This window comes from Triticum urartu, chromosome 2A (assembly GCF_056163025.1).
Source record: "Triticum urartu cultivar PI428250 chromosome 2A, HENAU_Tu73, whole genome shotgun sequence".
NCBI lineage: Eukaryota > Viridiplantae > Streptophyta > Magnoliopsida > Poales > Poaceae > Triticum > Triticum urartu.
The window spans coordinates 16702030-16774118 of record NC_141874.1 but is presented as its reverse complement, the minus strand read 5'-3'; the positions used below and the strand labels follow the sequence as shown (position 1 = coordinate 16774118).

General features: G+C 46.5%; 1 protein-coding gene and 3 pseudogenes across 1 annotated transcript; 2 read left to right on the top strand and 2 right to left on the bottom strand.

Moving 5' to 3' along the window:
• Positions 1-23599: 23599 nt before the first annotated feature.
• LOC147982954 (cytochrome P450 99A2-like) lies at positions 23600-24653 on the bottom strand (annotated as a pseudogene).
• Positions 24654-37175: 12522 nt separating this feature from the next.
• On the top strand, positions 37176-39529 carry LOC147982953 (uncharacterized; annotated as a pseudogene).
• Positions 39530-41512: 1983 nt separating this feature from the next.
• On the bottom strand, positions 41513-43171 carry LOC147982952 (uncharacterized). The gene has a single exon (XM_087540596.1). It carries the CDS (start codon positions 43169-43171, stop codon positions 41513-41515), a length of 1659 nt encoding a protein of 552 aa, XP_087396722.1.
• Positions 43172-46351: 3180 nt separating this feature from the next.
• On the top strand, positions 46352-46975 carry LOC147982951 (uncharacterized; annotated as a pseudogene).
• The last annotated feature ends 25114 nt before the right edge of the window (positions 46976-72089 follow it).

Below are 72089 nucleotides of genomic sequence, written 5' to 3'. Positions count from 1 at the left end.
TTAATATGTGTACATACCAAAACAATGAATGCATCAATTAGCTAGTCAGCAGAAGCTTAACTAATATATATACCTGGCCGGACTCGGTTCGGTCACCGGAGACGTCATCACGGTCTCCTTCTTGCACCGGCATTGGGTCACCGGAGCCGTCCTCATGGTCTCTTTCTTGCACCGGCATTAGGTCACCGGAGCCATCATAATCATAGCCAGCTGCTTCCAGACCATCGGTGTCGTTGAGAAACAACGAGCAGACGGCATCACTTCCTCGTGCGATTATGTCCCCCAACAACTCTTCTTGTACTTCGTCTCGGGCAGTGTCCATAGTTTCTACAAATATTGACAGCATGGCAATTATTATTCAAACATGACAGATGGATATATTAGTGGCAAACGTAGAACTAATATTAATTAGTGGCCTCGATGCTGCTTCTCTAGGGTTTGGGGTGGCCTCGACGCTGCTTCTCTAGGATTTGGTGTGGCCTTGACGCTGCTTCTCTAGGGTTTGGGGTGGCCTCGACAACGCTTCAAGGATAAAAAAAGAGGAAGAATAAGAAAAAAAGAGGAGAAGAAAGAATAGGGGAGTTCTACTCCTCTTTTCTTCTTCTTCTTCCTCTTTTTTTTATCGGGAACGAGGGTCGTCGAGGGTCAACGAGCGGTAGAGGAAACCCTAAATAGCAAGTATCGTGGGTGTGAGATACATGTGGCCGTCGGTGTGGGACACTACATCCACGTCCCACAAGTGACGTGGGCGTCGAAGCCCGCGCCACTTGTGGGACGTGGATGTAGTGTCCGACACCGACGGCCACATGTATCTCACACCCATGATACTTGCTATTTAGGGTTTCCTCTACCGCTCGGCGACCCTGACGCTCGACGACCCTCGTTTTCGATAAAATAAAGAGGAAGAAGAAGAAAAAAAAAGAGAAGAAGAGAAGAAGAAGAAAAAAAAGAGGAGAAGAATTCTTCTCCTCTTTTTTTCTTCTTCTTCTCTTTTTTTTCTTCGCACAAGTGACGTGGGCGTCGAAGCCGGCGCCACTTGTGGGACGTGGATGTACTGTCCGACACCGACGGTACATGTATCTCACACCGATGATACTTTCTATTTAGGGTTTCTCCTCTACCACTTGGCGACCCTCGACGACCCTCGTTCCCGATAAAATGAAGAGGAAGAAGAAGAAAAAAAGAGAAGAAGAGGAAGAAGAAGAAAAAAAAGAGAAGAAGAAAGAGGAAGAAGAAGAAAAAAAGAGAAGAAGAAATCTTTCTTCTCCTCTTTTTCTTTTCTTCTTCTTCTCTTCTTCTCTTTTTTTCTTCTTCTTTCTCTTTATTTTATCGGAAACGAGGGTCGTCGAGGGTCAGGGTCACCGAACGGTAGACGAAACCCTAAATAGAAAGTATCGTGGGTGTGAGATACATGTGGCCGTCGGTGTCGCACACTACATCCACGTCCCACAAGGGACGTGGGCGTCGAAGCCCGCGCCACTTGTGGGACGTGGATGTAGTGTCCGACACCGACGCTACATGTATCTCACACCGACGATACTTTCTATTTAGGGTTTCTCCTCTACCGCTCGGCGACCCTCGACGACCCTCGTTCCCGATAAAATAAAGAGGAAGAAGAAGAAAAAAAAGAGAAGAAGAAAAAAAAAAGAGAAGAAATCTTTCTTCTCCTCTTTTTCTTCTTCTTCTTCTTCTCTTCTTCTCTTATTTTTTCTTCTTCTTCCTCTTTATTTTATCGGAAACGAGGGTCGTCGAGGGTCAGGGTCGCCGAACGGTAGAGGAAACCCTAAATAGCAAGTATCGTGGGTGTGAGATACATGTGGCCGTCGGTGTCGGATACTACATCCACGTCCCACAAGTGACGTGGGCGTCGAAGCCCGCGCCACTTGTGGGACGTGGATGTAGTGTCCGACACCGACGGTACATGTATCTCACACCGACGATACTTTCTATTTAGGGTTTCTCCTCTACCGCTTGGCGACCCTCGACAACCCTCGTTCCCGATAAAATAAAGAGGATGAAGAAGAAAAAAAAGAGAAGAAGAGGAAGAAGAAGAAGAAAAAGAGGAGAAGTTCTTCCTCTTCTTCTCTCTTCTTCTCTTTTTTTTTCTTCTTCTTCTTCTTCTCTTCTTCTCTTTTTTTTCTTCTTCTTCCTCTTTATATTATCGGAAACGAGGGTCGTCGAGGGTCAGGGTCGCCGAACGGTACAGGAAACCCTAAATAGCAAGTATCGTGGGTGTGAGATACATGTGGCCGCCGATGTCGGACACTACATCCACGTCCCACAAGTGACGTGGGCGTCGAAGCCCGCGCCACTTGTGGGACGTGGATGTTGTGTCCGACACCGATGGTACATGTATCTCACACTGACGATACTTTCTATTTAGGGTTTCTCCTCTACCGCTCGGCGACCCTCGACGACCCTCGTTCCCCATAAAATAAAGAGGAAGAAGAAGAAAAAAAAGAGAACAAGAGAAGAAGAAGAAAAAAAAGAGGAGAAGAAGAGAAGAAGAAGGAAAAAAAGAGGAGAAGAAGATTTCTTCTCCTCTTTTTTTTCTTCTTCTTCTCTTGTTCTCTTTTTTTTTCTTCTTCTTCCTCTTTATTTTATCGGAAACGAGGGTCGTCGAGGGTCAGGGTCGCCGAACGGTAGAGGAAACCCTAAATAGCAAGTATCGTGGGGTGTGAGATACATGTGGCCGTCGGTGTCGGACACTACATCCACGTCCCACAAGTGACGTGGGCGTCGAAGCCCGCGCCACTTGTGGGACGTGGATATAGTGTCCGACACCGACGCTACATGTATCTCACACCGACGATACTTGCTATTTAGGGTTTCCTCTACCGTTCGGCGACCCTGACCCTCGATGACCCTCGTTTCCGATAAAATAAAGAGGAAGAAGAAGAAAAAAAAGAGAAGAAGAGAAGAAGAAGAAAAAAAAGAGGAGAAGGCGACCCTGACCCTCGACGACCCTCGTTTCCGATAAAATAAAGAGGAAGAAGAAGAAAAAAGAAGAAGAAGAGGAATAAGAAGAAAAAAAAAGAGAAGAAGAAAGATCTTCTTCTCTTTTTTTTCTTCTTATTCCTCTTCTTCTTCTTTTTTCTTCTTCTTCCTCTTTATTTTATCGGAAACGAGGGTCGTCGAGGGTCAGGGTCGCCGAACGGTAGAGGAAACCCTAAATAGAAAGTATCGTCGGTGTGAGATACACGTGACCGTCGGTGTCGGACACTACATCCACGTCCCACAAGTGACGTGGGCGTCGAAGCCCGCGCCACTTGTGGGATGTGGATGTAGTGTCCGACACCGACGGTACATGTATCTCACATCGACGATACTTTCTATTTAGGGTTTCTCCTCTACCGCTCGGCGACCCTCGACGACCCTCGTTCCCGATAAAATAAAGAGGAAGAAGAAGAAAAAAAGAGGAGAAGAACTCCTCTATTCTTTCTTCTCCTCTTTTTTTTCTTCTTCCTCTTCTTTTTTATCCTCCTCTTCCTTTCATGTTCGACGACCCTCGACCACTCGGGGATCCTAGACCCCCTCTCGACCCCCTCATGTCGAAGTTATCGGGTAGGGGGCATATCGACAACGACATACCTGATACATACATACATATCACATGCATCCATACATATATGAACAAAATTAATATCTACTAATTAACAACCTAAATAAAAAAACTAATACATATAGGAAGAAGAAGAAAAAAGAAGAGAAGAAAGAATAGAGGAGAAGACTTCCTCTTCTTCCTCTCCTCTTCTTCTCCCTCTTCTTCCCCTTCTTCCTCGCCTCTCTCATGAATGTCCGATGTTCTCGACCCCCCCCCCCCCACGTGTCGAAGAAAAAAAAGAAGAAAAAAAAGAGGAGAATAAGAAAGGAATAGAGGAGAAAAGAGAAAATAGAATATATATATATATATATTCTATTTTTCTCTTCTTCTCCTCTATTCCTTTCTTCTTCTCCTCTTCTTTTTCTTCTTTCTTCTTCTTCTTATTTATTTCTCCTCGTCTTCCTCTCCCCTCTCGGCGACCCTAGACCCCCTCTCGACCCTCGACCCCTCTTTTTTTTCTTCCTCTTCTTTTTTATCCTCTTCTTCCTCTACCGCTCGGCGACCCTCGACGACCCTCGTTCCCGATAAAAAAAGAGGAAGAAGAAAAAAAAAGAGGAGAAGAAAGAATAGAGGAGAAGCTCCTCTATTCTTTCTTCTCCTCTTTTTTTCTTCTTCCTCTTCTTTTTTATCCTCTTCTTCCTCTCATGTTCGACGACCCTCGACCCCGATAACATTTTTTTCCCCGATAACATTTTTTTCTCCGAGAGAGTTAGTGTTCCCTAGTGAACCGGAGGGGGGCATTGGTCATATCGGATTCGTCATATTTTCTACGAATGTTCTATATACATACATCCATCGATATCATTCCATACATACATAGACATCTACATTATATATGAACAAAAAAATATCAAAATTCATCATACATACATCTACAGTATTATGCAAATTAAGGAGTAGGGAAGGAAGGAAGGGGGGAGGATGGGGCGGTAGCTACCTCTCCCGGAGGGATCGGGGAGGAGACGCGGGCGGCCGGCGTCGAGGGCGACGGCGACGAGGACGGGCTCGGGGTCGGCGATGGCAAGGGCGATGGCAGGGCGCGCTCGGGGGCGGCGGACGGGCTCGGGGGCGCAGGGGGTGCTCGGGGGCGGCGGACGGGCGGCCGGCGACGACGGCGAGGTAGGGCGTGCTCGGGGGCGGGGCAGGGGCAACGGCGGCGACGGCGAGGCGCAGAGGGTGCTCGGGGGCGGCGGACGGGCTCGGCGGCGCAGGGGGTGCTCGGGGGCGGCGGACGAGCGGCCGGCGAGGACGGCGAGGCAGGGCGCGCTCGGGGGCGGGCAGGGGCAACGGCGGCGACGGCGAGGCGAGCAAAGGGGCAACCTGGCGGCGTCGTCGGGGCGGGATCGAAGAAACTGAACCAAAATTTTCACAAGTGTGGCTTATATAGACGGAGCATTGGTCACGGTTCATGACACAAACCGTGACTATGCCCCCCTTTAGTCCCGGTTGGTGCCACCATCCGAGACCAAAGGCCTCTTTTCAGCAGCCCAAAGGGCGAGAAGCGGCGGCCTTTGGTCTCGGTTGGTGGCACCAACCGGGACTAAAGGAGCGCATTGGTCACGGTTGGTGCCACGAACCGTGACCAATGCCCCCCTTTAGTCCCGGTTGGTGCCACCAACCGGGACCAAAGGCCTTGTGCGGCTGCGGCGTCGAAAGTTTAGTCCCACCTCGCTGGTTGAGAGGGGTGCGCAGTGGTTTATAAGCCCCACTGCCGCACTCCTCTCGAGCTTCTCTCCATTGCAGGCTTACGGGCCTAATTGTCATTGCTATGCCTGTGGGCCTACTGGGCCTCCTGCGGGCCTGAATCCTGGCCCTTTGATGGGTTTCTAGTCGTATTCAGGCCGTGGGGGCCCAGTAGGTGGCATTTTTTGTTTCTTTGTTGCTTTATTTATTTTATTTTATTTTGTTTTTTGCTTTATTTTTTAATTCTTTATGCTTTTAGTTTTAGAAAAATTATAAACTTTTTGTTAATGCCATTAGTTTTCAAATTTGGAAACACTTTTTTGTTTTTTTGTTTTGTTTGTTGCTTTATTTATTTTATTTTGTTTCTACTTACAACAAAATACTTATTGTTGCTATTTTTTCCAGTTTTTTTTGTTTTGTTTTCTGCATTATTTATTTTCTTTTGTTTTTTGCTTTATTTTTTTTATTCTTTTTTCTTTTAGTTTTAGAAAAATTATAAACTTTCTGTTAGTGCCATTTTATTTTGTGATTAACTTTACTATAAAAATAGTTTTTTTCCTGTTTTTTTGATTTGGATTTTGCATTATTTATTTTCTTTTGTTTTTTGCTTTAATTTTTAATTCTGTTTGCTTTTAGGTTAGAAAAATTATAAACTTTCTGTTAGTGCCATTAGTTTTAGAAAAATTATAAACTTTCTGTTAGTGCCATTAGTTTTCAAATTTGAATAGTTAAAATTTGAATTCTTTGAAAATTGTTTGAATCACAAGTTTGTGATTAACTTACTAAAAAAATGAGAATAGATGAGATTATAGAGAAAATTCAACCTAAATTCATAGTAAATTTCTATGAATTTTAGAGAAATTCACTATGAATTTAGGTTAAACTTTTCTTTATTAGGGCATCTATTTTCACTTTGAGAGGAGCTCAACAAGGCAGAGAGAGAAGGGCTTATAAACCGGTGTGAGCCCCCTTCGGTTGGCAAGGTGGGACTAAACTCTACCCGCAACGAGGACCAACCCTTTAGTCCCGGTTTGTGGCACAAACCGGGACTAATGGTCATGGGCCAGGGGTGAGGAGGAAAATTATAAACTTTCTGTTAGTGCCATTAGTTTTAGAAAGTTGAAAGTTGGCATGGGCCAGGGACTAATGGTCATGGTATTACGAGGGCCGAACCATAAGACATGAAAGCATTTCATATGAACTCTGAAAAAGTTAAAAGTTGGCATGGTATCATAATTTCACCCACATAGCATGTGCATGTACAAAACGGACAATGGTAGCATGTTCGTGTGTTACAAAGTTGGCATGGTATCATCATAATAGTTGCGGGAGAAAGTCTTCACTTTTTCTTCGCTTGTGTCATTTGCTTATTGCGCCGTAACCATGGATAATCTTCATTGTTTATCAGGATGCTTGGGTTAGCCTTGACATTGAAGGGAGGAATTTCATGAAACTTTTCATAATCTTCAGACATGTCTGTCTTGCCGTCCACTCCCAGGATGTCCCTTTTTCCTGAAAGAACTATGTGACGCTTTGGCTCATCGTATGATGTATTCGCTTCCTTATCTTTTCTTTTTCTCGGTTTGGTAGACATGTCCTTCACATAGATAACCTGTGCCACATCATTGGCTAGGACGAACGGTTCGTCAGTGTACCCAAGATTTTTCAGATCCACTGTTGTCATTCCGTACTGTGGGTCTACCTGTACCCCGCCGCCTGACAGATTGACCCATTTGCACTTAAACAAAGGGACCTTAAAATCAGGTCGATAGTCAAGTTCCCATATGTCCACTATGTAACCATAATATGTGTCCTTTCCGCTCTCGGTTGCTCCATCAAAGTGGACACCGCTGTTTTGGTTGGTGCTCTTTTGATCTTGGGCGATCGTGTAAAATGTATTCCCATTTATCTCGTATCCTTTGTAAGTCAATACAGTCAAAGATGGTCCCTTGGACAACAAGTACAACTCATCAGAAACAGTGTTGTCACCTCTGAGACATGTTTCCAACCAACTGCTGAAAGTCCTGATGTGTTCACATGTAATCCAGTCATCGCACTGCTCCGGGTGTTTGGAGCGCAGATTGTTCTTGTGTTCATCGACATACGGGCTCACCAAGGTAGAGTTCTGTAGAACTGTGTAGTGTGCTTGAGACCAAGAATATCCGTCCCTGCATATTATTGAGTCTCTTCCAAGAGTGCCTTTTCCAGTCAGTCTCCCCTCATACCGCGATTTAGGGAGACCTATATTCTTAAGGCCAGGAATGAAGTCAACACAAAACCCGATAACATCCTCTGTTTGATGGCCCATGGAGATGCTTCCTTCTGGCCTAGCGCGGTTACGGACATATTTCTTTAGGACTCCCATGAACCTCTCAAAGGGGAACATATTGTGTAGAAATATGGGCCCCAGGATGACAATCTTGTCGACTAGATGAACTAGGACGTGCGTCATGATATTGAAGAAGGATGGTGGGAACACCAGCTCGAAACTGACAAGACATTGCGCCACATCACTCCTTAGCCTTGGTACGATTTCTGGATCGATCACCTTCTGAGAGATTATATTGAGGAATGCACATAGCTTCACAATGGCCAATCGGACGTTTTTCGGTAGAAGCCCCCTCAATGCAACCGGAAGCAGTTGCGTCATAATCACGTGGCAGTCATGAGACTTTAGGTTCTGAAACTTTTTCTCTGGCATATTTATTATTCCCTTTATATTCGATGAGAAGCCAGTCGTGACCTTCATACTGAGCAGGCATTCAAAGAAGATTTCTTTCTCTTCTTTCGTAAGAGCGTAGCTGGCAGGACCTTTATACTGCTTCAGAGGCATGCCGTCTTTTTCGTGCAAACGTTGCAGGTCCTCCCGTGCCTCAGGTGTATCTTTTGTCTTTCCATACACGCCCAAGAAGCCTAGCAGGTTCACGCAAAGGTTCTTCGTCACGTGCATCACGTCGATTGAAGAGCGGACCTCTAGGTCTTTCCAGTAGGGTAGGTCCCAAAATATAGATTTCTTCTTCCACATGGGTGCGTGTCCCTCAGCGTCATTCGGAATAGCTAGTCCACCGGGACCCATTCCAAAGATTACATAGTGTAAATCATTGACCATAGCAAGTACGTGATCACCGGTACGCATGGCGGGCTTCTTCTGGTGATCTGCCTCGCCTTTGAAATGCTAGCCTTTCTTTCGACATTGATGGTTGGTCGGAAGAAATCGACGATGTCCCAGGTACACATTATTCCTGCATTTGTCCAGGTATATACTTTTAGTGTCATCTAAACAATGCGTGCATGCGTGGTATCCTTTGTTTGTATGTCTTGAAAGGTTACTGAGAGCGGGCCAATCGTTGATGGTCACGAACAGGAACGCCTTAAGGTTAAATTCCTCCTGTCTGTGCTCATCCCACGCACGTACACCGTTTCCATTCCATAGCTGTAAAAGTTCTTCAACTAATGGCCTTAGGTACACATCAATTTCGTTGCCGGGATGCTTAGGGCCTTGGATGAGAACTGGCATCATAATGAACTTCCGCTTCATGCACATCCAAGGAGGAAGGTTATACATACATAGAGTCACGGGCCAGGTGCTGTGATTGCTGCTCTGCTCCCCGAAAGGATTAATGCCATCCGCGCTTAAAGCAAACCATACATTCCTTGGGTCCTTTGCAAACTCATCCCAGTACTTTCTCTTGATTTTTCTCCACTTTGACTCGTCAGCGGGTGCTCTCAACTTCCCATCTTTCTTTCGATTCTCACTGTGCCATCGCATCAACTAGGCATGCTCTTCGTTTCTGAACAGACGTTTCAACCATGGTATTATAGGAGCATACCACATCACCTTCGCAGGAACCCTCTTCCTGGGGGGCTCGCCGTCAACATCACCAGGGTCATCTCATCTGATCTTATACCGCAATGCACCGCATACCGGGCATGCGTTCAGATCCTTGTATGCACCGTGGTAGAGGATGCAGTCATTAGGGCATGCATGTATCTTCTCCACCTCCAATCCTATAGGGCATACGACCTTCTTTGCTGCGTATGTACTGTCGGGCAATTCGTTATCCTTTGGAAGCTTCTTCTTCAATATTTTCAGTAGCTTCTCAAATCCTTTGTCAGCCACAACATTCTCTGCCTTCCACTGCAGCAATTCCAGTACGATACCGAGCTTTGTGTTGCCATCTTCGCAATTGGGGTATAACCCTTTTTTGTGATCCTCTAACATGCGATCGAACTTTAGCTTCTCCTTTTGACTTTCGCATTGCGTCCTTGCATCGATAATGACCCGGCGGAGATCATCATCATCGGGCACATCGTCTAGTTCCTCTTGATCTTCAGCAGCTTCACCCATTGCAGCATCATTGGGCACATCATCTGGTTCCTCTTGATCTTCACCAGCTCCCCCCGTTGCAGCATCTCCGTATTCAGGGGGCACATAGTTGTCATCATACTCTTCTTCTTTGTCATCTTCCATCATAACCCCTATTTCTCCGTGCCTCGTCCAAACATTATAATGTGGCATGAAACCCTTGTAAAGCAGGTGGGAGTGAAGGATTTTCCGGTTAGAGTAAGATCTCGTATTCCCACATTCAGTGCATGGACAACATATAAAACCATTCTGCTTGTTTGCCTCAGCCGCATCGAGAAACTCATGCACGCCCTTAATGTACTCGCACGTGTGTCTGTCACCGTACATCCATTGCCGGTTCATCTGCGTGCATTATATATAATTAAGTGTCCAAATTAATAGAAGTTCATCATCACATGAAAACCAAAGTGCATACATAGTTCTCATCTAACAACATATAGCTCTCCAGAGCATCTAATTAATTAAACCATACATTGAAACTATGTAAAACATTTCAATGCGAAAACAAATGCGATCATAATCGCAACCAAGGTAACAATTGATCCAACGGCATAATGATACCAAGCCTCGGTATGAATGGCATATTTTCTAATCTTTCTAATCTTCAAGCGCATTGCATCCATCTTCATCTTGTGATCATCGACGACATCCGCAACATGCAACTCCAATATCATCTTCTCCTCCTCAATTTTTTTTATTTTTTCCTTCAACAAATTGTTTCCTTCTTCAACTAAATTTAACCTCTCGACAATAGGGTCGGTTGGCATTTCCGATTCACATACATCCTACATAAATAAAATCTATGTCACGTTGGTCGGCCTAATTTTCATAAACAATAAATGAACCAATAGTTATAAAGATAATATATATACCACATCCGAATCATAGACAGGACGAGGGCCGACGGGGGCGGATACCACAACCATCGCACTATATAAGATGCAATAATAAAAGTAAGAAAATAATACAAGTATCAATGTAAACATACAAGTAAGATTATTTTTCCTTTCAGAAAGAAGATAAGAACAAGAGGCTCACCACGGTGGTGCCGGCGATAAGCTCGGCGCGGGTGATCGACGGCGGTGAGGACGGGGACGGGGCGTGATGGACCGCTAAACCTAGACAAATATTATGGAAAATGGAGCTTGGAGGTCGAGCTTGGAGAGGAGAAAGCTTAAGTAGTGTGGCTCGGGCATTCCATCGAACACCTTGTGTGCATAGGAGGTGAGCTAGAGCACCACCAAGCCCTTTCCCCCTCGGCCAGAGAAAAACAGAGCACTGGGGTGCTCTGCTCGCGAGCGAGGGGTATATATAGGAACCTCATTGGTCCCGGTTGGTGACATGAGCCGGGACTAAAGGGGAGCCTTTGGTCCCGGTTCAAGCCATCAACCGGGACCAATGATGGTGGGCCAGGAGCGAGGCCCATTGGTCCCGGTTCATCCCACCAACCGGGACCAAAAGGTCCAGATGAACCGGGACCAATGGCCCAAGTGGCCCGGCCGCCCCCCTGGGCTCACGACCAGGACCAATGCCCACATTGGTCCCAGTTCTGGACTGAACCAGGACTAATGGGCTGACCCGGCCTGGACCAAAGCCCTGTTTTCTACTAGTGCCCCCATCCATTCAAATGATCACAAAGTTTAGCAACTTTTTCCTTTCATCTCTCATGGCTAGATTAGCTCGTGCAATGCTTTATATAGTGATTGATTTTTGAGTTTAGTAATTTGGGAGGAATTATATATATGTGCTAGTATTTGATTAATATGCAATTTGATGTCAAAAATAACACTTAGTTTCCGTATGTAGGTGTGGTTTACTTAGTACCTTCTAAATCTTCGTCGTAACCAACGTCGATCGCTCGCAACGTCCCGTCGCCGGCACCACCTTTTGGTGAGCCTCTTGTTCATGGAGTTTTATATAAAAAATTGATGTTTGTGTGATTTGGATATATAGTTACTCGTATAATTATCTTACCCATACGTTGTCTGTTATACATAGTGCCATGGTTTTGATATCCGTCCCCGTCGGCCCTCGTCCGGGTTATGATTCGGATGTGGTATATTCTCTTTTAAAACTATTCATTGTATTTCGTGTTTATGACAAATTATGCCCATCAAGTTGACATAGATATTTTTATGTAGGAGGTAGTTGAACCGTAAATTCCAACCGACCCTATTGTCGAGAGGTTAAATTTAGTTGAAAGAGAAAACGAGGATTTGAAGGAAAAATTGAAAAGAATTGAGGGGAAGAAGATGGAATTGGAGTTGCATGTTGCCGATGTCGTCGATGATCACAAGATTAAGATGGAGAAAATGCGCTTGAAGATTAGAAAGATTAGAAAATATGCCATTCATAGTGAGGCTTGGTATCATTATGCTGTTGAATCAATTGTTACCTTTGTTGCGATCTTGATCGCATTTGTTGTTGCATTTAAATTCTTTAGCTAGAGAGTTATTTGTTTGTTGCATTTAAGTGTTGTATGATCTTTATGTATAAACTTTATGTATTGTATTAATTTGATGTTTTCGGTGCTGTGTATTGAAGATGAGCCGGCAACGGATGTACGATGACCGATGCTCTCCCGAGTTCGTTAATGGCGTGCGTACTTTTCTGCTTGCGGCTGAGGCAAACAAGCGAGCTGATGGTTTTATGCCTTGTCCATGTGCTAGCTGTAAGAATGGTCACAATTACTCTACGTCAAGAACCATTCACGTCCACCTGTTTGAGTCCGGTTTCATGCCCCACTATAATGTTTGGACCAAGCATGGAGAAAGAGGGGTTATGATGGAAGAAAATGAAGAAGAAGAGGACGACGACAGCTATCCTGGCCATGGGTTCCCTGAATACGATGATACAACAATGAGGGAAGAAGCTGAGCCGGTAATGCGGGAAGAAGCTGAGCCGGCAATGCGGGAAGAAGCTGAAGAAGAGGCATCGGATGAGCTTGTTTGCCGATGCAAAGAGAAACTGCGCATGTAATTTGGAGAAGAAGAAGTTGCAACGCATGTTAGAGGATCACAAAAAATTGTTGTACCCGAATTGCATAGGTGACAAGAAAAAGCTAGGCACCACACTGGAATTGCTGCAATGGAAGGCAGAGAATGGTGTATCTAACAAGGGATGATAAAGGATATGCTTCCAAAGGACAATGAATTGCCCGAGAGTACGTACGAAGCAAAGAAGGCTGTCTGATCTCTAGGGTTAGAGGTGCAGAAGATACATGCATGCCCTAATGATTGCATCCTTTACCATGGTGAGTACGAGGATTTGAACGCTTGCCCGGTATGCAGTGCATTGCGCTATAAGATCAGCCACAATAACCCTGGTGATGTCGAGGGCGAGCGCCCCAGGAAGAAGATTCCTGCCAAGGTGATGTGGTATGCTCCTATAATACCACGGTTGAAACGTTTGTTCCAAAACAAAGAGCATGCCAAGGCGATGCGATGGCACAGAGAAGACCGTAAGAAAGACGGAAAGTTGAGAGTACCTGCTGACGGGTCGCAGTGGAGAAAAATCGAAAGAAAGTATGGGAAGGAGTTTGCAGATGACGCAAGGAACGTATGGTTTGGTCTAAGCGCAGATGTCATTAATCCTTTTGGGGAGCAGAGCAGCAACCATAGCACCTGGCCTGTGACTATGTTTGTATAACCTTCCTCCTTGGTTGTGCATGAAGCGGAAGTTCATTATGATGCCAGTGCTCATCCAAGGCCCTAAGCAACCCGGCAACGACATTGATGTGTACCTAAGGCCATTAGTTGAAGAACTCTTACAACTGTGGAATGGAACAGGTGTATGTGCATGGGATGAGCACATGGGGGAAGAATTTGACCTAAAGGCGTTGTTGTTCGTGACCATCAATGATTGGCCTGCTCTCAGTAACCTTTCAGGACAGACAAACAAGGGATACCGCGCATGCACGCACTGTTTGGACGATACCGACAGTATATATTTTGCTAATTTTAAGAAGAATGTGTACCTGGGACATCGTCGATTTCTTCCGAGCAGGCATCCCGTAAGAAAGAAAGGCAAGCATTTCAAAGGTGAGGCAGATCACCGGACGAAGCCTCGCCACCGTACTGGTGCTGATGTACATGATATGGTCAAGGATTTGAAGGTTGGTCTTTGGAAAGGGTCCTGGTGGATAACCTGTTCCGAATGACGCTGACGGACGCGCACCCATGTGGAAGAAGAAATCTATATTTTGGGACCTACCCTATTGGAAAGACCTAGAGGTCCGCTCCGCAATCGACGTGATGCACATAACGAAGAATCTTTGTGTGACCCTGCTTGGCTTCTTGGGCGTGTATGGGAAGACAAAAGATACACCTGAGGCACGGGAGGACCAGCAACGTATGCACGGAAAAGACGGCATACATCAGGGCCATGCAAGCTACGCTCTTACCAAAGAAGAGAAGGAAATCTTCTTTGAATGCCTGCTTAGTATTATGGTACCATCTGGCTTCTCGTCGCATATAAAGGGAATAATAAACATGGCAGAGAAAAAGTTCCAGAACCTAAAGTCTCATGACTGCCATGTGATTATGACGCAACTGCTTTCGGTTGCATTGAGGGGGCTTCTACCGGAAAACGTTCGATTAGCCATTGTGAAACTATGTGCATTTCTCAATGCAATCTCTCAGAAGCTAATCGATCCAGAAATCATACCAAGGTTAGAGAATGATTTGGTGCAATGTCTTGTCAGTTTCGAGTTAGTGTTCCCACCATCCTTCTTCAACATCATGACATACGTCCCAGTTCACCTATGCGAAGAGATTAACGTTTTGGGTCCTGTATTTCTACACAATATATTCCCCTTTGAGAGGTTCATTGGAGTCTTAAAGAAATATGTTCATAACCGTGCTAGGCCAGAAGGAAGCATCTCCAAGGGCCATGAAAATGAGGAGGTCATTGAGTTTTGTGTTGACTTTATTCCTGACCTTAAGCCGATTGGTGTTCCTGAATCGCGGCATAAGGGCAGACTGGATGGAAAAGGCACGCTAGGAGGGGAACAAATAATATGTATGGACGGACATTCTCTCACTGAAGCACACTACACAGTTCTACAGAATTCCGCCTTGGTGGCTCTGTATATGGATGAACACAAGAATTTGCTACGCTCCAAACACCCAGAGCGGTCTGATGACTGGATTACACGTGAACAAACCAGGAGTTTCGCCAGCTGGTTGCAGACACGTACCATGCATGACACCTCTATTGAAGATGATCTGTACTTGCTGTCCCAGTTACCATCTTCGAATATAATGACTTTCAAAGGGTACGAGATAAATGGTAATACATTTTACACGATCGCCCAAGATAAGAAGAGCACCAACCAAAATAGTGGTGTCCGCTTTGTTGCAGAAACCAAGACGGGAAATGAAACATATTATGGTTATATATAGGACATATGGGAACTTGACTATCGACGTGGTTTGAAGGTCCCTTTGTTTCGGTGCAAATGGGTCAATATGACACGAGGCGGGGTAACGGAAGACCCGCAGTACGGAATGACAACAGTGGATCTCAACAATCTTGCGTATGCAGACGAACCATTCGTCCTAGCCAATGATGTGGCACAGGTTTTCTATGTGAAGGACATGTCTACCAAGCCAAGAAAAAGAAAAGATAAGGAAGCGAATGCATCGTACGATGAGCCAAAGCGGCACATAGTTCTTTCTGGGATGAAAAACATCGTGGGAGTGGATGACAAGATAGACATGTCAGAAGATTATGAAAAGTTTGATGAAATTGCTCCATTCACAATGAATATTGACCCGAGCATCCCGTTAAATGATGAAGATTTTCCATGGTTACGGCGCAAAGGGACACACGCGAAGAAAAAGTTTCACACCCAAAGATCTGGGATGTGATCGGCTTCACTATCATCACTTTCTTCTGTGTTTCACACCCAGGAGGGAATCTCTGTAATAGTTAGGGTAGTTATGTGTTTTGGCATTTGAAACGCGAAGAAATTTTATGTGCAAACAAATTCTTTCATGCCTTTACTGATTCACACTAATTTCAAATAATTCAAAATTTAAACTATTCAAATTTGAAAACTACGGGCACTAACAGAAAGTTTGTAATTTTTTGTACCTAAAGCAAAAATATTCGAAAAGAAACTCTAAATACACAAAAAAACAACTCAAGAATAAATAAAGAAAAAAATATATAAAAAAGCCCGCCTACTGGGCCAGAGTGGCCTGCATACGACTAGAAACCCAACCTGTTGTTGGGCCAGGATGCAGGCCCGCAAAGGCCCAGTAGGCCCACAGGGCAGCACAAAACATGTAGGCCGAGTAGGCCTGCTTTGGAGAGGAGCTCGAGAGAGCTACCGCACGGGGGGTTATAAACCAGTGCGGACGTCCCTCGGCTAGCGAGGGGGGACTAAAATTTACCGCACCGCACCTGCGCCAGCGCACCCCCTTTAGTACCGGGTGGTGGCACCAACCAGTACTAAAGGGGGGGGCTTTAGTACCGGTTGGAGCTACCACCTAGTACTAAAGGGGGTGTGCTTCCCGCCGCTTGGCCTGGCCAAAACAGGCCTTTAGTACCGGTTGGTGGCTCCAACCGGTACTAAAGGTTCATCCTATATAACTAAACACTTCAAAAATTTCAGTTTCTCATCTGCCTCATCGCCCGCCGCCCCCGTCTCCATATCCCTCATCGCCGCCCCCGTCGCCGCCCCGTCCCCGTCGTCGCCGCCCCGTCGTCCCCGTCCCCGTCGTCCCCGTCGTCACCGCCGCCCCATCCCGGCCCGTCCCCATCATCGCCGCCCCGTCCCCGTCGTCGCCGCCCTGACCCGTACGTCCCCGTCCCCGTCATCGCCGCCCCGTCCCTGTCCCCGTCGTCACCATCCCTGTCGTCGCCGCGCCCGTCGCCGCCCCCCGTCGCCTCTCGCCTTGCCGGTGAGCACACACACACATACATTTTTTTAGTTTTTTAGTTATAGAAATAGTTATAAAAATGTTAGAAATTTTTCTTTTTTAGTTATAGAAATAGTTAGTTATATAGCATTGTTAGAAATGTTAGAATTGTTAAAAAAAATTCTGTTTTTTAGTTATAGAAATAGTTATAAAAAAGTTAGAAATTTTTCTTTTTTTAGTTATAGAAATATTAGAAATTTTATACAAATGTTATTTATATATATAGAAATGTTATAATTTTTTTCTGTTTTTTAGTTATAGAAATATTAGAAATGTTATAGAAATGTTAGTTATATAGCATTGTTAGAAATGTTATAGGAATGTTAGTTATATAGAAATGTTAGAAATTTTAGTTATCAAAATCCAATCATTAAAAAAATGTTACTTTTTGCGGGCATATAGCTAGTATTTGTTCTCGACGATGCCCGGCCCGCATCCTCGCCGTCGACCCGTCCGCAACGACGTCCGGCTAACCCATGTCCGGGACTGGGCTCCGCCGGGCTGGCACTGGGAGGTGCTTCCTGCAGGGGCGCGCCGCTTGATGAGGAACCCGGCCCCAGGTCCCGTCGTCGACCCTGATCTCGTTTGGTGGCGTTCGCGTGGGCCAGTTTCGGTGCGGAGGGAGCCGGCCCCGCCGGAGGTGGTACGTCACCGTGTCAGGGAGGAGGACGAGCACGTCCATTGCTACATGGTTGCGTTAGAGGGCGGCAGGTTCTCCAATACCTGGCAGTTTCTTCAGGGATCTCACTTCAGCTATGATCCTGTGAGGGTTCCTTCTCTTTGGGTGTCCACCGCCCGCGCCGCAGGAACCGCGAGTGTCCTAGATTCTTCTGTAGTATTCGATCTTTATTAGCTACCTAGCCAGTGATGTATTCGATATATAATATTCGAGACGGTGTATTCGAGACTATATATTATTCGAGACGATGTATTCGAGATTAATCTATTATTCGAGACGATGTATTCGAGATTATATCTATTATTCGAGAGGATATATTCGAGATTATATCTATTATTCGAGACGATGTAATTTGAATACTAAATTGTTTTATATTTCTTTTGGATTAGTTAAACAAAACCTATGGCGGACAATACCGGCAGAGAGGGAGAAGAGGCCCTGTTCAATGTCATACGCAATCCTCGCGGGCCAGATGATGATTGGAATGAAGAAGATTATGACGACTCCGAATATCTAAACAACAACGGGGAGGGTGATATGATATTCGATCGCGACGACCGAATTGATGAAGTCATGAACTATGAACATGACGAAGAAAATGTTGATCTTGAAACAACAAAGACCGGCGAGGTATATATATTTATATAAGCAGACATCTGGTGATCATCACATGTTTTAAATGACTTCTTTCTTCTTTCAGCCATCCGGATCGAGCAAATCTTCAGGCAACAGGACGAAACGAGGCCCGAACAAAAAGTTGAAGGAGGGCGTAAAGTACAATATCGAGGCAATCAGACCTAATGGCGAACCATTAGCACCTAAGAAGATTGTGGACAAGTTCGTTCTTTAGTGCGGAGTTCTTGTGAAGGACCTACTCCCGATCTCCCTTCAAGAATGGAGAGAGCCAGCAAAGCCACGTCCAGATCTTACTTTTGTCGACGACAGACAAAAAGGTCTGCTTTGGGATACTCTCATGGAACATTTCACCCTACCAGATCATTTCACAGAAGCAGATGTGCAGAAAGGCAAGGATGCTGCTCTTAGGAAGATGGCGGTTGCATTCAAGAACCACAAGAATCGTGAATGGGACAAGTACGTCAAGGGAGGAAGGAAGACTCCAGTATTCGAGGGAACACTAGAGAAGCAAAGTGCTCATTGGGATGATTTCGTGAAATTCAAGGATTCGGAATTAGCTAAGGAACAGTCGAGAATAAACAAGAAGAATGCCGGAAAAAAGGATAAGTTCCATAAGCTGGGGCCAGGTGGCTACGCGGAGGCAATGCCTAAGTGGGATAAGTTTGAGAAAGAGATGGAGGATGCAGGTGTCACTCCGGTTACTAGGAGCTGGCCCCCCAGGTGCAGGACTTGGTTCTATGCGCATGGGGGGAGTTGGACCCGAAGACAGGCAAAGTTTCGACGAAGGCATGTCTGAACGGAGCCGACGATGCGCTAATTGTTGCAATAGAAGAGGCTCGAACGGGGGTGTTCCAGCCCAACAGAAAGAACGACGAGCTTACGCGTGCCCTGGGAAATCCTGAACACCCAGGAAGAACACGAGGCAAGGGCGCTATTCCGTGGTTTGAGGGGTTTTCGGACTGGAACACCGACTACAGAACCCGTGCGAGAAGGAAGATTGCGGAGGAGAAGAATAGGAAGATGGAGGAGGAGCAGAGGAAGCTGGACTATGAACGCCTTCAAGGCCTAGAATCAAAGCACGCGGACTTGGCAGTCAAATTCCAGCGGCAGCAGGAGCAGATCGACTCACTTAGCCAATGAAGGGGGTCTCAGCAGCTAAAGTGGCAAGCGGATGATCCAGCATTGGATAGCACCGCCCCATCCATGCCGAGAAGCAGCGTGGGTTCCGCCCCGGGCGACGCAATGCTGGATAGATACCCCGTGGATGACATCATGGAGAACACTAACTGCGAGCTACACTTCAAAATGAAGAACATATCCATGAAGGTGGAGGACGTCGTTGCTTTTACAAATCCCCCCGAGGCAACCTTCCATTGCAACCCGATTCCAGCGGGCTATGCTCGTGTCCTGGTTGATGAGGTGGTGGACCCATATTCGGGGCTACATCTTGACATTCCTGGAGGTGACGACGAGCACACATTGGGAGAGGCCATACATCATGTCATCCTATGGAGAAAGGATTGCATCGTCTTTCGAAGGCCACCGACACCGCGTCACCCGACTCCTCGTCGAAGTCCACCACCGAGTCAGCAGACTCCCGCTCCTCCAAGTCCACCAACGCGTGAGGCCACTCCTCCTCCTCCAAGTCTGGCAAAGTGTCAGGCCACTCCTCCTCCAAGTCTGACACAGCGTCAGACGTCCACTCCTCCTCCAAGTCCGGCACAACTTCAGGCCACTCCTCCTCCAAGTCCGGCACAGCTTCAGGCCACTCCTCCTCGTCCAACTCAGCCCCGTCAGCCGTCTCCGCCACCTCAGCAATCGTAGAAGAGACACCCCGCAGCTATGGTGCGTAGCGGTATGAGTCGAGGTAGTACAGGAAGTACAGGCGGAGGCAAGCGATATAAATATGGTCCAAGCCTCACTACTCCTCTTCCTCAGAGGGCTTACGACAGGACCGAGGAGCAAACCAATGCCATAGTGCGGGCAGAAGTGGACGCCCATTTTGGACCGAAACCGCCACCGCCGCCAAGGGAGAAAGTGCCTGCGGAAAAGATTGACCACTTCATTCGTATGGCTCAACCACTAGCTCCCAAGCCTGTTGACACAGACTATGAGCGCCACATCAGGAAGTTAAATCGAGCACGTCTACAGAAGGAGGCGAGCTCAAGCTCGAGCAAACAACAAGCAACTGTCAAAAAATGCGGGAAAACCGTTCCCCAGCTGGGAGAACAGGCGGCGCAATCGATCCCCTCGCTTGTTGTGCCAACAACACGTGACAGTACGCGCGCCCAATATTATTGTGGGCAAACAGTTTATGTTCCCGAGGTGGGCCATGTGGTAATAACCGAGGAACATATAATGCAGGCTGAAATTCTCAACATCACTGTTGGACAACTCCTCGAGATCGAGCCCATGCATGTGCTTACAGAGGAGGAAATAAAACGGAAATATGTCCGGGGCGAACCTTTGGTCAAGCCAGACGAGGTCATGAAGCTCCCAACGAGAATGTATGAATTGCATCAATGATACATGGACATTACCAAGAGTTCCAATCGAGAGTCCCTCATGGTGGATGTCAAGAAGGATCATTACTACCATCAGAAAGTTGTGGCCGTTGAGTATAATGAACTGTTTCAGTTATACAATCAAGACGCACTCGACAAATCTATCGTCAGTTGCTATTGTCTGTAAGTGATTTCTTTCTATAATTTAAGTCTCAAGCTAGCTGTAGTGATCCTTTTGTTCAATCATTACCTGTAATTATCCTCACTATATTCTTTTCTGTGGTATTATGCAGGATGAAGATGTATGAAATGAAAAAAGGTGGACGCTATGGCATTGGGTTCATTGACCCAAAACCGTTAATGAATACACATGGAAAATAGATCCATATCACGAAAAGCAGGTAGAGGACAACATGCTAGAGTTCTTGAAGCGCCTCAAATACAATGAAGATATACTACTTCCTTACAACTTCCAGTGAGTCACACTGTCTTGTACTATACAAATTCTCTGTTTTTGCCTACTAGCTAGCTACATGTTTTTGCTTACATATGCCCGCTTAATTAAGACATGCAAACGTGTGTGCATGCAGATTTCACTGGATCTTGTGTATCATTAAAGTTGACGCCAGAACAGTTGAAATACTGGACTCACTACTCAAAGCAAATACTGACTATAACATCTTGTTTGGGATAGTCAACAGGTAATTTCAATCATTATTAACTATATATCTCGGCCTATTTAGTTCTTCATTTCATGATATGAACTATTTAATAACCCCTTTATTCATTTTCTTTGTCGGCGGGCAGGGCTTGGGCAAGGTTCATCAGCGTCACTCCAGGCGAATGGAAACAAAAGCTGAAATGGTTTCGACCCAAGGTAAGTAATTAAGTAGTACTAGCTAGCTAGCTAGCTGCCATCTCTTTAATTATCATGCTTGATTAATTCTTATCTGATCAAATTCCTTTCTCGTAAAGTCCCTGAAGCAGGCGCAGGGGACTGATATGTGTGCATACTGCGTTTGCGAGAACATTCGCATGATGGCGTCTGAAAGGAGCAGATCTCAAAGACAGGAATGGGTACGTTTGTCAAAACACTATTCACAATTTTTACACCATTATCGATATCTAGTCACACAACTAATACACATGCATATTGATCTCCATCTTAACAGTTCACAGAGGTGCGGGACAAGCTCCTAGAAACGGAGCGCGTACAAGCACTTCAAGAGGAAATAGCGGGATTTTTGCTCCACCAGGTCATAGATCTGAAGGGAGAATACCATTACCCGCTACCGCCCCCATAAACCACTTCCAATTGTCATCGTGCTCCGAAGGCACCAATTAGGCTAATGCCACTGGCTCCGAAGGCAACATGTAGGAGAAATTGTATATAGGTATACACATGTGTGTATGTGTGAATTAATATGGTGGTTTGTGAGACATTTGATGATATATATATGATCGGTTCTACTAGAAATTCTATATATATGCATAACGTGTACAATGTGTAGTGTCGTAAAATACCAGCAAACAAAAAAGAATTAAATGGAAAATACAAAATTAAATGAAAAAGAAATCATAAAACCAAAACCCCCCAAAACCTTGTAGTACCGGTTGGTGTTACCAACCGGTACTAAAGGGCTCCCGGCCCCCGAAGCTGGCTCATGCCACGTGGTTGCCCTTTAGCACCGGTTCATGCTGAACCGTTACTAAAGGGGGGGGGGGGGGCGGGGGCTTTAGTGCCCATACTTTAGTGCCGGTTATGGAACCGGCACTAAAGGGCCTTACGAACCGGTGCTATTGCCCGGTTCTGCACTAATGTTTTATTTGGGAACCCTTTTGTTTAATCCTAAAAAAGCTCTTTCAATTCTATTAGATGCTTTTTTATTTTTTTAGAAAATTGGTATTTGCTTCCGCTATTCCAGTTATATCAATACTTTATTTAATTCACTCATATTTATTACTTTTTAAATTATCTATTTATCGAGATATATGAGTCGCTAGAAACTCAAGGCCTGGCCTTTTGTGGGAGAATGCTGAGTCCTTCCCAAAATCGCCTGGATCCACGAAAGATCTGGATAACGCTTGGTTGTGATACTAATGTGTGGACCAAAACTTCTGGTTTCAGAGGGGGAATCCATCAAGCTTGATCAGCCGTTAACAAGCAATCCTAATGTGGGAGGTTTTGGTTAGGGGGGCTTACAAACTTGATCATGATCAATTGCTTTATGGATTGTCTCATGTCTCTTGATTAGTTGGTATTTATCCCCTCAATATCGCAAGTTTCTTACCTCCAAAAATATATTTACTTGTTACTTATTAAAAATCATGAAAAAATAGAAGGAAAAAACACACAATTAGCTCCAAGATTTTTCGAATGCAACTTACCATTAACACGCCCAAGTCACAACTAACAATGCTGAAGTTGTATGCACATGGCTTTTCTAAACTTGTACACACATCAGCCTCAGATTAACTATTTAAAAAATAGGTTAATCCTCGGCATGATCTTAACAGCTCCTTTACACACTGGATGCTAGCTATAGTAGGGTCCATAGATGGAGCAAGTGGGGATGGGTAGATAACCACCAATATAAATTAGTATCATTAATACAAAAATACTCCATTTTTACAAAAGCACAAGGACAAACAAATAGTAGTTGCCCCTACATTACCTCAAATATAAAAATTATAGTAAGATCGGACTACTAGTTGCCAAATACTCCCACCATTCACAAATATAAGATGTTCTAATTTTTTTTCTAAATCGGATGTATATAGACATATTTTTGTGTGTATATTCACTCATTTTAATCTATCTAGTCCATATTAAAATATACGAAACATCTTATATTTGTGAATGAATGGAGTATATTGGAAACAGGTTTTTTTCAAAAGAGCAGGAACACCACAGGACTGCATCAATTGATGCATAAAGTCTTAATTTATTGCACAATTTAATCTCTTAGACCAAAAGAGTGGAGCCCACCACCCAAGGCCAACACATAGAGATTACATGATACATTTATGCAACACCATTCCCTTTACTAGACTAACGTCCAAATCTGTAGAAGAAACCCCGTGCTAAAATAGTTAGGCGATTGCCCAATTTATTTTTTGTCCATTTCCGCGGGACAAACATGAAATGCACTCGAGGCAAATGAGAACAACCGGGAAAATTGTCCAACACAAAGATACGAATCAGCTTTGCAGGGGAACCACCTTATACGGCAATGCCACTACGTGCAACTGGTTCTTTCTCCTCGCCGTTATGCCCACAGTCATGTCCATGTCAAGCTCAGTCCCACCGGTTGGGAGGCTCCAATCAAAGTAGTAGAGAAGTCGTGCCATGATTAGCTCCAGCACGGCCAACCCAAAGGTACTGCCGGGCACATCCTCCGCCCACCTCCGAATGGAAGGTAGTCGAACCGGGGTCCTTTGTCATCAGCCATGCTGTCCTCGAACCTCTCTGGCCTGAACTCATCGGGATCGTCCCAACTCTCGGGGCTCCTGCCAATCGCCCATGAGTTGACAAACACCCTGGTACTCTTGACGACCTCAAAACCCTCGACAGATTCGGGGGACGAGCAGCGGCAGCACCGGGTTTAGCCTCATGATCTCCTTGATGACCATCCTCATGTAGTGCAGCTCATGTATGTGCCTCTCATGCTCTTGTGGGGTCTTGTCATCGAATGTTCGCCGCACTTCTGCCTGAAACTTGGCCATCGCCAACGGGTTCCTCACGAGTTCTGACATGACCCACTCAGCCGTTGTCGCTGTGGTGTCCGTCCCTCCAGAGAACATATCCTACATGAAGAAATGGGCGACATGACATATTATGATGTTCACATATATGAACAAAAATGTTTACCCTAATTTTTTTTATGTTGGCCAAGGACATTTGAGAGCGATTCACCAGGGAAATGGAAATACGTACCACAATGATTGCCTTAATGGTTGTCGTTTCGATGGGGAATTCAGGGTCTCCCCCGTTCCTGATCCTAAGCATGACGCTCAGAAGGTCATCACCTTTCTGCTTGCTTTTAGCGATGATCTTGTCCAGGACGAGACGACGATGGTTATGTCTACACACGGCAGGCCACATGGCCTCTCGGGGGTTCTTGATGGCGTGTTCCAGCCCACCATCAGTTATGTCCAGCTCCAGACTTCCAACACTGGCGCGAGTGCGCCTAACCCATCCCGGGCACGTCCTAGTCGTTCCAAAGAGGAAGAAGTAAGCATCTCTCCTTTTCATCCTCGTTCACACATTCTTTCCTTCATGGTTATGCTGATTAGATTCATTGTGTCAAATTGTAGGCCTACTCTAGGTCTGTCAAAACTTATCGTCAAGAGTTCGCTGAACACAAAGCCAAACGGGTTCGAGCCGAGGAGTACCGTGCAAAACAATTGCAGGTTAGTTAGTTTTCACCATTTATAGCCAAGCTAGCTAAATTTTGTGTTTTCACTATTTTTGACTTCCATCTTCCACTAGTAGAAAACAGGGCTTTGGTCCAGGCCGGGTCAGCCCATTAGTCCCCATTCAGTCCAGAATCGAGACCAATGTGGGCATTGGTCCCGGTTCATGAGCCCAGGGGGCCGGCTGGGCCACGTGGGCCATTGGTCCCGGTTCATCTGGACCTTTTGGTCCCGGTTGGTGGGATGAACCGGGACCAATGGGCCTCGCTCCTGGCCCACCATCATTGGTCCCGGTTGATGGCTTGAACCGGGACCAAAGGCTCCCCTTTAGTCCCGGCTCATGTCACCAACCGGGACCAATGAGGTGCCTATATATACCCCTCGCTCGCGAGCAGAGCACCTCAGTGCTTTGTTTCTCTCTGGCCGAGGGGGAGAGGGCTTGGTGGTGCTCTAGCTCACCTTCTATGCACACAAGGTGTTCGATAGAATGCCCGAGCCACACTACTTAAGCTTTCTCCTCTCCAATCTCGACCTCCAAACTCCATTTTCCATAATATTTGTCTAGGTTTAGCGGTCCGTCACGCCCCGTCCCCGTCTTCACCGCCATCGATCACCCGCGCCGAGCTTATCGCCGGCACCACCGTGGTGAGCCTCTTGTTCTTATCTTCTTTCTGAAAGGAAAAATAATCTTACTTGTATGTTTACATAGATACTTGTATTATTTTCTTACTTTTATTATTACATCTTATATAGTGCGATGGTTGTGGTATCCGCCCCCGTCGGCCCTCGTCCTGTCTATGATTCGGATGTGGTATATATATTATCTTTATAACTATTGGTTCATTTATTGTTTATGAAAATTATGCCGACCAACGTGACATAGATTTTATTTATGTAGGATGTATGTGAATCGGAAATGCCAACCGACCCTATTGTCGAGAGGTTAAATTTAGTTGAAGAAGGAAACAATTTGTTGAAGGAAAAAATAAAAAAAATTGAGGAGGAGAAGATGATATTGGAGTTGCATGTTGCAGATGTCGTCGATGATCACAAGATGAAGATGGATGCAATGCGCTTGAAGATTAGAAAGATTAGAAAATATGCCATTCATACCGAGGCTTGGTATCATTATGCCGTTGGATCAATTGTTACCTTGGTTGCGATTATGATCGAATTTGTTTTCGCATTGAAATGTTTTACATAGTTTCAATGTATGGTTTAATTAATTAGATGCTCTGGAGAGCTATATGTTGTTAGATGAGAACTATGTATGCACTTTTGTTTTCATGTGATGATGAACTTCTATTAATTTGGACACTTAATTATATATAATGCACGCAGATGAACCGGCAATGGATGTACGGTGACAGACACACATGCGAGTACATTAAGGGCGTGCATGAGTTTCTCGATGCGGCTGAGGCAAACAAGCAGAATGGTTTTATGTGTTGTCCATGCATTGAATGTGGGAATACGAGGTCTTACTCTAACCGGAAAATCCTTCACTCCCACCTGCTTTACAAGGGTTTCATGCCACACTATAATGTTTGGACGAGCCACGAAGAAATAGGGGTTATGATGGAAGACGGCGAAGAAGAAGAGTACGATGACAACTATGTGCCCCCTGAATACGGTGATGCTGCAATGGGGGGAGCTGGTGAAGATCAAGAGGAACCATACGACGTGCCCAATGACGCTGCAACGGGTGAAGCTGCTGAAGATCAAGAGGAACCAGACGATGTGCCCAATGATGATTATCTCCGCCGGGTCATTGTCGATGCAAGAACGCAATGCGAAAGTCAAAAGATGAAGCTGAAGTTCGATCGCATGTTAGAGGATCACAAAAAAGGGTTGTACCCCAATTGCGAAGATGGCAACACAAAGCTCGGTACCATACTGGAATTGCTGCAGTGCAAGGCAGAGAATGCTGTGGCTGACAAAGGATTTGAGAAGCTACTTAAAATATTGAAGAAGAAGCTTCCAAAGGATAACGAATTGCCTGACAGTACATACGCAGCAAAGAAGGTCGTATGCCCTCTAGGATTGGAGGTGGAGAAGATACATGCATGCCCTAATGACTGCATCCTCTACCGCGGTGCATACAAGGATATGAACGCATGCCCGGTATGCGGTGCATTGCGGTATAAGATCAGACGAGATGACCCTGGTGATGTTGACGGCGAGCCCCCCAGGAAGAGGGTTCCTGCGAAGGTGATGTGGTATGCTCCTATAATACCACGGTTGAAACGTATGTTCAGAAATGAAGAGCATGCCAAGTTGATGCGATGGCACAGTGAGAACCGAAAGAAAGACGGAAAGTTGAGAGCACCCGCTGACGGGTCGCAGTGGAGAAAAATCGAGAGAAAGTACTGGGATGAGTTTGCAAAGGACCCAAGGAATGTATGGTTTTCTTTAAGCGCGGATGGCATTAATCCTTTCGAGGAGCAGAGCAGCAATCACAGCACCTGGCTCGTGACTCTATGTATGTATAACCTTCCTCCTTGGATGTGCATGAAGAGGAAGTTCATTATGATGCCAGTTCTCATCCAAGGCCCTAAGCAACCCGGCAACGAAATTGATGTGTACCTAAGGCCATTAGTAGAAGAACTTTTACAGGTGTGGAATGAAAACGGTGTACGTACGTGGGATGAGCACAGACAGGAGGAATTTAACCTTAAGGCATTGCTGTTCGTGACCATCAACGATTGGCCCACTCTCAGTAACCTTTCAGGACAGACAAACAATGGATACCACGCATGCACGCACTGTTTAGATGACACAGAAAGTATATACCTGGACAAATGCAGAAAGAATGTGTACCTGGGCCATCGTCGATTTCTTTCGACCAACCATCAATGTCGAAAGAAAGGCAAGCATTTCAAAGGCGAGGCAGATCACCGAAAGAAGCCCGCCATGCGTACCGGTGATCACGTACTTGCTATGGTCAATGATTTACACTACGTAATCTTTGGAAAGGGTCCCGGTGGACTAGCTGTTCCGAATGACGCTGAGGGACACACACCCATGTGGAAGAAAAAATCTATATTTTGGGACCTACCCTACTGGAAAGACCTAGAGGTCCGCTCTTCAATCGACGTTATGCACGTGATGAAGAACCTTTGCGTGAACCTGCTAGGCTTCTTGGGCGTGTATGGGAAGACAAAAGATACACCTGAGGCACGGGAGGACCTGCTACGTTTGCACGAAAAAGACGGCATGCCTCCGAAGCAGTATAAAGGTCCTGCCAGCTACGCTCTTACAAAAGAAGAGAAAGAAATCTTCTTTGAATGCCTTCTCAGTATGAAGGTCACGACTGGCTTCTCGTCGAATATAAAGGGAATAATAAATATGCCAGAGAAAAAGTTTCAGAACCTAAAGTCTCATGACTGCCACGTGATTATGACGCAACTGCTTCCGGTTGCATTGTGGGGGCTTCTACCGGAAAACGTCCGATTAGCCATTGTGAAGCTATGTGCATTCCTCAATGCAATCTCTCAGAAGGTTATCGATCCAGAAATCGTACCAAGGCTAAGGAGTGATGTGGCATAATGTCTTGTCAGTTTCGAGATGGTGTTCCCACCATCCTTCTTCAATATCATGACGCACGTCCTAGTTCATCTAGTCGACAAGATTGTCATCCTGGGGGCCGTATTTCTACACAATATGTTCCCCTTTGAGAGGTTCATGGGAGTCCTAAAGAAATATGTCCGTAACCGCGCTAGGCCAGAAGGAAGCATCTCCATGGGCCATCAAACAGAGGATGTTATCGGGTTTTGTGTTGACTTCATTCCTGGCCTTAAGAATATAGGTCTCCCTAAATCGCGGTATGAGGGGAGACTGACTGGAAAAGGCACTCTTGGAAGAGACTCAATAATATGCAGGGACGGATATTCTTGGTCTCAAGCACACTACACAGTTCTACAGAACTCTACCTTGGTGACCCCGTATGTCGATGAATACAAGAACAGTCTGCGCTCCAAACACCCGGAGCAGTGCGACGACTGGATTACATGTGAACACATCAGGACTTTCAGCAGTTGGTTGGAAACACATCTCAAAGGTGACAACACTGTTTGTGTTGAGCTGTACTTGTTGTCCAGGGGACCATCTTTGACTGTATTGACTTACAAAGGATACGAGATAAATGGGAATACATTTTACACGATCGCCCAAGATCAAAAGAGCACCAACCAAAACAGCGGTGTCCTCTTTGATGCAGCAACCGAGAGCGGAAAGGACACATATTTTGGTTACATAGTGGACATATGGGAACTTGACTACAGACCTGATTTTAAGGTCCTTTGTTTAAGTGCAAATGGGTCAATCTGTCAGGTGGCAGGGTACAGGTAGACCCACAGTACGGAATGACAACTGTGGATCTGAAAAATCTTGGGTACACTGACGAACCGTTCGTCCTAGCCAATGATGTGGCACATGTTATCTATGTGAAGGACATGTCTACCAAACCGAGAAAAAGAAAAGATAAGGAAGCGAATACATCATACAATGAGCCAAAGCGCCACATAGATCTTTCAGGAAAAAGGGACATCCTGGGAGTGGACGGCAAGACAGACATGTCTGAAGATTATGAAAAGTTTCATGAAATTCCTCCCTTCAATGTCAAGGCTGACCCAAGCATCCTGATAAACAATGAAGATTATCCATGGTTACGGCGCAATAAGCAAATGACACAAGCGAAGAAAAAGTGAAGACTTTCTCCCGCAACTATTATGATGATACCATGCCAACTTTGTAACACACGAACATGCTACCATTGTCCGTTTTGTACATGCACATGCTATGTGGGTGAAATTATGATACCATGCCAACTTTCAACTTTTTCAGAATTCATTTGAAATGCTTTCATGTCTTATGGTTCGGCCCTCGTAATACCATAACCATTAGTCCCTGGCCCATGCCAACTTTCAACTTTCAACTTTCTAAAACTAATGGCACTAACAGAAAGTTTATAATTTTGCTCCTCGCCCCTGGCTCATGACCATTATTCCCGGTTTGTGCCACAAACCAGGACTAAAGCGTTGGTCCTCGTTGCGGGCAGAGTTTAGTCCCACCTCGCCAACCGAAGGGGGCTCACACCGGTTTATAAGCCCTTCCCTCTCTGCCTTGTTGAGCTCCTCTCAAAGTGAAAATAGATGCCCTAATAGAGAAAAGTTTAACCTAAATTCAGGTTGAATTTTCTCTATAAGCGCATCTATTCTCATTTTTTAGTTAGTTAATCACAAACTTGTGATTCAAACAATTTTCAAAGAATTCAAATTTTAACTATTCAAATTTGAAAACTAATGGCACTAATAGAAAGTTTATAATTTTTCTAAAACTAATGGCACTAACAGAAAGTTTATAATTTTGCTAACCTAAAAGCAAACAGAATTAAAAATTAAAGCAAAAAACAAAAGAAAATAAATAATGCAAAAAACAAATCAAAAAAACAGGAAAAAACTATTTTTATAGTAAAGTTAATCACAAAATAAAATGGCACTAACAGAAAGTTTATAATTTTTCTAAAAATAAAAGCAAAAAGAATAAGAAAACAAAAAAAAATAATGCAGAAAACAAAACAAAAAACTGGAAAAAATAGCATCAATAAGTATTTTGTTGTAAGTAGAAACAAAATAAAATAAATAAAGCAACAAAGAAAACAAAAAAACAAAAAAAGTGTTTTCCAATTTGAAAACTAATGGCATTAATAAAAAGTTTATAATTTTTCTAAAACTAAAAGCATAAAGAATTAAAAAATGAAGCAAAAACAAAAGAAAATAAAATAAATAAAGCAACAAAAAAACAAAAAAATGCCACCTACTGGGCCCCCACGGCCTGAATACGACTTGAAACCCATCAAAGGGCCAGGATTCAGGCCCGCAGGAGGCCCAGTAGGCCCATAGGCATAGCAGTGACAATTAGGCCCGTAAGCCTGCAATGGAGAGAAGCTCGGCAGGGGTGCGGCAGTGGGGCTTATAAACCACTGCGCACCCCTCTCAACTAGCGAGGTGGGACTAAACTTTCGACGCAGCAGCCGCACAAGGCCTTTAGTCCCGGTTGGTGGCACCAACCGGGACTATAGGAGGCCTTTGGTCACGGTTCGTGGCACAAACCGTGACCAATGCCCCCCTTTAGTCCCGATTGGTGCCACCAACCGAGACCAAAGGCCGCCGCTTCCCGCCCTTTGCGCTGCTGAAAAGAGGCCTTTGGTCTCGGTTGGTGGCACCAACCGGGACTAAAGGGGGGCATTGGTCACGGTTTGTGCCACAAACCGTGACCAATGCCTTTGCTATATAAGCCAGCACTTAGGAAAATTTCACATTTCCCTCGCAGTTGCCCCTCGACGACGCCGAGCACATCGACGCCGCCAGGATGCCCCAACGCCGCTCGCTGCCCCAGCCGTCGCCGTCGCCCGCGCCCTGAGTCGCCGTCGCCCGCGCCCTGAGTCGCCGTCGCCCGCGCCCTCACCGGCCGTCGCCTGCGCCCTCGGCCGACACCGTCGCCGCGCGCCGCCGTCCCCTGCCCCGACGCGCGCCGCCCCTGCCCCGTCGCCGCCGCCGTGCCGCCGTCCCCTGCCCCGAACGTCGCCGCCTCTGTGAGCACCGCACGTCTACCGCCCCCGCCGCCGCCGTGCATTTTTTTATTATACATGCTATTTTTTACATGTTTTTAGATTTTCATATATATGTGTATGTATGTATTTTTTAGATATACGTATTTTTGATGTATGTTCATATATGTATGTATGTATTTTTTACATGTTTTTTGTATGTATGTATGTATTTTTCAATTGTAATGATGTTTTAAAAATACATATATGCAAAAGTTAGATTTTTAATTAGAAATTTTTTATCTATATATGTTCTCTGATTTAGTACATTTTAGGTTAGTTTCATTTTAAAAAAAGTTTTATATATTTAGGAAGAAGGAATAGAAGGAAGAAAATGTTTTATATATGAGGGTCGAGAGGGGGTCGTCGAATATGAGAGGAAGAAAAGGATAAAAAAAGAAGAGGAAGAAGAAAAAAAAAGAGGAGAAGAAAGAATAGAGATCTTCTCCTCTATTCTTTCTTCTCTTCTTTTTTCTTCTTCTTCCTATATGTATTAGTTTTTTTATTTAGGTTGTTAATTAGTAGATATTAATTTTGTTCATATATGTATGGATGCATGTGATATGTATGTATGTATGTATGTATCGGGTATGTCGTTGTCGATATACCCCCTACCCGATAACTTGACATGAGGGGTCGAGAGGGGGTCTAGGGTCGCCGAGGGGTCGAGGGTCGTCGAACATGAGAGGAAGAAGAGGATAAAAACAGAAGAGGAAGAAGAAAAAAAAGAGGAGAAGAAAGAATAGAGGAGTTCTTCTCCTCTATTCTTTCTTCTCCTCTCTTTTTTTCTTCTTCTTCCTCTTTATTTTATCGGGAACGAGGGTCACCGAGTGGTAGAGGAGAAGCCCTAAATAGCAAGTATCGTCGGTGTGAGATACATGTGGCCGTCGGTGTCAGACACTACATCCACGTCCCACAAGTGACGTGGGCGTCGAAGCCCGCGCCACTTGTGGGACGTGGATGTAGTGTCCGACACCGACGGTCACATGTATCTCACACCCACGATACTTGCTATTTAGGGTTTCCTCTACCGCTCGGTGACCCTCGACGACCCTCGTTCCTGATAAAAAAAAGAGGAAGAAGAAAAAAAAGAGGAGAAGAAAGAATAGAGGAGTAAGAACTCCTCTATTCTTTCTTCTCCTATTTTTTTCTTCTTCTTCCTCTTCTTTTTTTATCCTTGAAGCATTGTCGAGGCCACCCCAAACCCTAGAGAAGCAGCGTCGAGGCCACCCCAAACCCTAGAGAAGCAGCGTCGAGGCCACTAATTAATATTAGTTCTACGTTTGCCACTAATATATCCATCTGTCATGTTTGAATAATAATTGCCATGTTGTCATTATTTGTAGAAACTATGGACACCGCCCGAGACGAAGTACAAGAAGAGTTGTTGGGGGACATAATCGCAGGAGGAAGTGATGTCGTCGTCTCGTTGTTTCTCAACGACACCGATGGTCTGGAAGCAGCTGGCTATGATTATGATGGCTCCGGTGACCTAATGGCGGTGCAAGGAGACCGTGAGGACGGCTCCGGTGACCCAATGCCGGTGCAAGAAGGAGACCGTGATGACGTCTCCGGTGACCGAACCGAGTCTGGCCAGGTATATATATTAGTTAAGCTTCTGCTGACTAGCTAATTGATGCATTCATTGTTTTGGTATGTACATATATTAATTAAGTCTTTGTTTTTTTTTCTAGCCCTCCGGATTGAGCACAACTTCGGTAAAGTTTGAGATCATAGCAATCGCGCCTGACGGCCAACCGATTGAACCCCTCCGGACAAAGAGCGCATTTGTTGCTCAGTGCGGGGTTTTGCTTAGGGACAAGATCCTGATCAGCATCCAGCAATGGTTAAAGCCGGCTACAGAAGACCCTGAGGTGTCTTATGTCAATGATATGCAAAAAAATGATCTTTGGACTGAGCTGAAGTCAAATTTCACCCTACCGCCAGAGGATGATCCAGAGAAGCCAGTTAAAGAGCAATTAATCAAGTCTTTTGCTCTTAAGAGGATGGAAGAACTATTCAGGAGGTGGAAGAAAGAGCTGAATAAGTTTGTCGAAAATAAAGAGACACCAGAATTCAGGGGCAGATATGAGAAGATCAGACATCACTGGCCCGCATTTGTGGCCACAAGACATCGGAAAAGAGTAAGACGATGTCGGCGACAAACAAGCAAAATGCTGCGAAGAAGAAGCATCACCATCGCACGGGGTCAGGTGGCTACCTCGTAGCCCGGCCTAAGTGGGCCAAGACTGAGAATGATCTGGTTGATAAAGGGATCGAACCAGAGACAATTAACTGGCCAGACCTTTGCCGGACTTGGTTCTTCGGGGCTGGCGGAACCTTGGACCTTGTAACAGGGAAGTGCATTTGGACGAAGATCAAATGGACATACCAGTCAGGAAGCTTCAGCAGTATATCGAAGCAGCGCAGCAAGGGACGTTCTTTCCAGATAGAGAGAACGACGAGCTCACAATGGCCCTCGGGAATCCTGAGCACCCTGGACGGACACGAGGCATGCCAGGCTCCATTCCGTGGAAGGTTGGGTTTCCGGACGCAGGCGGTTACAAATCCCAGGAGAGGAGGAAAAAATTGCAGCAGACCCAAATGCAGGCGCTGCAAGCAAGGGTACAATCGATAGAGGAACGAGAAGAAAATCGCAGCAAACATACTGCCGAAGCTTCCCCCGAAGCTACCCCGCCATCTCAGCGGAGAAGCAGCGTGGCTTCCACCGAGCTGCTTCAGCCGGAGCATGCCTTGACGGCTCCTGCCAGCTATCCCGTGGATGCTATCACGGAGTCTCAAAATTGCCACCTTATGACGCAATGGATGAATTTGAAGGTCAAAGCGGCTGTTGGCTCTGTTTATCCTACTGAACCCAGCGCAACTTTTCACTGCCGGCCGATTCCAGAAGGATATGCTAGGGTAATGATGGGGATTTGAGGACCTCCAGCTTAACCACCCTACCGGTGAAGGGGAGATTAGGCTAGGGTCTGCTCTGAAGACTCCATGCCTATGGCGGAAGGAGCTCATCAACCTTCCGAACTGGACGCCTCCGCCTCCTCCTCCTCCTCCGGCAAGTCAGGGCACTCCGCCTCCTCCACCGCCTCCTCCTCCGGTGAGTCAGGGCACTCCGCCTCCTCCACCGCCTCCTTCTCTAGCGAGTGACGATCAGGGCACTCGACCGGCTCCTTCTCCGGTGCGTGGCGGCACTCCGCCTCCTTCTCCGCCTGCGCCGATGCGCCCGAGCAGCCAGCCTCCTCCTTCTCCGCCTCGTTAGCAAGGGCGGAAGAGACCTGCCACCGCCCCGGCTGCTCCGGCGCGTCGTAGTCCTTCTCCTCCACCTCGTAAGCAAGTAAAGAAAACAGTCGCTCCGTCTGCTCGGCCGGCTTCTAGCAGTACAGCCAGAGGCGGGAGCACATACAGATTCGGTCCTTCTCTGAAGACTCCAGAGAAGTTACCATACGAGAGGACCCCGGAGGAGAACGCGAAGATCGTGCAAACCGAAGTGGATGACTGGTTTCAAGGGTTGAAAGCAAAGAGACATCCACCTCTGGAGGAGAAGGTAGATTAGCGCACTCTGGCTGCCCTGACAAAACGACCCAAGTCTCCGCCGAAAGGAAACTATGAGCGCATTATTGGAAAGGAATTTGCCGAAGCGGAGTGGTCGGGAAGTACTGTCGGTGATCAAAGGCTGAAAGAACGATGAGCTGGGAAAAAAAATGCCCAGCTCGGCGAACAGGCGAAGCAATCGTGGCCCCCGCTCAAGGTGCCTAGCGACAACGTCGCTAATGATCCGAGGATGGTGCCCGGTTATAGCAATCTTGCCGATTACCTGCCCGACGATGTACATTATGAACCCATGGAGGTGCAGATACAAAGATACGAGTACGGGAAGCCTCTCATCAAAGATGAAAGATCTCTATCAACGATGATGCGAAGATTGCATGATTGGTACTTAAAAATCTGCAGAGACTCTGGGGGGAAGAGTTCTTTGTATGTGAAAGTTAAAAAGGAGCATGACCTCGTTGGAATTGAACTGTTGCCTATTCCATTTGAGGAGTTCTTTCAGTTTTTCAATCAATTGGCCCTCAATAAAACAACGGTCACCTGCTACTGTCTGTAAGTAGTACTAGTTCTGTCATTAAGTCTCTCTATATAGCTCAGCTCTTTCATTGCATGTATTTATAATCATCCTCACTATATTATGCAGATTGAAGATCGCTGAATTGAAGAAAAGACAAGTCGGTGATATTGGGTTCATTAACACATATCTCATAGATGCAACTCAGGTTAAATTTCATGCCGCAGATACCGAGGCCAACTTGCTACGATTGTTGGTAATAAATGAAAACAAAGATATAATACTCTTTCCTCACAACTTCAAGTGAGTGTTACTGTCTTGTGCATATTCGGTTTCCCTTATATATATATATTAGTCAAGGTTATAGTAATGTAATTGATGACTTATGCATGTGTGTGCAGTTACCACTGTATTCTCCTAGAGATTAAGCTTGAGCAGGGACTAGTAACTGTCTTAGACTCAAAACGAAAAGATCCCCAGGACTATGCGGACATGACTCAAATGCTTGAGAAGTAAGTTAAATCGATCATTATCCACCATATCAGCAACTTTGTTCATTTCCTGATATATCAAGTAATTGTTTTCTTTGTCTGGCAGGGTTTGGAAAAAATTCTCCAAAAAAGCTCCAGGACTCCCGAAGAAGCTGCAATTTAGACACCCGAAAGTAAGTACTATAGTAGCATGTTCCGCGCATCTCCTATTGATTTGGCATTCTTGCTTATCAGTTTGATTGACCTCTATTTCTTCTAAAGTGGTTGTGGCAGGAAAAAGGGAATGATTTCTGTGGATACTACGTTTGCGAGTCCATCCGCCACACGACCTGTGAGCGGGGCTACACTGACGAACAATATGAAGTACGTAAATAACAACATTCACAATTTTATTTTATTACCATCATTTGTGTTGAGTTTCATTCATTCATATATATATGTATTGACCCCCTTCTTCAAAGTAGATGTTTCGGAAGCGGGATGAACTCCTAGCACCAGCTCGCATGCGAGCAATTCAAGAGGAATTGGCGGCTGAAGACGGAGAATACTATGTGGATCATGAGTCTGTATGATTATATTTGTAAGAGATAATTATTGTATATATGTAGCCGGTAGTGTCGGATAGATATACGAGAACTTGTTGTTCGACCAATCTCTCGGAGAAGGAGACGTGGTCGATATCACTTCTCTCTGTATGCATATATGTTCATGACGATCTTCTGTTTCCTTCGTTTGCTTACTAGCTAGCTAGCGTGTCTAGTCCTCTCTATACGTATGTATAGTACGTAGCGTCGACCAAGCACGGACATAAGAGAGGACACTTCTCTCTATTAATTATAGCTAGCTAACACAATATATGAAACACCTAAATTAACCCCCAAGACCCCCAACCCCCCCCCCTTTCAAAAAAAAACAAAAACCCCAGCCACAGAAATGCTGACGCGTGGATGCCTATTGGTCCCGGTTGGTGCCACCAACCGGGACCAAAGGGTCTCCTGCCTGGGCTCCGCGCACAGGCCACATGGAGGCCCATCAGTCCCGGTTCTGGATTGAACCGGGACTAAAGGGGCAGGGCATTAGTACCGACCCTTTAGTCCCGGTTCAGGAACCGGGACAAAAGGCCCTTACGAACCGGGACAACAGGCCCTTTTTCTACCAGTGTTCGCTTTGTCAACTAACATGCAGAATATGTACATTTGGATGGAATCTGGCACTCAGGCTGCACCAATGGGACCAGCACCACCCAATCCTGGGCCGACCCCAGAAATGCTAACGATCGAGGAATTCTTGACATGTGATGACGACGAGACTCGGTTAGTACATTGCCAAACATGTCAAGCATTACCTATCATTTTTCAACATATAGATTGAGATCTCTTTTTAATGTCACTTACCAACACAATGTAGGGATCAGGCCAAACATCAAACACTCCTGGTGATGGTACTCCTGCTTCAGGGAGCCCGATGACCCCAGTTCATAACCCAGGTGGTAGTGGTTCTACCTCGAGCCGTGAATCGCCTCTTTTTGTATGTCCCGTACTCGCAAGATGCATTTTTCATAGTTATAACATTTCCAAAGCCGCAAACTTAGAACTAGACAAAATGCCATGTTAAATGCCATCCTAAACCGTTGTGATTCTTCATTTTGTAGTGATGAAGCTATTTGGAGGTGGACTTCGGGTTCTGGTGGTGGGTGTTGCTTGTCAGCCGACGGTCTTCGATATGATTCTATATGGTTGATATTGATGATGTGCTGGACAATATGATGCTCTATGTGATATGTAGTGGATGCTCTATGTGATATGTAGTGGATGCTCTATGTGATATGTAATGGATGCTCTATGTTTGATGTTTTTGCTATATTTATGCTATCTAGTGGATGCTCTATGTTTGACGTTCATGCTCTATTTTTTGTTTCAATAGATGATTTGATGATGCTATATAGTTGTGTGATGCAAATGCTCTTATATATATATATATATATATATATATATATATATATATATATATATATATATATATATATATATATATATATATATTGGTTTTGTTGTTGTGCCTATTTTATTTGCAATGCAAAAGCAAAAACAAACAAAAAGAAAAAATGGCCAAAACTATGTCTACGGTTTAACTATAGGCATATACCCAGCCCGAGCTACCAGGTCATGACACGTGTCATCTATACCTACGGTTACATGGTAGGCATATATCAGATGTATGCCTACGGGGTAAACCGTACGCATAACATGCGGCTATTTATAAAATATAGTAATTTATAAAAGAACGATGCCAGGTGAAGCCACGTGTCCAATCTACGCCTACGGTAAAACGGTAGGCACAGATACAATATATATGCCTACGGTTTAAGCGTCAGCATATGGCTGACACGTGGCGGCATTTGACGTGTGCACGTGTGCGTATGGCACTTGACGGACATGTCGTCAACTATTTTTGCCGACGGGTATATATGCCTACGGTAACCGTAGACATAGATCATCTATGCCTACGGGTTTTCCATACCTATGGGCGGCGAAAGTATACCGACGCTATTTATGCTGATGGGGATATGGCTACGGTGACCGTAGGCATAGCCTATGCCGACAGGTTTCGGCCCTTTGCCTATGGTTTTAACCCTAGGCATAGCCCGTGATTCCTGTAGTGGCCTTGGGATGTCATGGTTTGCGTAGGATCCTCTTTTCCTCTACAACACCTCACATGCATGTGTCCGGTCCAATCTATAGACTAAAAGTTGCAGCTCAACAGCTGCACTTTCAAACAAACATAGCTAACACTCAAAAAACAAAAATAAAAAGGACATCGTCTCGTGATAACTAAAAATAGAAACAAGGTATATGCCTCATGTTCCCCCCACCCCTCTAGCTAGGTGGAATAGGTACTCCCTCCGTCCCGAAAAACATGTCGCGGCGGTATTTTTGCAAAAAAACCTCTCGTTTTTCCCGACCAAACCCGCGCTCCTCGTCCTCCTCCTCTGACAGAAGCAGCAGCTGCGCTACTCTCCGTCGCCACTACTTCGCTGCTCCCGCCGCCGCAGCTCCCCTTCTCCCCCGCTCTCCCGCCGCCGCTGCTCCCATGCTCCCCCGCTCTCCCGCCGCAGCTGCCTCCTGCTCCGCCGCCGCAGCTACCGCTCGCCTGCCTCCCCACGCTCCCCCTTTCTCAAAAAAAATCCTTGATTTGGATCCCATGTTAGTCCAACCCACAGCTACCGCCGTGCTCTGCTTCAGCTGCGTCGAAACCGCCGTCGGAGAGCCCGCAGGCGCCGGATCCGGACCACCAACAACAACCTAAAGGCCGACGAGCAGTCGGGTGTCGTCCTCGCCGTCGACGACGACGGTGCCGACGAGCAGTCGGGTGTCGTCCTCGCCGTCGACGACGACGGTGCCGCCGACGCCGCGAAGCGAGGGCGAGATCCTCTAGTCGGCCAACATCAAGAGCTTGCGGGCCTCCTCGCCGCCCCTGCCTCGTCGCGGGCTCGGCACACCGCAGCTCTTCTTGGCCATTTTTCCCTGGCTTGACTGGTTACGGCGCGGGAGAAGGCCGAGGCCGCGCTCGCCGAGAGGGACGCCGTGCGGGCGGAGGCCCTCTTCACCAAGGTCCATGCGTGCTTGCTCTGGTTCCTCTCTCCCCAAAACGCCATGGACAAAACTGCAGCTCTCTGCTTGCTATTCTGATTTAAAAATGACTATGACTTGTTTGTGCTGCAGAGCATCGCCATGGACTGAATCATTCTTTTCAGCCGGCGGCCAATCTTTACATATGTTTGGCCGCCAAGTACTCCATCTTGTACTGACAGAGAATGTGTTGTAAAGGTGGGCTGCATCTGGCCTATAGAGGCAGGTCTACTCCCCCTTGCTGAATTTTCCTGGAGAACTAGCTAGCCTCTCAGTTCTGACAGTGTAAATGGATTTACTCTGATGAGTGATGGTTTGGTCGCAATTGTGCAGGTGTAAGGCGAGAATAGCGATTGGGGATACTACTGGCGCCCTCGCAGATGCCGAGGAAGCGATAAGGATAGCTCCCAAATTTCCTCAGGTAAATGAACTCCATGTCTTGTTCATAATATTAAATCCTTAGCTAGCTATGGCGTATTGTTGCGAATTGGATGGTTTAGTGTGGCCAATTTCTGTCACAAACCTGTGCAAATAAGCTTTGCGTTAACTGAAGAAAGCCAGGATGGGTACCTAGTGTGAAAAAAAAACCATTCAGTATGCTTGATCATGAGTGATGAGTCCATGACTGGTTAGGGGTTCAAGGTTGCAGCTCGTTGTAGAGACAGACATAAACTGATCTATGTAGAGACAGACACCAGTTGTTGTTAGATTTTCAAGATGGATTGCATCATCAGTTGTAGAGACAAACATAAACTTCTAGACCTGTAGAGACAGACATTACAGCTCGTATATGCCACACTAAACTTCTAGATATATGCTTGACCAAAAGGACTCACCAGTATATTCCACACTAAACTCCAACAGTATACTCCATGTGTACAGTGTACTACAGGTTTAGCATACAAAAACAAAACTGCATTCCAACAGACTTCAGTGGGTTTCTTTCTACCTAGCTTAATTAACCTTTCAGGTACTCCTCTTCACTATACCCACCAGGTAATTAATCAGTAGACTACCCAAGGCTGTATATGTTTAGATCATGAAGGAGAGATGTATAAGGCTGTACTTATATACTGATAGCTAATTAAGAAGCTGGGAAATATATACTGATAGCTAATTAGCCAGGACCTTGAGATGGATTAATCCAGTGCTACTCTTCTCATTATCTAATCTATCCATGCTATGGCTGCATATTTATTTACTGCACCAAAGATGGTTTTTCTTATTTTAGTTGATCCATCCCATGTGATATGCTAGATTTTAGCATCTGTATTGATGAACCTTTGATGAAACTAAACAAAAACTGGAAGTGTCCTTGATAGCATGAAATGGACCTCTTAACTAAATAGAAGCGATTTCTTGTCATCCACTATCCTTTTATTTGTTCCATGTTGATAGCTTTGCTGATTTAACATTAATTAACAAAACCAAATTCAGTACTGCTCCAGCTTACTCAAAACTTTAGAACATGTTCAGTCTTCAGTTAACTCCATACAACGGACTCTTGCTTTTTTACTAAAGCTAGTTTGCAATTGCAGTAGAAGATAATCTCATACCATATCATCTACTGATGATATGGGATTAGCAAAGGCCTTGCTTGCCTCATTAGTTGCTGTAGTTGTTAAGCAAAAATTTCAGTCCACTAACCCAAATTAATTCAAATAACTAAAACTAATCCAAATCAATTCAAATAAATCCAAATAACCCAAATTAATTCAAATAACCCAGATAATTCAATTAATCCAAATAACCCAGATAATTCCAATAAATTCCAACAAGGAGTTGATATACAAGGATTAGACAAGGCATACACAAGGACATGACATAAGGGCCTCTTTGTCCCCTCTTGACACAAGATTACACAAGACATACACAAGGAGCACCTGACTACATGACATAAGGGCCTCTTTGTCCCCTCTTGACTACATTCTTTTCCTTTCTCTGGCCACTTCTTCCCTTCCCTTTATTTTTCTTTCTTTTCCCTTCTCTAGCTAATTCTTTCCTTTCATTTTCTTTTCCTATTGCAATTTCCATTTCTTCTATAACGGCCCTAGTATCAACAACTACCCGACTGTCGCAATATACACCAGTTATTTGCATTCCAGCATTCTGAACGCGATCCTTGTGCAAGTGGGGCAACTTATATTGATTTCCTCCTTTGTCTTTCATAACTTCAAACATAACTGCTTCTAATGTGATAAAGCTTCTGTGCAACTTGTCGGGATCGTAGTTCTCGAATTCCTCTTCCACACCTTGTACCAGTTCCTGGATGTTTGTAGGTGACCTGCAGTCGGTTAGAGACTGGAGAGAGTTATGGAAGCAGAGGTCCAAACAATTTAACTCAGGGCTATTTGGGGGCTGTTGTAGCAAACGGATGTCAAGATTAGTTTGTTCCACAGCTTCTCGAAAAGCTACATCATTGGGAAGGACATGAGGCTTTGCGTTATCCTGTTGGATGAATATTGTTGCTCCCTCATCATCGTCAGGCCACTTATCCTGAATTGCCGGGATAACCTTATTGATTAGATAATCTCTGCACATAGGCCTGGTTACTTTCACTGATGTCAACACTTTTGTTCCCTTTGTTCTGTTCTGACTTGTCTGCTTCGCCTCAGTCTCTTCGACAAATGCCCAAATGCCGATCTTCCCATCGAATGTTAGCTCCCCCTCATTGTTATATCGAGGCTTGGAAACAGTTGTTAGGAACATCACCTTCCCAATGCTGTGAGTGTTTGACACAGTGCGCTTCGGTTCAGGTTCTCTTGGAAGTACATAGTAACTATTCTTCACTCTCGTCATGTCAAACCACTTCTCATCAATGTGAACCATATTCGTCATTGGTTTTAACATAGCCCGAGAAGTTGAGATCGAATTGTCATCGACCATGGACATACAAAATTTCAATCTCGCAAGCTTGTTCTCTAGCTTGAGGTGAGGCTTCACGGTGCTTGTGATGCGGTTGAGCTCATTCAACTGGAACCTCTTATGCAGGGTCGATCGGGCCACACCTAGAGACCGTGCCAGAGATCGAAATGTTCTTCTTTTATTCAGTGGGATTGTTGAGGTCCTCTCTAAATCTAGCTCCTTTCTCTTCCGGCCGGATCTTCCTGGCTTCTTGCTTGAGACATCTACTTCTTTGCCATCGGCAATTTGCTTTTTAGCCTCTTCCCAGATTCTTTCAACAGATCGTACACTTATGTCCAACAGGTTTGAGACTAGCAGCTTGTCGTCTGGTTGAACAGACCCATCTCTGAGCTCGATTACCAGCAAGGCAAAGTAAACACCATGCCTCTCCTTATCTGACAATTCTCTTCTCTTCTCTTGAAGTATCCAATTCATAACTTCATCCTCTTCCTCTTGAGCTTCATCCTCTTTCGCTTCATCTTCTTGAGGCATCCAATTCATATCTTCATCGTCTTCCTCTTGAGGCATCAAGTTCAAATCCATAACTACATTCTCTACCACTTGAGGTTCCTCCTCTTGAGGCATCAAATTCAAATTAATACCTTCATCGTCTTCCTCTTGAGGCATCATGTTCAAATCCATACTCCTGCTAGCAATGACAAAAGATGAGTACATCATGGTACCATAACAAGGATATACACACAAAAATGAGTAGAATGACAGGAGCCTTGCAACCATTACAAAAAAAGGCTTCACATTCTCTGAACTGTGATGTGCTCTGCTAAAGTGCTAATGCCACTAAATCATCTTGTTCTTCCTGTCTTAACAAGATCCACATTCTCATTTCAAAAAAAAGGCTTCACAATTTCACAGCTACTCCTAATACATTCTTCTGATGCCAATCAATGCACAACGCACAGAAAAATCTTCATGATATTCCTCCCACAAGGTAGAGTGGGAAGGGAATAATAACTAGAGAGTGATAGCAGCGAGTCTTTTGTGACTGGAATATATTCATAACAGAATAAATTCAACCGGCCCATGTTTTTCCCCTTCATTCACCACCAATTTTACTCTACTTACAGTAGTTCCTCTAGTAACAGTTCTAGAGACAATGTTTGTTCAGATCATAATTGCTCTGCATCTACTGATTTTTTCTGTGCCATGTCAAGCATAGATAGGTTCAATTAATTTGCTTGGATTATCAAAATTACTGTCAGTACTACTGTATGCTTTGACACTGTCGAAACGGATTTAGTGTGAATATGTGTCTTATGTAATGATTTTCTCCCAACAAGCTTGAGACCACGTTTTGTACACACCTACTGTTAACTATTTTATTCAGTGTTTCTCTGAAGAAATCTGAACATTATTTTCATTTAACTTGTACTTGCAGCACAAGCATGGCCATCCACCAACATGCAAAACAAGATCAAGACCAAAAATATGTGTTTCTTGTTGTTTACTCAACTGAACCAGATTTGGGTTTTCAAGTTCCAAGGTTTCTGCTAACCACATGTTCTCGTTTAGATTCGTAATCAAAATGGGATATGTTGTCGTTGGTTGCCATGTACTTTGTGCAGCAATCAGCATGTGTTTTGTTGGAGTTTGTAAGAGGGAAAGACAAATACATTTAGACTGATTGACTTCTTGATGCCTGCAGTTTGTGACATACTTCTGCTGTTGATTGACTGCTCTGAAGTCTGAACTTCATGGAGACCGTTTCGACAAATGAGGACACCGGCAAGGGGGCGATGTGGGAGCTGGAAAAGAGCCTTGATCAGCCCATGGACACAGAGGCCGGGAGACTGAGGAATATGTACAGAGAAAAGGTGATTGCTATCATCATCCAAGTATTTGTCAGTTTCTGTATCTGAATCTTAGCTAATAGGATACAGAATTAATGTCCTGTGTTAACAACATGGCTTTAGCATTGATGATCACAATTTTGTGTTTCGTAGCACATTCTTTTCAGCAGTACATTATCCCTGGTAGTTGTCTTTATGTAAGGATTTTGAGATGTTGCCTAAGATGCAGAGTCATTTGGTGTCTTTACTCTGAACTTCTGAAGAAAAATGAACAACCACAGTATGATAAGTAATTTTGCTTTTGCCCTGTTCTCTCCTCTTGTATGTGCAGACCTACCCAATAGTTTTGATGCTACAACTAGCTTTCCAATGCCTTGGTGTGGTGTTTGGAGATTTAGGCACATCACCTCTTTATGTTTTCTACAACATCTTTCCTGAGAAGATAGAAGACATAGAGCAAATTATTTCTAGCTTGCTCCCTCTACCTCCCTGATATCTACTAATTTTTATTCAATTAACACTAAGGGAAACGCTTGTATCCGGCGCGCCGGCCGAAACTTCAGCCGGTCGCACGCGGAGCATACGATACAATGCGATCGAAACGTTTTCCTGGCCCCCCACGTCGCATGCACTATGCAGCCTTATCCCTTCACAAGCAGTCCCCTCCACTGCTTTTTCTTCCTCCTCTATCACTACAGCCGCCGCTCTTTTCTTCCACATCCTCTGCAGGCCCCCTCTCCCTCCTGCTGCAGCCACTTCCGGCTATGCACTTGATGAGTGCGCTGCGACGAGGCTCCTCTCGAGCAGACGCCTAACACTAGGAGCTGGCACCGCACGTTTGTAGGTGCCGCAAGCACAGGCTGCCGGGCTGGAACAACGACGACACCATGTCGCGAACTGACCACGCCGGCGAGCTGAAAAATGGAGCACATGACCTGGGGTGCTTCAACCATAGATCCGGTATGTTGGAACCTGCCGACAGAGGAGCTGCAACGGCCATGCCAAGAGCTGGAACCAGTGCGTGCCCTGCTGGAATCGACACACGCGTCATGCTGGAACCGTGTTCTGGCGATGCTGGAACCATGTTTAGGCAGCGCTGGAAGGGAGGCTGGCGATGCTTCAGAGCTCCAGGCCGGCGGGCGAAATGGTGGAACCAGCAGACAAAAATGTTGGAACCAGCAACTCCCAAAGCTGCATCAGAAGCAATGGTGTGCTATGCCCGGCGATGATTGTTTTGCTAGAACCGGCTACGAGCGGAGCTGCAACCATGCGATGCGTATGCTGGAACCGTTATTGATGAAAGCTAGAACCGGTGTGTGTTTTTGCTTCAACCGATGAAGTGGTGCGAAGACGACGACGGGTGCCGCCGTGGTGGGCTGCAATCTGCGGCAGCAAAAGCTATAGCTGACACTTTTTTTCTTGCGATGGTTATACATGCGAAACAGAGACCAAGGGGGGCGAGTGTTGATGGCAAGGGCGGCGACGAGACGACAGTGGATGATGCCCTTGTGCGTCGAATGCTCATGGCGGGGCGACGCAACCCCGGTGCTGCAACCATGGGGTGGTGAGCTACAATCACGGGCGGGGCGGCGCAACCCGGAGCAGCGATGGGTCCATGGCCAGGAGCTGCAAGAGAGGCGGCCATGGCGAGGAAGGGAACAGCAACCGGGGGGAGGGCGTCCATGGTTCGGAGAGGGGTGGCCGGCGGCGCTCGCTCGTGGTGCGTGGTTTGTGTGTGTGAGATAAGAACGATGTAGAGGAAGGGGATGAACAGAAGATTCGATCTGAACGGCTGGAAGCCAGCCCATCGGACGCTCGCGGTGCGACCGGCCGAAACTTTCTGCCGGCGCACCGGCGCCTAGTACCGCCCACTAACTAACACTAATCATATTCAGTTAACAGGAGCAGAGCAGTTCTTCCTGACGAACAGGAGTAGAGCAGCAACTCCCGTACACTAATCATATTCAGCACAGGGAGCAGAGGAGCAACTCCTTACGGTACCTTCTTCCTCTTGATGAGAAGGAGCTCTGCCGGCAGCACGGGCAGACGAGTAGCAGCAGCACCGGCGGTAGGGGAGAAGCAGCCGCACGGGCTCGCGCGAAAGATTGAGGAGGGCGCGCGGGCAGGGGAGAAGGAGGACGCGCGCGAGCTCCTGGTCCACCGGATCGTGGAGGCAATTTCCGGCGACGCCCCTAGGGGATCGTGGCCGGGAGGAATTGCGGCGGCGCATGCGCGGGAGCTCGAGGAGGATGCACTGGAGCTTGAGGAGGATGCGCGGGAGCTCGAGGTGGACGCCCGCGAGCTCGAGGAGGACGTGGCCGGAGGTCCCGACGATGCCCGCAGGTAATCGAGGCGGGAGGGGATCGCGGCGACGCAGGTCTGAGCGGGGGAGGCGGCGGAGCAGGTACTTGGCGACGGCGGCGACGGAGCAGGTAGGTGGCGACGGCGGCGGAGCACTTCCTGATGGGCGGCGAGTCGCGCAGCTGGGCGGCCCCGGCCCCTATCGACGGCGGAGGAAGAAGACAGGGGGCGGAGGGGCTTGTTTCAGACGATTTTAAAACTACAAGGGCCTTTTTGCAAAATCAATAATGAACTGCGCCCGCGACATGTTTTTTGGGACGGAGGGAGTATTAAGTAGGGGAGACTTTTTGTGTAAGAGATAAGAGGACGCCATGCATTTTAGTCTGTACCCCCTGTGGCGAACTCTTTCAAACTACCTTATTCTACACGCCTAGTAAAAAACACACAAAATATAGTAATATAATATACAAAAATCTAATTTGTAAGAGAATGTAGTAAATTAGCAACTTGGATAGTAAATAAAAATACTTTGGTATATCTATATTTTAAATATATTGTTTTACTAGATTTTTGTACGTAGTGTTACTATGGGTGTAGAATAAGCATTTTATACTCAACCATAGAATAGCGCTACTGATGGACCTCCCACGGTGCGCTTTTCAAAACTAGCTTATTTTGCAACCCTAGTGAAAAATTACACAGAATATAGTAACATACTATACAAAATATAGTAATTTTAAAAAGAAAGTTGTAAATTAACAACTTGGATAGTAAAAATTTATACCGTAATTACTTTATTTTCCACACAGTTTTACCAATTCTCTATATACTGTTATTAGAGTTGTATAATACTTATTTTATACTCACGCATAGAATAGCGCTACCGATGGACCTCCCATGACAGAATAGCTCTCCAAAACTAGCTTATTATACACCCTAGTTACATAAAATATAGTAACATAACATACATAATATAGTAAATTAGCAAGTTGGATAGTAAAAGAATCATTTCAAAATTACTAAATTGTGTACACTGTTTTACTAGATTATGTATATAATGTTAATAGCGTTGTAGAATATAGCCCATCCTCAACTCGGAAAAAAGCAATGGATCGTCATTGTCTCCCCACACCGCCAGGGGTCTCAACGTGCTTTCAAAGACGGCGGTCGCTGGATTGTCCAAGCCACACGTCCCTGCGCCCATCCAAAAACCTCGACATTCCTACCACATGGACCAGACAGACGAGCAGCGCCAGCTCGACTTGGCACTGCAGCACTCCGCTGTCGACGAGGAGCGCCGACGCATATACGCCCCCACTGATGCAATATGCGCCAGGAGCTGCACTAGAGACGATGGTGATGTAGTTAAGTGATGTCACCTGTGTCAGAGAAAAGTCATGTGCATGTACGTTGTCGTTTCCCAGCGACTTGTTTATTCAAATGGTGACATCATAAGTCTTCGACACAGTAGAGCATTTTTCCTCCGATGAGTTTTGACTTGTGGTTCATCTTGGTCATACATGTGGAAGCTAGATGGCATTTTGCTGGGCAGAAAATAATGCATGTTTGGCCCACCATCACGCTTTCCCTTATTTGTCACGTGCTTTCCCTTATTTGGAATATGTATGTGGAATCTTATGAACTTATACATTCATTTCTGTTTGAATGGTCAAAATTTAGGAGCTATACTGTTGAAAAAAGGAAGACAGATAATGGTCACCCTCTAGAGAATTCTGCAGTGTATATAAAGTCACTCTAAAAACTATTCACTTAATTTGGGAAAGCTTGTATAGAGCTTTATCACTGTGGCCAAGTAAGGGAACTATAATCGCCACTGAGGCTGAGATGAGAGAAACCAAAAAGAGGGTGGCTCCGCTTAGGCTTAACTCCATGATGATGGTTTGCTTGCTTGGTAATAAGAACATCAAGATAACTATCCTTTTATAAGCCTTGGGATGTCATCGTTTGCATTGGATCCTCTTCCGGCCTCTATAACACCTCCCAAGCATGTGTCCGGTCCAATCGTCCATAGACTATAAAAGTTGCAGCTCGGAAGCTGCACTTTCGAAGAAACATAGCTAACACTCAAAAATGGAGAGTAAAAATCAAATGATAAGTGCCACATGTGTGGCACAAAGCACTCCGGCTCTGACTTTTTTACAACTAAAGTTGTCTTCCGAAAAGAAAAAAAACCAGAAAAACTGAAACTTGCCTTCCAAAAAAATAGTTGCAATGCTTGGCAACTAAAATTGCCATCCTCGCGTCACTAAACTTACCATAAAAAACATTCGAAGTTACCATGTGTTTGTGCCACATGTGTGACCTTTATCAAGATCCAAGTAAAAAAGGACATCGTCCTCAAGGAATAAGACCCCCCCCCCCCCCACAAGTGAGCTCATTAAAATTAGCGTATTCTATACACCTAGTGAAAAGTACACAAGATAAAGTAATATAATATACAAAATAAACTATTTTGTAAAAGAATGTAGGAAATTAGCAACTTGGATAGTAAATAAATTATTTCAAAACTACTACATTTTACACACTGTTTTACTAGATTTTGTATATATTGTTAGGTGCAGAATCCACATTTTACACTCACGCATAAAATAGCGCTACTGATGGACCCCCCGCAACAAGCTTTTCAAAACTAGCTTATTTTACAATCCTAGTAAAAATTACAAAGAATACAGTAACACAATATACAAAATATAGTAATTTATAAAAAAATGTAGTAAATTAAAAACTTGGATTTTTTTCGCGAATACGCAAAGCTTGCATATCATTGCATTGATAGAAGGAGCAGAATAAGTACAGATAGGGGTACAACACATGACACGAATGTAGACAGGCGTGAACATGGTGCCCGGAGCAGAAATACAAGGGATGCTCAGCCCGAAGAGAAGATACAACACAGGTAAACCTACCAAACCCAAACAGAACGGCAAACTTGAACCAACAAGGTCACCAACATCGCCGGAGCCAAGACCGGGGACACCGCGAGCGAGCAAGATAGCGCCTTCAAGAAGGAATATGACGCCTAGACCCCATCGCCAGCCGATCCGGAGGAACCGGACCTAGGGTTTCCCCTGAGCTCGAAGAGGGGCGTAGCCGAGGGCCTTGACAACGCCTCCAAGGAGGAAACGACATCCACAGATGCCGCCGTTGCCAGCATCGGCAAACCGAGCAGGGATTTCTCCCTAGCCTGAGGCTGAGCAATCCCATAGCCGCTGTATTTGGAAACAATGATGAGGAAGCCAACGCTGATCGGAGCCACCATGTCGGAAGGGGGTTAGCGGGCTGCACCTGCTGTCGGAGGGTGGCACCTCCTCCGGATCCACGAGCATTGGATCTGGCAAAAAGGGGAGGCTTTCAAGTGTACAAGGTAGGGCAGACGGTGAAGTAAACCACGAGGGGGTGGGGCGACGACAAACAGCAATGCCAGCAAGCTAGGACTGGAGGGCGCAGATCCGAGCTACCGCGACCATAGACGTCGGGACGTCGAGGAGCCAGGCGAGCTGGAAGGGACACAGCTGCTAGGTTCTCGAGGCTGGAGCCGCCCGGCAGAGGACACCGACACCCATGGACACCGGAGAGACGCGTGTCCATGTTCACTGAGGCCAGAGCAGCGCCAACAAGTACCCTCCTTGAGGGGCTTCGTGACTGCCTCTAGTAGTCTAGCTTCGTCACCTCCGCGCGTGAGTCATCACCGCGGCTCTGGAGAGAGAGGGCCGCCTGATACGAGGGGGCCTCCCGCGGGAAGGCAGACTATGAACACCCCCGAGGCCGGCTGCGGATCCCGCACCCAAATCAGGTCTTGTCGCACCAGCAAGCCAGGGCCTCATCGTGGAAGATGGGGGGAAGGTCTGATGGGGAGGGCGTCAGGCACGGACGTGCAGCAGCGCTAGGAGGAGTGGCGCCGTGCCAAAGCCAGGGTGGGGCGGGGACGCGGGGCCGGGGATGGGGGCGACGCGCGGGGGACGGATCCGGCCGGCGGCAGCATCCTGGGGCGTCGCAGGGCCTCGTCGGTCAGCCCACCGGCGACAGCGCGGCAGATGCGGGCGGGGGGTGGCGCGTCACGGCGGCGGCTGGTGGATCCGCGGGGCGGGGAGGGGGAAGCTCATGGGGGACGGATCTGCCCCGTCGCCGCCATCTCGGGACACGGGAAGGCTTCGCCGGCCGGCCCTCCAGCGGCGGCGTAGTGGTGGTGGGCGCAGGGGGTTCCTGGCGGCGGTGGATGTGGTTCCCCCCGTGTCGCCAGAGGAGGGCGACGCGGGGGTATGTTCAGTAATCCCTTAACAACTTGGATGATAAAAAGTTATTTCGTAATTACTACATTTTGCAAACTGTTTTACTAGATTATGTATATAATGTTGTTAGGGGTGTAGAATAATTATTCTGTACTCACGCATACAATAATGCTACCTATGGACCTCCAGTGAAGTGCTCTCGAAAACTAGCTTATTCTAAACCCCTAGTTACATAAAGTATAGTAACATAATATATAAAGGACTGTGCTAACGATCAGTCGACTGGTCGTTAGCGACAGATCCACACGACTAGTTCCTACGTGATTGTTATCATCCCATGCTCGGTTCCATTGATTTTTTTTCCTTCTCTTAAAAATCGTAGATGGAAATAATAAATGATGGTGTTCTTTTTTTTGGTTTTTCGTTGCATAATATGAGAAGAAAATCAAAGTGCTTGAAAGAGGATTCAAACCCAGGTCAATGCAATAGCTATTGAGCCAAATAGCCAACCTAGCCACCTTTAGTTGTTGTCTTTTTTAGATAAACAACGTTATTTGAACCTTTGTTATTTTTGCCATATCAGAAAAATAATAAACTTTGGCTTGGTAACTTCCGCCAACCCCGAAGAACCAAGTCCGGCAATGGTCTGCCAATGCAATTTCTCTGGTTCTACCCCTTTATCAAGCAGGTCATTCTCAGGGTAGCTAGCAGGAGCCGTGAAGATAGGCTCCAGCTGAAGCAGCTCCGTGGAAGCCATGTTGCTTCTGCGCTAAGATGGAGGGGTAGTTTCGGCAGGTCGCTGGCTGTGAACTGCTTCTCGTTCCTCTATTGCTTGTACCCTTGCGTGCAGCGCCTGCCATTGGGTCTGCTCCACTCTCTTCCTCCTCTCCTAGCATTTGTAACCGCCTGCGTCCGGAAACCCAGCCTTCCACGGAACGGAGCCTAGCGTGCCTCGTGTCCGTCCAGGGTGCTCAGGATTCCCGAGGGCCATTGTGAGCTCGTCATTCTCTCTGTCTGGAACGAACGACCTGTCCTGCGCTGTGGCAATATAAAACTTAAGCTTCGTGACGGGTATTCGCATTTGCTCTTTCATCCAAACGCACTTCCCTGATACAGGGTCCAAGCTTCCGCCAACCCCGAAGAACCAAGTCCGGCAATGGTCTGCCAATGCAATTTCTCTGGTTCTACCCCTTTATCAAGCAGGTCATTCTCAGCCTTGGCCCACAATGGTCGGGCTTTGAGGTAGCCACCTGACCCCGTGCGATGGTGATGCTCCTTCTTCGCAGTATTTATCTTGTTTCTTGCTGACATCTGCTTACTCTTCTCCGATGTCTTGTGGGCCACAAATTCGTCCCAATGATCTCTGATCTTCTCATACCGGCCGGTGAATTCTGGTGTCTCTTCTTTGTCGACAAACGTTTTTTTCAGCTCATTCTTCCACCTCCTGAATAGGTCTGCCATCTTCTTAAGAGCATGAGACTTGGGAGGTTGGTCAGCTTTGGTGCTCCCCAAGGAGAGGAGGAGTCCTCTTCCTACTAGGAAGAGGATTCATCCTTTCCTAGTCCAACTAGGAAGAGGGAAGGGGGAAGGAAAGGGAGGGAGAGGGAGAGGGAAAGAGGGGTCGCGCCCCCTCCCCTAGTCCAATTCGGACTCCCCATGGGAGGGGGGGCGCCACCTCCTGGGCTGCAGCCCTCAATCTCCCCTCAGGCCCACTAAGGCCCAATACTTCCCCGGGGGGTTCCGGTAACCCCTCCGGCACTCCGGTTTTCTCTAAAATCATCCGGAACACTTCCGGTGTCCGAATATAGCCGTCCAATATATCAATCTTTACGTCTCAACCATTTCGAGACTCCTCGTCATGTCCATGATCACATCTGGGACTACTAACTACCTTCAGTACATCAAAAAACATAAACTCATAATATCGATCGTCACCGAACTTTAAGCGTGCGGACCCTACGGGTTCGAGAACTATGTAGACATGACTGAGACTCGTCTCCGGTCAATAACCAATAGCGGAACCTGGATGCTTATATTGGTTCCTACATATTCTACGGAGATCTTTATTGGTCAAACTACATAACAACATACGTTGTTCCCTTTGTCATCGGTGTCGGGGATATACCCCGCGGTATGACCCGGCCAGATGTATAACCCGGCCGGACTTGGTGACTCACTAATGACCCGCCCTGACTGGACGACTCACTAAGTGACCCGCCCGAGCCTGGCGACTTATGGGTGACCTAGCAAGCGGATCAAAGGAGCGACAAGACCCGGGGCCCCAAGAGGCTCAAGGCCCAGAAGACCGGCTACGTTATGGTAGGCCGGCTTAAGACAGAAGGCATGAGGAATATTTCCTTTACGAGGAAGCAAGACCCGTACTTGTATCCGACTTGTAATAGAGAATAAGTTAGTTCTACTCCTAATAGGACTCTACATGTAAGCCGCCCCTTCAACTTATATAAGAAGGGGCAGGGCTTCCCAAAGAGGGACAAGCAACAAGAAACAATATCTAGGGCTAGACACAAAGAGGAGAGCTGGCTTACGGCGAGTCCCTCATGAGCATAATGAGACCTAGCCATAAACAGCATGTAATGCTATTCCGGATGATGTTTCCCGGGGCCCGAAGCTGTCTAAACCCTCGTCTTGTGTGATGATCCGCCTTGCGTCTCTCGGTTCCAACCAACCCCTTCAAGCTACCGCATAGATGCGTTGGCCTCGCAACTAAGTCCTGACACTGAGGACATCTGCCGTGACAATTCCATGACAGTTGGCGCCCACCGTGGGGCTTGCGTACAGTGGTATTGAGTTCTTGGAGGGAGCTTTTCTAGGGTTCGAGGAGATCGCGGACTGGTTAGATGAAGAAGAGCCGCCACGGAAGTATCTCGTCGTCTGATCTGACTAGGGTCAGATCACGAATTTGCTGCAAAGGATTTCGTCAAGAATAATCTCGCCGGATAAACCGGTGGAAAAACCTGGCGGAACAGATCTCGAGGATAGCCCGGCGGAACAAAAAATAAATAAATCGCGTGACGACCTCGCCAAATCCTTCTGTCGGAGGACCCACAATTTGTTTTTTCCATCCGTATGGAGTCTGAATAGGGGTGATCCGTTTTCAACTCAATCACGTTGACCGATTCGGTGTGATGCAACTCAACACATATAGCGGCGATCAAGACGGTTGCTTCAGCCCCGAGAAATCTCTGGGTCTGACCTAGCACATGCACAGGAATCAAAGGTCCAGGTGCTGATTAATGCAAAATTTGACAGATTCACTAGCCCCTGGACGACAAGAGACATCAACTAGTACATCAACACATCAATTATTGTGCTACGTGCCAAGACAAAATTGCTGCTGTCAATACATCAAAACATGGGTCAAAATCTGCTGCATATTACGTGGGCGTGAAAAGACACAATCTCCAATCCGCCAGAGTCGACCGATTCGCCTGCTTCTGCCGATGGGTCGCTTCGACCGGGTCACACGACTGACACCTGCAGTAAACCGTCAGCTAAAGATCAGCTGTCGTCTGGACGAATCAGGTGCTATTTATCTTATTTATTTTAAGCACATATTATTTCATCTAAACAAAATCACTTTGGACCATATATTTTGATATGTAGGACAATTATTCATTATAAACATGGTTTATACCATGGGTGCGGAGCATGCGCTGGCAACGTCCTGCCCGGTGTTCGTCCGTGTCACATTACATGGAGAATGGACGCGTGCAAAATGCCGCTCTTACGGCCCGGTTTACATCAGCTTGCCGGGACTAAGCCCGTGATTAAACTCGCCCGTCCGTGCCGGTTTACGACACCGGTGCTGATTTTCCCCGTCCACACCGGCTTACAACGTTGTGGCCGTCTCTCGCAACCGCGCCAGCTTACAATGCCGTGGCCGTCTCTCGCGACCACGCCGGCTTACAACAAGGAGGACAACTTGCCCGTCCGCACCGGCTTAGAACGCCACGGCCGGTTCATCTGTCTATGCCGCCTCTGATGTTACGGTCGTCTTTACCGTCCGTCTCTCGCGGCCTGGTCTACATCGACACACCGGGCCGCACCTGTCTGCATGAGCTGTTTATTGAGTAAGAGCAAGTCACTGCTTGGGAAGCCAGTTTTCTTCCAACAAATTGGAGGCAAATTATCATGTATTATCAGCCGCCGTCTGCACTGGATGGCTCAATGGGCAGGCGCACAAATCGCCGCCACTACAGTTTGGTTAAGCTTCAAACAACCAGTTGAAAGGAACCATTGGCCGAGTTGCTGACACGGCTCATACGGGATCATTTATAACCCGCCGCAGTCACCTCAACCTTCTGTGGATTCACATCGCGTTATCAACACCAATGATATACACATTCTGCTATGGTCAAATATGGAGATTCTCAAGCCAACTCTTTGAGTCATCTTGAGACTCGGGGGGCTACTGGTATGGCTCGGCAAAATTAGCCGGTTTCAATGAATTCAGGAACTCTGGGTCATTGAAGGGAAGATAACCCGGCCCCGGAGGCTACTCTTTATTGACGAATATTTAAAGGCCGTCAGGAAAAATTTCCAGCTCAAAATGAAGATTCTGCTTTAAAATATAGCTCAAGAGACATCTCTCTCCCGCAAAGCTTTGAAGCTATCAAATCCGGTTCAAAATCCGACTCAAGGTAAATTTGTCTCTCACAAAGTTTTGAAGCTTTTAAATCTGGTTTAAAGTTCCGGTTCAAAAAGATTTAATCTCTCGCAAGTTCGAGTTCTTAGAAAAATTAAAGGTTGCCAAAAGAACTTGTTGCCATGATGCGCGGTTCAAACTTGAATATCCTTCCTTAGGCTTATCTTATTATGATCACTTGGGGGCTTCCTGCTCATCGAGCATAGCTATCAGTACCCTCTTGATCGGCGCAATGCCAAAACTTATATGGTCGCTTGGGGGCTTCCTGCTCATCGAGCATAGCTATCAATACCCTCTTGATCGGCGCAATGCCAAAATTTATATGGTCACTTAGGGGCTTCCTGTTCAAACATAGGTCGTATTCGAACCAAAGAGAACATAGCTGTCGATACCCTTTTGATTGGCAAACTGCCGAACCTACTTGGGGGCTTCTTGATCGTATCCGAATCATAGCTCAACCCCTTTGGGAATCAACGTGGATCGTATTCGAATCAGCGTCATTAAACAACTCTCAAGGTCATTTGGGGGCTTCCTGTTCAAACATAGGTCGTATTCGAACCAAAGAGAACATAGCTGTCGATACCCTCTTGATCGGCATCGCCAAAGCCACTGGGGGCTATATGATCGTATTCGAATCTTAGCTTAACCCCTTTGGAACGGTTTACTGATCGTATCCGAATCAGAAGCCTCAAAAAGTTTTATTCTGTCTCTGGTAAAGTTTATTGCAGCCACAATTACTTAACTTGAGACCTTTTTGGGATTATATCTCAAATATATATAAGTGTTTTATGCTTAACCCGGCTTGACTTTTGACTATAAGTCGCCAATTTATGACAATCATCATCTATGTGGAAGCATTGGCTTCTAAGGATTGGGTTCTCACCCTCACTGTCCGGGTCACATAAACTGGCGGTATCATTCAAAGGATCATAGGGATCTTGTGATCTACTTGTGTGCAGGGTAAGACTACATTTGGGTGGTTACCCGCTCTGGCTCTTGACGCTAAGTCGCCAGGGCATATGTTGTTGACATGTAAATGATTAAGTTCAAGCTCATTACCAAAGTTGATGCTTCAAAATGATTATCCGTTCTGGATTTTTCTCAAAAGGCTATAAGCCGCCGGGTCATGAAAATTCCGGTTTACAATGAAGGCGTATTGAATCGCCATCGGCCAAGAGCCGCCGGATATTTAAACTCCAGATTTCCTTGTCAACAGATAAGGTATTTGAATTCTTTAAATAGCCAACATGGCTGGATTTTCAATGATGATATTAAATGATTGAGGTTTTCATACCGGATTATATTATTCAAATTTTGAATAGCCAACATGGCTGGATTTCTATTATGATTATTAATAACCAGTATTATGATTGAGGTTTTCAAAGTCACTTTAGCGCCACAGCTATTATCTTTATCAATGGGCATGATTTATTTTACAATGGAGGAAATAGTCCCGAGTCGTTGTAGGCTTACGACCCGGCACTTGGGGGCTACATTATTCAAGTTGAGGTTACATCAAATATGCAAGTCTCATGTCGCTGCAAGCATGCACCATGACACTTGGGGCTAATGCAAAGTCATTTTTATTGGCCTTATTGAAGACCCGACTCATCCCATTGTAATGAGCCGGCCCTATGGGGGCTACCAATTGCTCCTGTTAAAATTCAAGATACACAAGCCTTATTCCATTATATATTGAAGGATCCACTGCTTAGTTGGTAAAGCATAAAGCTCTTAACCTTGTGGACGTGGGTTCAAGCCTAGGATGGGGGTTACATCATATGATATTATTTTAAATGAAAAGTCCCAGCTTAGTATTATCTTACTAAGCCGGCCCTTGGGGGCTACACATTACTGCTCAAATTTACACCATCATATTTACAAAGTCCCTGCTCATTATTACATAATAACCCGACACTTGGGGGCTAATGCATATTGCTCTTTGCTTAAGACAATTCTAGGATGACCCGGCTACACTACTATGACTATAGCCGACTCATGGGGGCTACACGACTGGATTTCATTTAAAGCCATGGTGATAAGTCCCGGCTTATTCATGCTGATTAAACTGGCCCTTGGGGGCTACAGGTATTATGGATATAAGGGAGAAATATCTTCAAATTTTTAGTTTGAGTAAATCAGATTGACCCGGTGTCTGCAAAAATCATAAACCGGCGTCGGCGATAATTATGACTCGGCATCATCTATTTATAACCCGGCAATTTTGGTAATCATAAACCGGCAAGTTTTATATCTCAAGTCGGCAGAATATAAGTTGAATATTTGAAGAACAATATTTTTGTCAAGTCAGAGCATTGAAGGCCGACTCAAATGGATGCTTTATTTACAATATTTCTTCTACAAGCAAATTGACTACGAAGTTGGTCCGTTGACCCGGATTTTCCAGAAGGAGGAGATGACAAGGACTTAAGGATGATCAAGTGCCTGCTTACAAGAATATTTAACCCGGAGTGCAACCTGTCAATTTGTTCTTGTGTTTATGTTGCAGATCAGTTTAACATGGATAAATCCAAATTAAATTTGGGGGCTAATGTCGGGGATATACCCCGCGGTATGACCCGGCCAGATGTATAACCCGGCCGGACTTGGCGACTCACTAATGACCCGCCCTGACTGGACGACTCACTAAGTGACCCGCCCGAGCCTGGCCACTTATGGGTGACTTGGCAAGCGGATCAAAGCAGCGACAAGACCCGGGGGCCCAAGAGGCTCAAGGCCCAGAAGGCCGGCTACGTTATGGTAGGCCGGCTTAAGACAAAAGGCATGAGGAATATTTCCTTTACGAGGAAGCAAGACCCGTACTTGTATCTGACTTGTAATAGAGAATAAGTTAGTTCTAATCCTAATAGGACTCTACATGTAAGCCGCCCCTTCAACTTATATAAGAAGGGGCAGGGCTCCCCAAAGAGGGACAAGCAACAAGAAACAATATCTAAGGCTAGACACAAAGAGGAGAGCCGGCTTACGGCGACTCCCTCATGAGCATAATGAGACCTAGCCACAAACAGCATGTAGGGCTATTCCGGATGATGTTTCCCGGGGCCCGAAGCTGTCTAAACCCTCGTATTGTGTGATGATCCGCCTTGCATCTCTCGATTCCGACCAACCCCTTCAAGCTACCGCATAGATGCGTTGGCCTCGCGACTAAGTCGTGACACTAAGGACATCTGCCGTGACAATTCCACGACAATCGGTATGTTACTTGCCTGAGATTCGATCATCGGTGTCGGTGTCAAAACCAGCGGATCTCGGGTAGGGGGTCCCAAACTGTGCGTCTAGGCCGGATGGTAACAGGAGGCAAGGGACACGAAGTTTTACCCAGGTTCGGGCCCTCTCGATGGAGGTAAAACCCTACGTCCTGCTTGATTAATATTGATGATATGGGTAGTACAAGAGTAGATCTACCACGAGATCAGAGAGGCTAAACCCTAGAAGCTAGCCTATGGTATGATTGTTGATGTGTATGTTGTCCTACGGACTAAAACCCCCCGGTTTATATAGACACCGGAGAGGGTTAGGGTTACATAGAGTCGGTTACAATGGTAGGAGATTTGAACATCCGTATCGCCAAGCTTGCCTTCCACGCCAAGGAAAGTCCCTTCCGGACACGGGACGGAGTCTTCAATCTTGTATCTTCATAGTCCAGGAGTCTGGCTGAAGATATAGTTCGGCTATCCGAACACCCCCTAATCCAGGACTCCCTCAGTAGCCCCTGAACCAGGCTTCAATGACGAGGAGTCCGGGGCGCAGATTATCTTCGGCGTTGCAAGGCGGGTTCCCCCTCCAAGTACTTTATAGAAGATTTTAAACACAAAGATAGTGTCCGGCTCATGGCCAAGCTTTTATCCGAGTCGTTTCATTATCCCACCTCAGCGTGTCATGCGAGGCGGTTTCCTTGGCACGTCTTGTCAAAGCAGAGATCGTGTCCCCTTATTCCGGGATTCTCATCAATACGGGCGTGGGTAACCCAACCGTTTCTAGGACTCCTAGATTATAGGTAAGTCCAAACGGACACGGAGAGGACACTTAATGTTCGCCTCTTTATAAAGGGACGAGGCTTTTTATTTTTCCCTCCCGTGCTCAATCAAATCTTTCCCCCACCTCAAGCTCAAACGCCCAAAGTTCAGGTCGGGAGCTTCGAACCTTCAGTCATGTCCGGATCTAGCCTTCAAGGCCAATGGGTGCCTTCCTCCGTTACGGAAGAAGACGTCAAAAAGTTGAGGGAGGCCAGATATCTGACCGCCGATATTCTGCATCGGCTGCCTCCCTGGGGGCAGGCCGTCCCCTCCCCCGAACCCAACGAGAGTGTCGTGTTCGTCTCCCACTTCCTCCGAGGTCTAGGACTTGCATTGGGTCCTTTTGTCAGGGGCTTGATGTTTTACTACGGGCTAGATTTCCATGATCTAGCTCCAGACTCCTTTCTTCATATCACGACGTTTATTGTTGTGTGCGAGGCCTTCCTCCGGGTTACCCCTCACTTTGGCCTATGGCTCAAGACTTTTGAAGTAAAGCCGAAGATGATCGAGGGGCAACATGCGGCGTGTGGAGGTGCCTCAATCCGCAAGATGACGGGAGCTGCATGGCCCAAAGGTTCCATTCCAGAGGTGTCTGAATCGTGGCAACAGGAGTGGTTCTACATCATGGCTCGTAGAAGTGCCAAGTGGGCGGCCGCCCCCGTTTTCCGCCCGGGCCCTCCTCCACAACTGATGTCATGGATTAGCAGAGGATTGAGCTGGGGTCCGGCCAAGGACATGCCTATACTGCAAAGCCTCATTCAAGATCTCTTTAATGGATATTTCAGTTTGGTCGCGGCAACACAAGTTATGTTGGTCCGCCAAGTCCAGCCTTGCAAACGCCGGCCTCTTCGCTTGTGGGAATTCAATCCCGAGGGACCGCGCTCCATTCGAAATTTCCTCAGCCTGACGCACAAGGAGATGTACAAGTTGTTCTTTGGACCTCAAGTGGAGTGTCCGGAAATTACCGAGGACGTGGGCCTGAGTAGCAACCGTGCCGCCGAACAGGTAAGGCATCTTCCGACCGAGCGTACTACCTCTCCTTTGATGCGAAGTTATTTCTAAGAGTTCGCTTTTTGACCAGGACTGGCTAACGAAGGCGAAGTTGATTCGGTGCTCGTCCCCCCTCCTTGAGGGTTTGGAAAATCCGATATTGGAAAAGATGCTCCAGACCGCACCTTGCCCGGAGCCTTTGAAGGAAAATGCGGGCGGTCGCGGGCCCCAAACGCTGGCCGCTCTAGCCGAGGGAGCGAGACTCTCCATGAAGGAAGACGACCAGAAGAGGAAAAGGATTGCGTCTGGGGATTCGGAAGCCGAAGATTCCAAACGGGAGAAGAAGTCTCCCACAGAGGGTCCTACCCCGGGGGGTGCGGTTGCCGCACAAAGTCCGCGGGGGGATCAATTCTCCAACGAGTCGTAAGTGACCCAAAATACCTTAATAGTACAGATATGTCGTCTTTTCTTCTGAGAAGATAACCACTGCATGTATCTTTGCAGTTCGGGCCTTAGCCCCTCTCAAATGAGCTCGTCTTCGGGGGATCTTCTTCCAGAGATGATGGAGAGTGAAACGCCTCCTCCGTACTCCTCCGCTCCGGAAGCGGGCGACCCTGAAGTGTCGTCGCGGAGGGCCTCTCCGAGTCCGGCGAGGCTAGAAGATAATCCTGTCGACCCCCGAAGTTCCCAGTGTCCGGCTCCCGAAGAGAGCAGACAAATGAGTCCGGCACCGTCTAGTGTGCGGTCGGATGTTCTGAGGGAGTTGGTGGGGCGAGCGGCCATCTCAGATGAACACCGTGTGCTGATGAATACGGTGATGGAGAGAATCTTGTCCACCGAAAGCGGATTGCATAAAGCTTTTATGAGTCTACTGACAGGTTTTGAGGTACGTAAAATAATGTATGATAACCCTGCACATGCTAAGTGTGCCCTGTGTAGATAGTATCCCCTGAGACTCTGGTTGTCGTTGGGAACGACGACGACCAAAGGATCATAATCCCAGGTAGTAACCGTACTGCCTCTATGAGCAGGTGATGGAAGCTCCGGTGGCTAGCCGGACTAGCGAGTTTGCCCATTTAAGACGGCAATTGGATGCGGCAGACGCCGACATCGAGCTTGTTAAAAAAAGGCTTGACGAGGCGCAGGGTAAGTGTATTATCTGGTAAACGCCGCATAGTGAGAGCAGCATGAAGCCAGTATGTTTAACATGTTATGACTGCAGATGGAGCTTCCACTGTTGAAGCCTTGCGGGCGGAACTTTCCCGAGCCAAGGAACAAGCGAAATTGGATAATGCGGCTGCTTTGAAGGCGGCCGAAGAGTTGCGAGCCGAGAAGGCCGCGCATGGCGAGAGCCGAGATAAGATGGCCAATATGGCCATAGAATTAAAAGCCGCCGTCGACCATTGCCGGGTTCTTGAAAAGGAAAACCAGGCGAAGGCATCGGACCTCGAGAAGGCTGCTGCAACGGGAAAAGACCTCCGCTCTGCTATGAGGGCAAAGAAGGAGGAGCTGCGGGAAGCCGGGGATATTGTAGGTGGGAAACCCTTTATGTTGCAGAGGAAGTTCGGAGATCCACGGTATGCCCCTCTGGATCGGCTGTGGAGTTTGGAGGATGCGTATAGGGATTTGGCGGCGAGCGCTACTAATGCGGCCAAGTACTTCAAGGGTCAGACGGACCGTGAAGTGGACCAGCTGTTTTGGACAGAATTCCATTCTCCCGAGCATCCACTTTCGTTGTCTGACCAACTAGCTGAATGGGCCGAACTGAATAGGTTGTCCGGACTCGCCATGAGGTCTGTTGTGGATCAGCTATGGCCGTAAAGGCTAAAACCGACCAGTTATTTTGGCTTGGTGCAGCAGTTCCTTGATGTGGTGCCAGGCATTAATGCGATGAAGAGGTCGGCGTGTATAGAAGGCGCACGAATGGCCTTTGCCCGTGTTAAGGCAAACTGGGCGGAGATGGATGCTACCACTGTTGCAGCGCGGGATTCGGCCATAGGTCGAAGGGCTGCTGAGCACTACTTTGAGGAAGTTCTTGAGGGTGCTCATTTCATAGAGACCCAGTGCTCAAAAAATATTATGTTTGAGTGATATGTAATCTCATTGTAAGCGAAATGCTTTTATAAATTTTCATAAGGCTACTTTTATACTTTTGCCTGAAAGTAATATGATGCCTCCTGGGCGGCCGTTTATGTATACATGTATATAACCTGAAAGATTGCAGTCGTCGGCTTCAACCCCCACACATATAATGCGGGGGTGTTCGCAAAGACACGCGTTCACACTTAACCCAACGTCTTGGTCCTATAAAGGAGGTGATAGCGGAGCGAGCGAGGCAACCGGACTATAATGCTTTAACACTTTCACTTAGCCATAGGAGTTTGACAGTGGGGCTACTAGATAGCCCCTGGTGGCTCCGCACTCTCCCGATCCCGGGGTGCGTACATGCCTGGCCGGGAAACGGCCCTTCGTTAAGGCGGGGGAATTCTAACATTCCCATAGGTCGTCGAGTGGTTGCCAGTCTCACGCTATATCATGACAGTCAGTTTTCGGCTTTCTCTACTAAGGTGCTCGTCCGGATGAATCAGGGCACAATCGCAGTAGTTCTCCTGGTGCTACCTTAGCCGGTAAAGCGAAACGTAAGGCACCAAAACACAGGAGCCGGGCAAACCCAATATTTGACCAAAGACAATGATTCGGAGCTGATGCATATAGGGCCAAACTCGTGCCGCCGAACACTCCCTAAGGTATTCGGTCTTTGTGGTATAAACCGGGCCTAAAAAATGGCCTTTGAAAGGAGCCCCTTGTGTCCAGGTACGTGCATTGTTCTGGCGTGGCCACATGCCAAGACGTCAGCATCCTTCTCAACGGTGGATATGTATCAACAAGAGACAGTAAAAAAGGTTTACGCAGGGTCTTAATCTAAAAAGAATCCTTGGGGTGGGTCCCTGCTGCACGTCTGCGCCTGTGTCTCCGTTGTGTCGTATCCTGGACGGGTGTAGCACGATGATCATCTGTAAAAGAGAGGAATTTGGGTGAAAAGGTGGTCGTGCAAAAAGATAGTTTTCTAAAGAAACCATGTGTAATTCAAGAGGAGGAGAAATTGCCACTTGTTTGCATGCGTGGAGCCCCTTGTATTGAAAAATAGGGGTGTGACCGTTTATGCATTATAAGTAGTGGCGCGGACTCGATTAGTTGTGTCTGAGGTCTTGACGACCTATTGGATGCTTTTGTTGGTTCGGGCGCCTTTAGTGTGCGGCTGCCAAGGCAGCCTCACTCTCTTCGGCGCGCAGAGATCGCTTGATACTTCCATGCATTGAAATGATGCCTCGTGGACCGGGCATCTTGAGTGTAAGGGAGGCGTAGTGTGGTATTGCATTAAAGCGAGCGAAAGCTTCGCATCCGAGCAGTGCTTGATAGCCACTTTGGAACGGAGCGATGTGGAAAGTTAAATGCTCATGACGGAAGTTATCGGGGGAGCCGAATATGACTTGTAATAGGAGGGAGCCCGTGCAACGAGCCCCTGGGCCTGGCGTTACTCCTTTAAAGGTAGTGTTGCTATGGCGAATTTGTGTTGGGTCTAACCCCATCCCACGGATTGTATCCTGATATATTAGGTTTAGGCTGCTGCCGCCGTCCATCAATACTCGTATGAAGTGATATTCGCCAATTTACTGGGTTTAACACCAGGGTGGCCCATCCTGCGTGTCGGATACTTGCTGAGTAATCGCGATGGTCGAAAATGATCGGTTGAGATGACCAGTGGCAGGACTTCGCGGTGATAGGCGCTTGGGTATATTTTTCTGGGAGTGCCGCATTGCTTTTTCCCTTGATCACGTGTAACACGTTTACTGTTTTGACTTCGGGTGGAAATTTCTTTTGTTCCCCCGTGTCTCACTTGGGAGGTTCGTCCTCGTCTTCACTTGGTGTATCCTCCCCCTTGTGTACGGCGTTGAGCTTGCCAGACTGCTTGAAGACCCAACATCCTCTGTGGGTATGATTGGCAGGTTTGCCAGGGGTACTATGGATCTGACATACTTGGTCCAGAATTTTGGACAGTTCATCCCTGGTGCCTTTAGGGGGCGGCTTTTGGCCTGGCCGAGAGACTTTGAATCCGGCGTTTACTGTCGTGCCCTTCGTGCTGTCTTCTTTATTCCGACATTTGTTATTGCTGTTGCGCCGTGATTTCCTGTTTCCATCTCTAACTTCAGATGTGTTGGGATCGCTAGTGCTGCATCTGGCTAGCCAGCTGTCCTCACCCGTGCAAAAGCGGGTCATGAGGTTTGTTAATGCGGCCATTGTTCTCGGTTTATTTTGGCCGAGGTGTCTGGCGAGCCATTCGTCACAGACGCTATGCTTGAAAGCCGCTAAGGCTTCGGCGTTTGGACAATCGACAATCTGGTTCTTTTTAGTAAGAAACCTATTCCAAAGCTTTTGGGCTGACTCTCCGGGTTGCTGAGTTATATGACTCGGATCATCCGCATCCGGAGGTCGGACATAAGTCCCTTGAAAGTTTGCCCGAAAGGCGTCTTCAAGCTCTTCCCAACTTCCAATGGAGCTTTCAGGGAGGCCTTTGAGCCAGTGACGAGCTGTCCCTTTGAGCTTGAGGGGTATGTACTTGATGGCATGGAGATCATCTCCTCGAGCCATATGGATATGAAGGATGTAGTCCTCAATCCAGACCCCCGGGTCTATTGTTCCGTCGTATGCCTCTATGTTTACGGGCTTGAATCCCTCTGGAAATTCATGGTCTAGCACCTCATCGGTGAAACACAGGGGATGTGCGGCACCCCTGTAGCTGGGTGTGCCATGTTGTTCGGACGTTTGTTGTGTTGCATTGTATGCTGGGGCGCGCCTGCGTGGTCCATAAATGGATCTTGTTGCGTCGTCCTTTGGGTGCGAGCCCTCGCATGGGTCGCGTGTTGTATTGTGAGCGGCGTTGTATGCCGTTCTGTGTTGATAGAGGGGTCGTCTATCCGACCAGGTGGCTGCTTTGATATTTGGTTGTGGGGGGTCGGAGGCCTCCTCATCGAATTCAGGTAGTAGCTTCCGCTTTGGGTAGCTCTTTGAGGGGCGATTGTCGCCGTACATTGCTGCTCTATTGAGTATTTTACTCCATCTGAATTGGAGTGTGTTTTGCGCGGTCTTGAGCCTTCGCTTCTGCTTTTTAAGGCTCCTCGCGGTGGCAACGAGCCTTTTGCGGGCACTCTGGTGCTCCGGGTGCCTGTCCGGCGATATGTCGTCCGGGCCATTATCCTTGATAGGATTTTTTTTGTTCGGTTTGAACATCCGGATTGCCATTGTCCGGCAGCTGTTCGCCCTGCTCCAGGGCTGGGTCTGTGTGATCGCTATTTCTGTCGTGACGGGATTTGGGGCGGCGCTTGCGTCGCCGTTTTGACTGCTTTTTGAGGGAACAAGCCTTCGGTGCGTCCTTCCGCTCCTCGTCGTCATCTTTTGGTGCGTTCACTGTGTATACGTCATATGACGAGGTGGCGTTCCAGGGCCCAACAGGCGCTGGTTCTTCATCGTCTCCTTCATCGGCGTCCATACCGTCGATGTCTTCGGAGTCGACTTCGAGCATGTCGGTTAGGTCGTCGACAGTGGCTACAAAGTGGGTGGTGGGTGGGCTTTGAATTTCTTCATCGTCCGTACCCCATCCTTGCTGACCGCAGTCCGGCCAGGGCTCTCCTGATAAAGAGAGAGACTTCAGTGTCTTCAAGATATCGCCGAAAGGCGAGTGCTGAAAGATGTCTGCGGCAGTGAACTCCACGATCAGTAGGGGTGGAAAGTGGTAGCGGATAATCCGAAATATCTGATATTCGTATTCGAGAAAATGCCTATTTGTATCCAAAACATCCGCATCCGAACCAAAATGGAAATGAAAATTATCCGTATCTGAATTTATTAAACAAATAAAAAATAAAATATGGTAGGAGATTTTGACACAAATATGGATATGGAAGTGGATATATCCGTATCCGAATAAGATTATGGGACGTAATTTTTAAAATTCTAGGCCAAATATTCCAATTATCCAACATAAAAGCCAAATAAGCGGTCAAATTTTACTCTTTATATGATTAAACTTATAAATTATTATGCATTACAATAGTATTTATTCATAAACCTATTTATCATTGACTTATTGTATGTCACAAGTTGATTATTTTAGGTCACATAGCTATCGACTAATTTACTTAAGCAATATGTTGATATTATTTGTATCCGTTCTGAATCAAGAAAATATCCGATACATATCCATATTCGAATAATATCCGAGCCGCATCCGTATCCGATAACATCCGTATTCGGATTCGTATTCGTTTTGAAAATATGAAAATGAAAGTGGTAAGAGCACTATCTGATCCACATCCGATCCGTTTCCACCCTTAATGATCGGTGCCCAATCGGATTCGATTGGCAGGGGCGTGGAGGGTTCGGAGTCCGGAGAGGAGTCCGGCTCCTTGGAGTCACGAGTCCCGCAGAATACGGGGCTGGTGTTCGGCTCAACCGCCGTTGGGATCGCAGCCCCCGAGGCGGCGTCCAACCGCCTATCCTCGATCGGCGGTTGGCTCCGGACTAAGGGTCGGAGCCGATGCGGGTCCCTCCAGGGAACTGTTCGGCGGCAAAGCTAGATCATGCTCGTCGTGACAGTGCGGCGCGCTCGGCAGTGGCTCGAATCCGTCGAAGATCAAGTCCCCGCGGATGTCAGCCGTGTGGTTTAAACTTCTAAATCTGACCTGACGGCCAGGGGCGTAGCTTTCGATCTGCTCCAGACGGCCAAGCGAATTGGCCCGCAGTGCGAAGCCGCCAAAGACGAAGATCTTCTCGGCAAGAAAGGTCTCACCCTGGACTGCATCGCTATTGATGATCGTAGGAGCCATCGGACCTGACGGCGACGGCATAGAGGAACTCTCAGTGAAAGCACCAATGTCGGTGTCAAAACCGGCGGATCTCGGGTAGGGGGTCCCGAACTGTGCGTCAAGGCCGGATGGTAATAGGAGGCAAGGGACACGAAGTTTTACCCAGGTTCGGGCCCTCTCGATGGAGGTAAAACCCTACGTCCTGCTTGATTAATATTGATGATATGGGTAGTACAAGAGTAGATCTACCACGAGATCAGAGAGGCTAAACCCTAGAAGCTAGCCTATGGTATGATTGTTGATGTGTATGTTGTCCTACGGACTAAAAACCCCCGGTTTATATAGACACCGGAGAGGGTTAGGGTTACATAGAGTCGGTTACAATGGTAGGAGATCTGAACATCCGTATCACCAAGCTTGCCTTCCACGCCAAGGAAAGTCCCTTCCGGACACGGGACGGAGTCTTCAATCTTGTATCTTCATAGTCCAGGAGTCCGGCTGAAGATATAGTTCGGCTATCCGAACACCCCCTAATCCAGGACTCCCTCAGTCGGTATCCTTATACCTAGTTCAATATCGTTACCGGCAAGTCTCTTTACTCGTTCCGTAATGCATCATCCCGCAACTAACTCATTAGTCACAATACTTGCAAGGCTTATAGTGATGTGCATTACTGAGAGGGCCCAGAGATACCTCTCCGACAATCAGAGTGACAAATCGTAATCTCGATCTATGCCAACTCAACAAGCACCATCAGAGACACCTATAGAGCACCTTTATAATCACCCAGTTACGTTGTGACGTTTGGTAGCACACAAAGTGTTCCTCTGGTACTCGGGAGTTGCATTATCTCATAGTCATAGGAACATGTATAAGTCATGAAGAAAGCAATAGCAACAAACTAAACGATCATCGTGCTAAGCTAACGGATGGGTGAAGTCAATGACATTATTCTCTAATGATGTGATCATGTTAATCAAATGACAACTCATGTCTATGGTTAGGAAACATAGCCATCATTGATTCAATGAGCTAGTCAAGTAGAGGCAAACTAGTGAAACTATGTTTGTCTATATATTCACACATGTACTAAGTTTCCAGTTAATACAATTCTAGCATGAATAATAAACATTTATCATGATATAAGGAAATATAAATAACAACTTTATTATTGCCTCTAGGGCCTATTTCCTTCAGTAAGGTGGGTAAGAATGGATATATTACTGTTTTGTTGATCTATACACAGGTCTTTCTCTTGCCATCGATCGAAACAAGTACAAGCTAAGTTATGCAATCACACACCCTGCTTTATTCATGACTCAAGTGTACATTTATATACATATACAGTGAGGGGAAGCAGGAAGATCGTGTGAGAGTACAACGGCGTGGCCAGTAATCCTCCTGGCATGCAGGGATAAGCACGCACATAGAGCACGCCCGTTGAGGCTCCTGGTGACGCGGTGGCGAGGTTAGCCAGTTGGGGAGCATGGTGTAGTGGTCTTCCAACACCACCACCCCCCCCCCCCCCCCGCGCGCAGTCAAAACGTGGGGTTCGTCGACGTTGAGACTGGACTGGAAGTCGAGGAAGACATGCATCGGCAAGCCCTTGGTGAAGATGTCAGCGAACTGCGAGCTCGTGGGGATATGGAGGACGCGTATCTCCCCAAGGCAGCACACTCACGCACGAAGTGGAGATCAGTCTCAATGTGCTTCGTGCGTTGGTGTTGCACCGGGTTGCTCGACATGTACATGGCGCTGCGTTGTCGCAGTTGACCACCGTAGCACGCGATGGTGGTTGATGTAGTTCACCCAGGAGTTGGCGCAACCACACCGAATCGGCGACGGCGTTGGCGAAGGCCCGATACTCGGCCTCGACACTGGACCAGGGGACGGTGTTCTGCCGCTTCGACGACCACGCGATGAGGTTGCAGCCGAAGTAAACAAAGTAGCCCGAGGTGGACATAAGTGTGTCGGGGCAGCCGGCCCAATCAGTGTCGGAGTAGGCAACGAGCTCAGTGGTGGTGTCGCGATGGATCCAAAGTCCAAGATGCGCCGTTGCTACATCTTGAGCACTGCGTTGGTTTTCCCCGAAGAGGAAGGGATGATGCAGCAAAGTAGCGTAAGTATTTCCCTCAGTTTTTGAGAACCAAGGCATCAATCCAGTAGGAGGCTACGCGCGAGTCCCTTGTACCTGCACAAAACAAATAAATCCTCTCAACCAACACGATAAGGGGTTGTCAATCCCTACATGGCCACTTACGAGAGTTAGATCTGATAGATATGATAAGATAATATTTTTGGTATTTTTATGATAAAGATGCAAAGTAAAATAAAAGCAAAGTAAAAAAGCAAAGGAAGTAACTAAGTATTGGAAGATTAATATGATGAAGATAGACCCGGGGGCCATAGGTTTCACTAGTGGCTTCTCTCAAGAGCATAATTATTCTACAATGGGTGAACGAATTACTGTTGAGCAATTGGCAGAATTGAGCATAGTTATGAGAATATCTAGGTATGATCATGTATATAGGCATCATGTCCGAGACAAGTAGACCGACTCCTGCCTGCATCTACTACTATTACTCCACTCATCGACCGCTATCCAGCATGCATCTAGAGTATTAAGTTCATGAAAACAGAGTAACGCCTTAAGCAAGATGACATGATGTAGAGGGATAAACTCATGCAATATGATGAAAACCCCATCTTGTTATCCTCGATGACAACAATACAATACATGCCTTGCTGCCCCTACTGTCACTGGGAAAGGACACCGCAAGATTGAACCCAAAGCTAAGCACTTCTCCCATTGCAAGAAAGATCAATCTAGCAGGCTAAACCAAACTGATAATTCGAAGAGACTTGCAAAGATAACCAATCATACATAAAAAATTCAGAGAAGATTCAAATATTGTTCATAGATAGACTTGATCATGAACCCACAATTCATCGGTCTCAACAAACACATCGCAAAAAGAAGATTAAATCGAATAGTTCTCCACAAGAGAGGGGGAGAACATTGTATTGAGATCCAAAAGAGAGAAGAAGCCATCTAGCTAATAACTATGGACCCGTAGGTCTGAGGTAAAATACTCACACTTCATCGGAGGGGCTATGGTGATGATGTAGAAGCCCTCCGTGATCAATGCCCCCTCCGGCGGAGCTCCGGAACGGGCCCCAAGATGGGATATCGCGGATACATAAAGTTGCGGCGGTGGAATTAGGGTTTTGGCTCCGTATCTGATTGTTTGGGGTACGTAGGTATATATAGGAGGAAGGAGTACGTCGGTGGAGCAACAGGGGGCCCACGAGGGTGGAGGGCGTGCCTGGGGGGTAGGGATGCCCCCCCTACCTCGTGGCATCCTCTTTTGTTTCTTGACGTAGGGTCCAAGTCCTCTGGATCATGTTCGGTGAGAAAATCACGTTCCCGAAGGTTTCATTCCGTTTGGACTTCGTTTGATATTCCTTTTCTTCAAAACCCTAAAATAGGCAAAAAAAAAACAACAATTCTGGGCTGGGCCTCCGGTTAATAGGTTAGTCCAAAAAATAATACAAAAGTGGATAATAAAGCCCAATAATGTCCAAAACAGTAGATAATATAGCATGGAGCAATCAAAAATTATAGATACGTTGGAGACGTATCAAGCAACCCCAAGCTTAATTCCTGCTCGTCCTCGAGTAGGTAAATGATAAAAACAGATTTTTTGATGCGGAGTGCTACTTGGCATAATTTTACTGTAATTCTTCTTAATTGTGGTATGAATATTCAGATCCGAAAGATTAAAGATAAAAGTTCATATTGACATAAAAATAATAATAATTCAAGCATACTAATAAAGCAACCATGTCTTCTCAAAATAACATAGCCAAAGAAAGTTATCTCTACAAAATCATATAGTCTGGCTATGCTCTATCTTCACCACACAAAGTATTTAAATCATGCACAACCCCGATGACAAGCCAAGCAATTGTTTCATACTTTTGACACTCTCAAAACTTTTTCAATCTTCACGCAATACATGAGCGTGAGCCATGAATATAGCACTATATGTGGAATAGAAGGGTGGTTGTGGAGAAGACAAAAAGGGAGAAGATAGTCTCACATCAACTAGGCGTATAAACGGGCTATGGAGATGCCCATCAATAGATATCAATGTGAGTGAGTAGGGATTGCCATGCACCGGATGCACTAGAGCTATAAGTATATGAAAGCTCAACAAAAGAAAGTAAGTGGGTCTGCATCCAACTCGCTTGCTCATGAAGACCTAGGGCAATTTGAGAAAGCCCATCATTGGAATATAGAAGCCAAGTTCTATAATGAAAATCCCCACTAGTATATGAAAGTAATGAAATGAGAGACTCTCTACTATGATGATCATGGTGCTACTTTGAAGCACAAGTGTGGTAACAGGATAGTAGCATTGCCCCTTCTCTCTTTTTCTCTCATTTTTTTTATTTGGGCCTTTTTTATGGCCTCTTTTCTTTCTCTTTTTTTCCTTTCATCTGGAGTCTCATCCTGACTTGTGGGGGAATCATAATCTCCATCATCCTTTCCTCACTTTGGGACAATGCTCTAATAATGATGATCATCACACTTTTATTTTCTTACAACTCAACAATTACAACTTGATACATAGAACAAAAT

Bases quoted from the DNA above. Each gene is read 5' to 3' on its own strand.
- LOC147982952 (XM_087540596.1), bottom strand. From the start codon at position 43,171: ATGGATTTGAACATGATGCCTCAAGAGGAAGACGATGAAGGTATTAAT.